Source organism: Diceros bicornis, chromosome 7 (genome assembly GCF_020826845.1).
Source record: "Diceros bicornis minor isolate mBicDic1 chromosome 7, mDicBic1.mat.cur, whole genome shotgun sequence".
Lineage (NCBI taxonomy): Eukaryota > Metazoa > Chordata > Mammalia > Perissodactyla > Rhinocerotidae > Diceros > Diceros bicornis.
The window spans coordinates 76409642-76478635 of record NC_080746.1 but is presented as its reverse complement, the minus strand read 5'-3'; the positions used below and the strand labels follow the sequence as shown (position 1 = coordinate 76478635).

Sequence of the window (68994 nt, the reverse complement as noted above, 5' to 3'; positions counted from 1 at the left end):
AGCATCATGGGAAATGGCATCGATGAGTACACAGTAATGCAGCTGAGGGAGCCAAGGGGACAGGGAAGAGATCAGAGTCAATCAGGAGAGGCTGCCTGGAGGAGGTGAATTCCAAGGTTTTCAAAGAGGAATCTGTTGATCCAGGGAATTACATAATCAGGGGGTAATTCACAGAGAGCCTTAAAGTATGATCCACAGCAGCCTATCTCATGGGCCTGATCTGTCCTCTTGTGATCTGGTCCTGTGCCTCATGCATCTGCCCTTCCCTCCTCTTTCACATACCTTTTCGTTCCTTCTTGTTCTCCCACTTAGTCACTCCTTCCCATCTTCCTTCCAGCTCTGCGTGTCTAGGAGAGAGCTGGGTGCACATTGCCCACCTGCCAGCCCTCCTCCTCTGCACTGGGCTCCCCGTCGTGGGCAGTGTAGAAGGAGGCCCTCCCTTGCCCCTTCTCAGCCTGGGCAGCTCCCAGGAGTCAGGGTTATGGCAGGAGAGCCAGAGAGCAGCCCGTGGTGGGGCGCAGTCTGGCCAGATTCCAAGTCACAAATCAAACCCTGAGGGGAGAATTCAGCCAGAAGAGAGGTCGGCGTGCACTCGACTCACTGGGGAGGCCTCCTGCAGGAGGCGTGAGCGGATGCCTTGGAAGGGCAGGAGGCCAGAGCTCAGAGAGGAGGAGCAGGGAGGCCTGTCCGTGAATGAGGAACAGGGGCCACAAAGGCTGAGGATCAAGAGTGAGCGTGGCTGGGAGGTGGGGCAGTGTTCCTGGCAGAGGAGGATTGCGGGAATCCTAGGAGATTGAGGTTTCAGTTCTTAGCCCGCCCCTCCTCAGGGCTCTGGGTCTGACTGAGGGACCTGGAAACAGCCCGGGGCTCTCCAGAGAGGAGAGGAGCCAGTTCTGCTGGGAGGCCCCGCTCATCCTCAAGCTCTTTCCCGCGCTGTTCTCATCAGCTCCGGGAACACCTGACAGAGCCTGAGGAAATAGGAAACAGACCTCTGTAGCTGCCGGCTCTTCCTGCTGCAGAGAGCAGGAGCATCTCCCTTGCTGGGTTGACCTGGGGGAGCCGGGAAAGGAAGCTGTGAGCCAGGTCAGCAGTAATGACGAGGAGGGTGTCTGCCTCAGGTCGCCTAGTACTCTCTGTGCTTCAGTCACTTCCGCCGTCTCTACCATCCTGGGCAGGCAGTTCTTAATGCTCCCATGTCCCAGAGGAAGAAACTGAGGCTCAGAGAGTTTCAGACAGCAGCGGGGGGCCCCGTGGAGAGGAGGTGGCACAGTGCGGTGTTTCAGCCAGGTCTCGCTGCCTCTGAGTCCATCCGTTATCCAGAGGACCGTGGGTGCCTTAAAGTGTGCGACCTCAGAATGGTCGGCCTGTCCTGTTTTCAGGGATTCTACCCAAGACTGGGGACCTTTGTTGACAGCCCGCCCAGGCCCCAGGTTTCCAGCCGTCCACTGGCACAAGGCAGTGAGAGGATCAGCCATCCTTGGCCCAGGACCAGGCTCTGTCCTGTCTTCTCCATTGGCCACCTGAGCAGGACCAGAGTGACCACTCACCTGCTGCCACGTGGGTCCCTCACCCCTCTGAGTGCCAATTAGCTCCTATACAAAGTGCGGCAATGATGTCTTCTTCACAAGGTTGTCACAAGGGTCTAATGAAATAAGGCATCAGAAAGCATGTGGCACGTAGTGGGTATGCAGCTGAAATTTATTAAATCTGAATTTAGGAGGTCAGACCCTTTTCAGCCTTTACTCTTGGTCCCATCTGGCTTTTTTTTTTTTTTTCTTTCCCATTCCATTTGATGTTCTGTTCTCTTTCTTGGCAAAGGAGCCTCAGACCCAGCTTATATTTCCAAATGCAGCCTCTGCCTTGCCTCTTCCAGCCCCTGACTCAGTTTGCCTGACTCTGCCACCCAACCCTGAAGTGCCAGCATCTTCCCAGCCTGTGCTGCCACAGCTTGAGCTGGGCCTGAGCACAGAGGATTAAATCAGAGGCTTCCGGTGGGGCCTTGCTGGAGGACGAGACCCCCACCGTGGGGTAGGGTGGGAGCGAGGGGCCTACCCAGCTGCAGGTGGGAGCAAATCCAGCTCTGACCCTCGCTTTCCCCTCTGTAAGTGCTACAAGCCCCAAGGGAAGTCGTTTTGTAAACCGATGAAGAGCAGAGCAGATGCCAGAGGCGATGGTCACGGACGATCTGGAGCAGGGCACAGGCGGCCCTGGCAGTCCAGGCCCAGGGTTGGCATCAGGGACATCTAGGGCTGAAACCAGAGGCAGGTAGAGACCAGAAGCACAGAATCGTTTGTGATCAGGGTGGGTGTGTAACCAGCATAGGCTAGGTCAGAATTCTAGTTCCAGGTGGAGGGGGAGAGCTGCAAGAGTGGACAAGGCCTCAGTCCTAGAAGGCAGATGACCAAGGCAGAGGCTCAGCCTGCCAGGACGTAAGGCCGAAGGCCAGGTGCTGGGATGGGGCCAGTGTCAGAGCCAGACAAGCCGCAGTGAGACTGAGTGTTGTTAACTCTTAACAGCAGTAATATTAGCTACACTTACAGAGTGTACTATGTGCTGGGCACTCTGCTCTTCTAAGAGCTTTCTGTTTACTTATCACAGCAATATTGAGTTAGGTACTACTACTGGTCCATTTCACAGAGGAGAAGACTGAGGCACAGAGAGTCGGGGTAAAGTTCCTCACCTCCTCCAAGACTGGCAGCATGACCCCTCACATTCATAGCCTGACATCAGCCATGGTGGGAGCATTTACACAGTGGAAATCAGCAAATGCCACAAATGCTTGTAAATTTTTTATTTAATTTTTTTTTCTAAGAACTAATTTACTAGCATACCACAAGACGCATCCTTGATTCTCCATGGTCCTCACCCTTATGGGGGGAAAGAAGGGCTATCTCAACTGAGAAGCAGGCAATGCCCCACACACAAGATAATGACAACTAACATTTTTAGGGGCTTACTTGGCCCTATTCTAAGCATTGTACAGGCATCTCGTGTAAAAACTTCGTGTGAGGATCAAAATTCATTTGGTCTCCTTGGGAACCCTCTGAAGTGTAAACACTGCTGTCCCCCTTCATAGGTGAGGAAACGGAGGCACAGAGAAGTCGAGTGTCTTGCCCAGGATTAGACGGCCAGTAGAGAACCTTGATCCACACTCGGGCAGCCCAGTCCCGAAGCCTGTGCTGTGGTGTTCTCACTGGGCCATTTCTACGTGCTTCAACTCTAGCCCACTTCTCTTTTATTTTTTCGAGAAATATGTCTTGAACAACTGCCTGCTGCCAGAGAGAATATTAAGCCTGGGAGACAGGAAGGTCCATATCAGAGGCTGTACCCCCAGGGGTTTAAATAGAGCCTGGGCCTGGGGTTGAGGCAAACTGAGTTTTAAGCCTGGTTCTGCCACTTCCCCACAGTGTGACCTTGAGCAGATGACTCAGTTTGAGTCCCATTCTCCACGAGTGTAGGAGGCGGATGGTAACTGTGTTTAGCTCAGGGGGTTATGGTGAGAGATGAATGATGTAATCCGTCCAGCACACAGTCAACGCTCAATAAAAGGGGACTGCAGTGATTGTAAACCGCAGGCTTGTGTACGCGTAGCTCCGTGTGAGGCAGGATCCAGGCACCAATAGATAATTACCGATGGGAGGGGTATGGGCAGAGAGGGAGGACCAGGTCCTCCTAGGGGCATCAGGGAGGCAACATTTCAACAGGGTCTGAAAGGGGTTGCCAAGAAGAGAAGGGAAAGGGGGACTTTTCCAGTGACAGGAAAGTACATCGCAAGACACCGTAGGTAGAAGCAAGCATCTAACTAAATAGAAATTCCAGAACACCCCACAAGCGGTGTGACCACGCCTTCACGTTTGTGATCGCCAGTTTTCTCCTGGTAAATTAAACTGTACCTGGGGGAGGGAGGTGTAGAGAGAGGGAGCAGAATGGAGTGTTTTCAGAGTCAGAGAGAACAGAGGGTTAAACCAGATGACCTTTGAACTCTGAGATCCTGCCCTTCCGATTTCTCTTCTCTTGGGCTGCTGTCCACCACACAGACAGGACTGTCCACAGCAGATGCTCGTCATCACGGCTGACCATGGCCTCCGTCAGTAACTGCCTTGAAGGTCTGGCAGCCTTTGCCCGGGCTCCGTGGACCAGGGCCCTGTTTCCCTGGCGCTGGGAGCACCCTCTGCCGGTTCCACCACCATCAACCTCGTTAAACCTTGACAGCCCCAGACCTGAAGGAAGGACCCTTAAAAGTCGTTAAATTTGGTTTCCTTTGGTGCCACTGAAATTCAGATTAGAGGGAATGACTGGCCCAAGGTCACGTGGTGGCCTGGGACTAGAGCCCAGGGCTGCTGGGTCCTTGGCCAGTGAATGTATTTGTCGATCCAGTAACGGAGCACAGCTACCACCATCACACACACTCCCCACCCAAGCCAGTCCCCCAAGGAGGGCTCCCTGGGCTGCTGCTTCAGGTGGAGAAAACGGGGTCACGGTCCAGGGCAGGACTTCCAGTCGTTCTGTTCCGGAGGAGGACACACAAAGCTAAGGGACCTGCAGCATGAGCTCCTTCAGGGCCCTGGGCAGGGGGACAGGCACGCTGGTGTCTCCTTCTGGCTCCGTCACTAACTCGCCCCGTGTGAACCTAGCAGAGTCACTTCACCCCCCAGCCTTACTTTCTTCAACTGTAAAAACGGGGATGCTGCCCCGTAGAACAATGGTCAGGACTTTTTAAAAGAACCTGAACAGTGCAGCTGCTGTGGTCTGCTGTTTCGTTAATGTCCACTCTCTTCCTATTTTCAGAGCACTGTTTTCACCAAAGCCTGAAGGCCAGAAGAGAAGAGAGCTTAGGAACATGGGCACTGAGGGGCAGATCTGCCCTTACTAGCTGTGTGGCCGGGGGCAGGCCGCTTCACTTCCCTGAATCTCCATTTTCTCCTTTAGAAGATACAGGTAATGAGAGTATGTTCCCTCTGGGGCTGTCATGAGGATTAGGGTCTGCCTTACCTCTGAAGAGGGGGAGGGAGAAGGAGAACAAGAGGAAGAGCCTCGCAGATGAGCGTCCGGGTCCGTGTCCCTGTCCGCACTCCGCGCGTCAGCACGAATGTGCCCTGCTTCCTCTCCCCTCCAGGCCCCTTCGCATGCCCTCCTTCTGCCTGGAACCCCCACCTGCCCCTCTCTCTCTCGTTGCACAGCTGCTGACCCCACTCCTCCTTCATATCTCTTCCGAATTCCTTCCTGGGAGCCTGGCCTGACCCCTCTGCCTTGTGAGGGGCCTCGCTGGTGCCTGCACTCTCCCCTCACAGGGGCCACCTGTGTCACCACGCCTCTTGCTTCCCTGCAGCCCCCACTGCGCAGTGAGAGCCTGCAGTTCATAGTGTTCCCAGGCCTCGTGCCGCGGCCTGCACATAGGATGTGTTTAGTGGACACTAGTAGAACAAATGGATGGTCCAGTGCCTGAGTCCGACTCACAGGAAACATGGGCAAGTGTTGCCCGAGCCCCTCCGCAGGCTGGGCCTCTGCGGCACCCTGCCTTCTTCCCTTCCCTTGGGTCTTTGCCACACCCACGCCCCCATCTCCCACCAACAGAGCAGGATGGAGGAGTCATCATCATTTATCTGGGCACATCCCAAGCAGAGAACACTCAGACCCTGTGTTTGGGATCCAGAACACTCCAAGTTTGCAGTCTGCTCAGACGTGGGGACAGATGGCTGGACAGTGGACAGCTGGGCAGGGAGGGTAGGCAGCTCGGCAGGATGGAAATAGCAGTGAACTAAGCATGGGGAGTCCTGGGCTCAGAGCCTGTCTGTTCCCGGGTTTGCTGCACGCATCAGTCTGGGGTCTTCGGTTGCCAGCAACAGAAACGGACTTTGAGTAACTTAGGCGGAAAAGCTACTTAGTAGAAGGCCTTGGGGTATGACACAGAATGACAGGTAACTGACCCCTGGTCTTGGGCCCTCCCTGTGGCAACGGGTGGGCAGGGCACCAGGCGGAGAGAGAGGTAACTCCCCAAAGGAAATCGGGATTTTGTTAACTACCTGAAAACAACTGTTCACACGCTGTGTGACCTGAGGCAAGTCACTTAACCTCTCTTGCCTCAGTTTCCCCATCTGGGTCTTCTAAAGCTGGGCTCTCTGCTCCCTTCACATCTCCAGGGTGCTTTTTGCTGAGGAAGCTTCCTGCCCTGGCCCCAGATGGCACCCTCCCCCATCCAGACACCTTGGGAATGAATTATGAGGGAGCCAGGTGAGTGAGGGCGTGTGGATCCCTGGGGCAAGGGAGGCAAGCCCTCTCCACCTGCATGCTCTGGGACACAGGACTCATTTGTGTGAGGCGCTCAGCCTGATGATTTGTTTTCCATGGAAGCAGCCTGTCCTCTGCCCCTGCATGCTGAGCGTGCGGAGGAAAATCTGGATGGCATGCTTGGGCCCTGTGCTGAACACCTGGGATGCAGAGGTGGCTGAGGGGGTGGGGATGCTCCCAAGTCACCGGAACCCAGGTCGGGGAGGCAGGTGCATAAACCGCTGGCAATAGCAGCAGAACACACTAGGAGGACGAGAAAAGTGTGGGCCAGGGGTGTGGAGGAGCCCAGAGATGGGAGGGCTTGATTCTTCTGGGAGATGCGGGAGTGCTCCCTGGGAGAGGTAACGTGGAGAATGAGTAAGATTCGGCAGGAGGGGAAAGGAAATTCCGGCTGAGGTAACGCATGAACAAAGGCCCAGAAGTGGGAGTGGAGAGGTTTGATTCAGGGGATGGAGGTGTCTGGTGGAACCGGAGCCTCGGGCGGGTGGTGGGAGCTCCATGCTGACAGCGAGGGATGTCTAGAAGGCACTGGGAGCCCAGGAGCGTGAAGCCCAAGGTGGGGGGCGTGTCTGCCTGGGGTTGGGTCAGGAGGTGCGGGGGGCTCAGCCTCACACCCGGGAATCCTGGCATCAGCATCCCAGCGCCTCACCGCCCACCCACCTGGGAAGAGGGCACAGGCTCCTCTGCCTCCCTCCCAACCCTGCCTGCTGTTTCTGTGTACAAGTCCTGGGCAAAGCTGGTATCCACTCCAGGAGGCTTCCCAACAGCACCTCCCATCCCCCATCCCACCCCCAGGCAGAGGTGAGGTGCACCTAGTCCATGGCAGGCAGGCCTCTGTGAGAGCACTCCACTTACCTGCTCTGTGTCTCCCGCACGGGCCAGGAGCTCCAGGATGATGGGGTGGGCTGGGCCAGGCTGTGTCTCCAGCACCCAGCACTGGTCGAGTAGCTCCGGGGCGCACATTACCTTCACACACCTGGACAAACAAATGACAGTGATGACATTCAAGCTGCAAGGGTCCCAGAGTCCGACCATCTTATTTTATAGATGAGGCATGAGGGGCCCAGGGTGAGAGAGGATTGCCTAAAAGCATGAGCGTGTGGGGAGCAGAGTTGCAAGAGTAGTACTATTCACAGTAGCCAGAAGGTGGAAACAACCCAGATGTCCAACAACCCAGTGGATATATAAAATGTAGTATATCCGTATAGTCGTTTATACAGCCATAAAGAGGAATGAAGTACTGATAGAGACTGCAACATGGATGAACCTTGAAAACATGCTGAGTGAAAGGCCATGTATTGTATGACTCCATTTATATGAAATATCCAGAATAGGCAAATCTATAGAGACAGGAAGCACCTTAGTGGTTGCCAGGGGCTGGAGGAGGGGACAATGGAAGTCACTCCTTAATAGGTACAGGGTTTCCTGTTGGGGTGAAGAAACTGATCTGGAACTAGATCATGGTGATGATTTCACAATATTGTGAATGTATTAAATGCCACTGAAGTGTACACTCTGGTTAAAATGGTGAATTTTATGTTATGTGAATTTTACCACAATAAGAAAAGGAATAGTTTGGGACGAGATCAGATGCCACCAGCCGGGTCTAATGTGCATTCCTCAGACACATGCCACTGGCCCCCTTCCTGTGAGCCACCTCCCCAGCCCAGGCCAGGGACGGGGTGGAGCCTGTGGCACCCCCCAGTCCGGGAGAAGCCCCGTGGTCAGGGGGAAGAGGGCTGCCCCACCCGGGAGGGGGGATTCCTGGCGGCTAGGCCTGCTCCCTGCTCCTGGGCCTCTGCCGAGGCCTAGTCCCCATCACTTCCCCATCCCACGGGCCAGCCTGCTTCCAACTAGTGCCAAGTATTCCATCCATCTCGGGCCTCTGGGCCTTGCTGTTTGCACTACGTAGCAAGTTCTTCCCTTGTGACCCTCGTCCACCTAGAAACATCCTTTAAGAACCAACTCCTGTCTTTCCCTTGAGAAGACTGCCTCCTCCCCCAGCCCCTCACCACATGCTGAGCCGAGCCCTTCCCAAGGTGTCAGTGCATACGTGGGTACAAATCATGTTCACGTGTGTGTCTCCCCAGGGAGACTGGGGGCTGTGTAGGGAGGAGCCTGGCCTGTTCGTCACTGCATTCCTGGGACAGCTCTGGAGCCTTGCTCACAGGAGGTGCTCAGCAGACGCTTGCTGAATGAGGCAATGGCTTTGCAAAGTTCTCTCCCCTCCCGGGCATTGTCATGAGGGAGGGACAGGCTGGGTGATGTCCCTTCGGCTCCGGGGTTCTCTGGTCCGAAGGGCCAGCCCTGCAAGTTGCTGCCTGTTGTCACAGGCCAGTTTTCTGCCCCTGCTGCCTGGCTGATAGAAGTGGGCGAGGAGTGAGAAGGAGCCTGCAGCAGTCCACTGCGAGCAGCTGTTGCTGCTCTTGGCGGGAAGGAAGGAGGGCATGACCGGAGACTGGGCTGTTCTACCCAGCCTGAGTGGACCATCCATTCCCTTTGGAAATTGAATTAAAACCGTCCTGTGAGCAGCCTAGACGTGCGGGTTCCGGCGAGCTTGCCTAGAGTCCTTCGACCACAAGGCCGAGCAGCGGCTCCTGCTCCGTTTTCCTCTGCAGTCGAGAGGTGCTACTCTTTCTGTTTCTCTGATTATGAAATTAGTCATTTTCTAGGAAGCTTATTTATAGAGTCCACTGCACACATGCAGCACTGAGCTATTCTAAACGCGGCTTGGGGCCTGGGAGGATTAAGGTGTGAAGGCAGCTGTGAGTCACACATGGGTCCCCTTCCAGAGGTACCTGGATACCTTGGTTATCTTTCTGCACCCAGCCAGGGGCCAGCCCTCATGACTGCCTCCAGCCGGGGTGCTCTTTAGGATGAAGAAGGAAAAAGTTCAGGATCGGGAGGTCGGGGGTAGATGTCTTGACCCCCATCCCTGTAGTCACCAACTTGTCACCTGGGGCAAGTCAAACCCCCATTCTTAGATTACTCCTCTGCAGAATGCAGGAAGTCTCGGATGCGTGATTTTGTGACTGTCTGGACAGCAGCTGTGGGGGAGGGTTCCAAGTGGCTTAACAAAGACCTGCCCACAAGGCAGCGCAGATTGTGGCTGTGTTTGAGGGTCCTGATGTTTTTTTCAGGAAGGTCAGGGCAACGCCCACTTATTCAAGTATTGATTTAATGAACTCCTGCTGTGAGCCAGGCACTGTGCGAGGCTTTGAACATACAATGGTAGATAAAACAAATGGTGGCCGCTGCCCTCATGTAGCTTGTGGTCTAATGTTAATCACAGAATGGCATAAATTACAATGAAATCTCAAACTGTGTCAAGTGCTCTGAGTAAAAAGTACTGGGAAGTAGAGCTGGGGAAGCTCTCCAGGCAGAGAGAAAAGCCCCCGTCCATTGTGGCCAGAGTGCAGAGGTCAAGGAGAAAAGGGGCATGAAAGAAGGTTGGAGGGTAAACAGGGGTCAGACCATGCAAGATCTAGTCAGCTATGGTAAAGGATTTTTATCTTTGTTCTAAGTGCAATAGGATGCCATTAAAGTATTTTTTCATAGGTTATATGATAAATGTTGAGTTTTGAAAGAATTGATTGTAGCTTAAGCCTGCCCCATCCAGTTGTGCAGGTTGTAAACTGGAAAACCTATGAAGCTATTTGTATTGGAACTGTATGGAGCATGTTTTGGAGGCCAGTCTTAGTGGATGCCGGAGACCAGTTAAAAGACTGCCGCAGTTGTCTAGACAAGAGATGCTGGCTTGGACCAAATAGAGGTGGTGGAGAGGAAGAAAGGTGGAGGGTCTCAGGAGACATTTAAAGGGCCTTGAAGGTAGCAGCCCTCTCCCTGCAGGAGAGCTGGACTCTGGGACTTAGGATTCTTAGAGACCCTGCCAGTTGGAGTGAGGAGAAAATAAAATAATGCAGTGCCAGGTGAGAGCAGAAGGTGTCAGAATGAAAAGGGTCACCCTTCACCTGGCCTGCCTGCATTGGTTGTTTCAGATCTGCAGCGGGGCCTGAAGTCGGGCTCAGGACCCATCCAAGAGGCAGGATTGCAGGACTTGGGGGCAGAGAGGCAGCTGGCCTCTAGACTTCTTGGAAGTGTATGCTAGTGAGGCTGTATTCCAGCTTCTTTTGACTGCCAGTTTCAGAAATCAGATCCCAGTGGCTCAAGCTAAAATGCTGGCATTTATTGGAAAGATCCTGGGGCGTCTCGTGGTCTTGACAGACGTGTTGCCTGGTCAGGACTCAGGATGGGCAGGAACGAAGCCGCTCCGAGGCCCTTGGCAGCAGGTGTTTTCGGACCTTCCCTCCAGGTCCCTGGGACTACCAGGATTCAGCACCAGCAGCTGCAGGCTCCAGGCCCTCCAGATGCATGTGACAGGTACAGGGCAGAGGATCTGACTGACCTTGCCTGGTCGGTGTGTCCAGCCCTGAGTCCGTCAGCTAACTGCCAGGGGTCAGAGACATGAAGGGTAGGCGGGGCCATTGGAGCCCATGCCTGCATTTCAGGCCGTTGCCAGAGAAGGGGAGCCCTGTAGGCACAGTTGCCCTCAGGATATGGGTACTCTATAGATACTTCGTGGGGTCTAGCTGATCCCCAGCAACATTTTTCCAGCTTATCGGGCAAAGGAAAAACGCTAGACCTCAGTATAGTCTTGGAGGGTACCCTGATGAGCTAGAAAGAGGGTTTTCTGATTTCAGAAAGAAATAGAACATTTAGAATATACAAAAAATATATATATATAGCTACTTTTTCTAGCTGTTTCTGGAGAACAGTTTTACATGCCACTTTTCACTGCTTAAGGCACAGGACACTTGCAGGCCTTGGGGAGCTGGACACAGACTGTGTGTTACCCACACCCGTCTTCTTGCTCACTCATGATTCAAACCTGGGGAGCTTGGAGGCATAACAGCACAGGAGTGAGAGCATGAGCCTGGAGTCCCAGACCATAATTTCATACGCAGCAGAACCCTAATGAGCTGTGTCACCTTGGGCAAGTTACTTAACTTCTCTGAGCCTGTTGAATGGTCCCTAATTCATGGGGTCTTGATGAAGTCTCAGTGTGATAAGTTTGTAAAGTGCTTTGCACATAGTGAGCCCTCCTTCCATGGTAGAGATGATGGTGGTGCTGGTGATGGCTGTCGTGATGCTGCTGCTGATTATGGCACATGGAAGACACCTGCAGGATTCTGCTCCTGCCTCTGCAGCTTGACCTCCCTGTAGGTTAGTCTTTCCCTCGGGTCCCCCTGATGGGGTGGAGTTATTCAGACGGACACAGCGCAAGAAAGGAAGACTTGTTATCTTTGCTCAGGGTTTTGTCTTGATCCTGGTTGAACAGCATCATCTCATGTTTTTCATCCTGCTGCAGGGGTGAGAGAGAGGACCACGCTGCTGATGACTCCGAGGGAGGGGCCCTGGACATGTGCTGCAGTGACAGGCTGCCAGGTGAGTCTTCCCTGCACGCAGGGCCCCCCAGAGCTCCACGTGGAGGGAGAGAGCCCGGGTGGCACTGGGGCTGGAGTCAAGCCTGGTTAGCTGTGAACGCACTGGAGAGCAGTGACTCAGCTGGTCCAGAGGTCTTCATTTAAAGGAGGCTTTGTTTTTCTGATCCCTGATGTCTGTCTGACCTGCTGTCATTTGGAGCTGCTCTAGGCTCCCATGCAGAGGAGAGCAGGCAGCTGAGGGTGTGCTGGGCGGGCAGAGGGAAGAGTGTGGAGCTGGGGAGTCCAGGGCTGATGGGGACATGACCACTGACCGGTGCTGTGTTGAGCAGCCTTCACGAGGTAAGATTAGGAAACGCAACCTGAGCGTGGCGTGAACCACGGGTCGGGGAGCGATGTGGAGGAGCTGTCGAACAGCCCTGTGAGAGGCCTGGCTGTGAGTGTCAGATTGTGCCGCTCAAGGCAGAGTGACCACACTCTCGGGGAGCTTGGCTGGCTGAACCGTGGCCATTGCAGCCACCACAGAGACATCACCCAGGACTCCTGCCCATGGGTGGCAGCATGTCCCAGTCGTAGACCAAATACCCAGGCATGGCAGGAACAAAGGAAAGGACGGTAGGGGAAGCTTTTTTTCTTTTTATGCAAGTTTTTATTGTTTTTTTTCCTTCTTATAACAAATATCCATTGTAGAAATATTAGAAAATAAAGACAAGTGAAAAAAGAAAAGAAAAATCACCGTAATTCTGTAACAGCATACATTTTCTTATCTCCTTGCAAACATTTTTGTTAAAAAACAAACAAAACCAGCCTTTGAATTCTAACTTTGAAGTCCCAAACCTGTAGCTTGTCAGAAACCTCATGATTGGCAAGGAACCTTCGAGTAGATGCTCTTGAACATAGCCGTTGAAAACAACTAGGGGTGACTCTAAAGCAATGGGTCTTTAAGTGGTTATTTCATTCACGCCGTGAGCCAGTGCCCCAGCTACTGAATGAAGCCCCTCGGGTGTCCTGCTGAGGATTGAGCCCTTTGGTGTAATTCACACCTTGTCCAGTAGGGGGTGCCATTGCTCAAAGCACTTTGGATGGACTGTTGAGATAGATGGTCTAGGATGGTTGCCACCTCGCAGGAGTCATGGTGAAGACCGAAACAACTAGCTTGAAGAAAAGAATTCTCCAGAGGGAAGTGAGAGCTGTCTGTGAATATCTGGAAGGCTGTCTCGTGGAGGGGGCAGAGCTTCAATCCGTGTATCTTAGGAGGATGGCATAAGCCCAATACATGGAAATTAAAGCGAGGCCTCTTGTCTCACAGGATGCAGAACTAACTTTCTGGCTCTCAAAGTGGTCCAGTCGTAGGACTTGATAATTCAAGAGGAAGACAATGAGTGTTCCATCACTGGACAATTCAAGTATTGTCTAGATAGACACTGCAGAGGAAATTTCCACAATGGGTGGGAGGTCGAGATGACATCAAAAGTCCCTTCCAACTATTAAACAGTTCGGTGATTCAGACATGAGTCATAGGATTCAGAGATGGCTCTACAACCAGGGATGGCCCCGCTGGCTAGAAACAATCTGTGGAAAATAGGACATGATGTATAGGATCCAGAGAGTTTCGAGGCCTGGAGGAAAGCGCATGGGGTTTGGTGTTTGGCTCTGGCTGTTCTGCTTACAGGCTGTGTTTATGGACAAGTCACTTAACCTTCCTGGGCCTCTAGTCCTCGTTTATGAATGGAAACAACCATGTGAATATCTATCCTCACAGCAGTATGAATATTTATCCTTACAAGGTTTAATAAATGTAATCACACAAGCATTCATTCAACAAGTACTTACTGAGCACCTATTATGTGTCAGGTGCTATACTAGGTGCTAGGGACATAGTGTGGATAAAACAAACATAGTTCCTGCCCTGCTTTGAGCTGCTTCTGGAAAATGGGATGAAGCCCATTTTCTCCAGTACTAAGCATAATACGTTTAATTCAACCCTCTCTCCCACTGCTCCCCAAAAGCCAACAACTAACATAGAATAGAAGAGCAGTATTGGTCATCTAGCAGCCGTGGTCTAGTGGTTAAGACTTGAGCTCTCACTGCTGAGACCTAGGTTCACTTCCTGGTCAGGGAGCCACACCACCCGTCTGTCGGTTGTCATACTGTGGCGGCTGCCTGTTGCTGTGATGCTGAAAGCTGTGCCACCGGTATTTCAAACACCAGCAGTCACCCATGGTGGACAGGTTTCAGCAGAGCTTCCAGACTAAGACAGACGAGGAAGAAGGACGTGGTCACCCACTTCCGAAAAAACTGGCCATGAAAGCCCTGTGAACAGCAGCGGAGCATTGTCTGATGTAATGCTGAAAGGTGAGAGGATGGTGCAAAAAAGGCCGAGCAGGGTCCCACTCTGCTGTACACAGGGTCTCTAGGAGTCACAATCCACTCAATGGCACTAACAAAACTAGTCATCTCCACTGGAGCTGGCACATCGCCTTCCTTGTGCCAGGCATTGCTCTAAATGCTTTTACACGTAGAGCTCGTGTAACCCTCTCCGCTGCCCTAGGAAGTTGAGGAAGTTGCATCATTTGCTCTCCACGTCTTATAGATGAGAAGACCAGGGCCCGGGGAGGTGAGGGGGTCTGTCCAGGGTCCGCCAGCTAGTGTTTGGTAGATGAGGATTCACTCCAGGCAGTCTCTCTGCAGAGCCTGTGCTCCTGGCCACTGCCTTATTCTGCCAGTTGTCACTGTGGAGCCACCATCATCTGTGGCACCCTGTGGACTGAGGCGGGAAGAGCTGAGGTGTGTCTGTCCCCAGGAGGGAGTTTGGAGGAGGGGATGATGTCACTGTGCCTGTCCCCACCTGTGTCCTTCCTCCAGAAAGCCCTGCTTGCCAGGGGCCAAGCAAGTTATATGTCCCTCTAGACTCCCACGATGCCATCTTGATGTGACATCGAAATAACTTTTTGTGTATTTCCTCCGTGGGACCGTGAGCTCTTGGAAGGCAAGTGCCTCTCTGTTTCATCCTCCATGTCCAGCATTCATTCACTCATTTCTTCATTCATTCACTAACATGAGAACCTCCATGTGCTGGGCACTCTTGTGAGCACTGGAGATTCAACAGTGAGCCAAACTGAGAAAGTTCCAGCCTCACAGGACAGGGTTGTGTCCTGGTCAAGAGCAGGGACTCTGGACCCAGCTTCGGCTCCACCACGTACCACTGAGGTGATCGTGGGCAAATGGCAGGAATAGTATTCCCTGCCTCGTAGAGTTGTTGGAGGATTAAATGGGTTAATAGAGCGCTCAGAGCAGTGCCTGCCACGTAGCAAGTGGAATATAGACGTTTGCTATTAAGGGAAAGATAGACAATAAGTAAATGAGTAAAATAGATAGTATGGCTGAAAGTAATAAGTGCTGTGGAGAAAATTAAAGCCAAGAAGTGGGGATGGGAAAGGCTGGGTGTGGTTTGGCATTATAAATAGGGTGGCCCTCGAACCTGGTGGGGAGCAGACTTCCACAAATCTTTGTCAGCCGAAACCACTCACCTGCGCTGCAACTTGGACATAAAAAGAGATGGAGCCATAAAGGGCAAGAGAACTGGGTCTCTAGAATGGTCCATGGGCACTGTAAGCACTTGCATGATGACGGTGCAAAAGTACAGCCCTCGAGTAATCTCTCCCCCTCCCGGTGGCCCTCCCCGCTGGGCAAGACGAGGCGAGCAGAGGGAGGGCCAGCCGTGCCTGGGTGACTCACTCATACCCACACGCACCACCAGGCGGGGGCGACACCACCGCCACGGTCACCTGGACCTGAGCGTGCCAAGCAGGTCATGCAGTCCTCCCAGGTTGAGATTTCTGGATGAAAACACCCTCGGGCATCGCCGACACCGCCAGGCAGCCCAGGGACAGGCATGCGCACTCACGCCCTGGGGCACTCCACACCTGTGCTCACACCCTCGTGTTTGTTCTCATGTGTCACAGCCTCGTGCTCACACATGCACATGCCCACCCACGGTCACCCAGGCACGCGCCCTCTCTCTCTGGCTCACACAGCCTTGCGGGGGCATGCGTGTTTTCAGCTCGCGTACCTGCATGTCGTCTTCCTCTCGCACAGTCAGGATCTCTTAGCTCCATCGCGCCATCATCCACCCGTGTCCACCAGACATGCTTTCAGAGGTGGACAGACCTGCTTGCTCTCACATTCCCTCTTTTGGTCTCTGTTTCTACCACCAGGCCGCTCCTCACGCGCACACACAGACAAGCAGGCACCCTCCTTTCCTCCCGCTCTCTGCCCTTCTCCCAGGCCCTGGGTCACGACAACCCCCTGTGTGTGGCAGGGCGTGGGCTGTAGCCGGTGCCTGCACTCCATGCGCACGCACGCACATTTCCTTCTCCCTGCTGCGCACACTCTTTTTCACACGGCCGTCTCCTTCTCTTCTCTTCTCTTTCACTCCCCCTTCCTTGCTCACTTTCTTGCTCCCGGTCACCCAAACACATTTAGACATTCACACTCATACTCCCCGCTCTGCTGTGTGTAGGTGTTCACATTCGCCAGAAACCAGGCAACCCTACTGAGCTGGGGCCTCAGCTCCTTCCCCAGCCGGCACCAGTGCGGACCTGGCCTGGGACCAGCACCTCCTGGAGGTACAGGACAGAGGGAGGAGGTAGGTCGGCAGCAGTAGCTGCTGGCGATGGCGCGGCATCACCAAGTGATGCCCACGGTGTCTCTAGCGGGCAGGCTCGTGGCCAGGCCTGCTCCTCATGTTTGCAGGGACGGAGGCCAGACTGGAGATGAGCACCTGGTAGTGTGCCGCCCCGCTCAGCCCTGCACTACAGGGGCCCCTGTGAGCATGCCCCGATGTGGGCACATCAGTCTGTGTGTCCAAGCGTCCCGCCCCACTAGCTGCTCCTTGGCCACCCCTCAAACCTAAAGACACCCAAGCGGGAGGTTGTGTCCACCCTCAGAAGGGTGTACCTGCCCCCATGCAGGCTTCAGGCCATTTGGGCAGGGAGCTCTAGTAGCAGGGGTCCTGGTAGCCAGAGCCTGGCCTGGAAAGGAGGGCCTGGGCACACCTCCTGGGCCCTATGGACTTCTCACCCCATGGGGAGTGGCATGACTGGAGGAGAGGGGGTGCAGGGCCGGGGGCTAAGGACAACACTGCTCTTGGGATAGGTGCTCCCACAGTCCTCCTACAACTGGCAGCTGGCTGGAGCCATGACAGTCACCCCACCCAGAGATTTGAGTATGTCATGATCAGCTTAGTCTATGCAAGGTTGTGAGTAGACACTGAAGGCCTGAGTAGGCCATTGCCTCTTTGGTAGGAACAGCTGGCCTCTTGGGCCGGTGGCTCTGGTATGCACTCCCCACCTAAGTCCCAGTGCCTGGAAAGCCCCCCTCTGCCCTGCCCAGGATCTGTATCATCGTGGTTTCAAGTGGGGGGACCAGGTGTAGATCTCAGCAAGAGGCCGCTGTCCATCCTAGTGGCCTGTTTTGAAGTAAAGGGGAGGCCTGTATTGAGGAAACCTGTGTTATCCTGGTCCTACAGTGACTACCCCTGGCCACCGGGGGGGTCAGATCCTAGCTTTCACGGCCATCCCACCATGACATGGGTAAGGTCTTGGGCCAGAAGCCAACAGGGGCCGATTGAAAGGCAACTTGACCCTTTTATCAATTTGACAAACTTTTATTAAGTGTCCCCTCTGTGCCCAATGCTGTGCCAGGCACTGGTGATACAGCAAAGAGCAAGATGGACCTGGTCCCTGCTCTCGAGGAGAACAGGGCGCTGTGGAAGGGTGCAACGTAATGTAACCTTATCTTGGGGGGTCAGGGAAGGCTTCCTGGAAGAAATGGCCTTTAAACTGTGACCCGAAGGATGAGGAGGCTCCTGGCTCATGTCTTTAGGAACTGGCTACCAAAGCACTTTAAGGAACAGGTTAACCTCGTAATGGGCCTTGTCCCCCATCTGCTAACCCTCATTCTCACAAAGCCCCCCAGTCTGGTGCCTAGTACTGGTTCAGACTGGTCTGGGAGCAGATGCGGGAGCCCAAATAGACAAACGGAGAGAAGACAGACGTGGATATGGTAGTGTTGCTGAGGTGTCACTCATACCTGTCAACTCCCAGTGGCTAGGTTTGCCTTTTATTTCTTTGTCTAATGATGGTTCTGTTTTCATTTAAAACTTTTAGTGCATTTAAGGATGTTTATTGTGGCTGATGGTCGGTGAGTTCTCTTTGACTTGAGTCTTGAGACTGGAAATCAAAGAAAAACAAAACACCATTTGGATGTGCTAAGCGCCCTGATTGGATAGCATTCTGTAATTATACCATTGTGTTGGGAGGAGAAGTAGCAACCCAGGTACTCACTGGTCAGCAATGGTGGAAGTTAACTATTCTCAAACACCAGGACAGATGTAGAGGCAGGAGCCCATCTAGCTGGGTCTTGGGGTGCTGTGAGGAGGCAGACAGACCTGGGTTCAAACCCCAGCTCCGCCGCCGACCAGCGACGTGACCTCAGGTAAGTTATCTGAGAGCTTTGAGCTCCAAGTTCTTCATTCTAAAATGAGGATGATAATACGTCATAGAGATTTTGTGAGGATTAAGTGAGTTGGTGCATGTAAAGTGCTTACTACACAGGGCTCCATAAATGGCAGCTAATAATGATGGCGAGGATTGTTCCAGGGTCTGGAGTATGAACAGAAAACCTGCGCACGTTCCCGGGGCCCAGGCATCAAGTCCCAGGCCAGTCCTTCAGCAGTGGAGTAGGCGGTTTAGCTCTGTGGATTTTTCATGACTGCCCTGCAAAGGCCTGGACCTCACAGAACCAGCACAGACACACACAGGAGTCTTGTCTACTTGCAAAGTCAGGCGGGAAAAGGTGCCAGAGCTGCAGAAGACAGTCATCCCTTCTCCTACGCCAGAATAGAAATAGTTCTGATATTCTAGGGAGTTACCTGGATGTATGGTGAGACCAGAGAGTCTTTGCAACTGGAGGAAGGGCCTCTGGTCCAGTCCCCTCCCTCCGCACAGGTCAGTGCCGACGTGCTTTCAGACACATGGGCATCCGTGCTGTTCCTAAGACACGCAGCGACAGGTGCTGTCAGCTTTCTCCCTGGCCTAGCCCAGGGGCTGTCACCCCAGCTCCCAGGAGGTCCTTCACACCTTGAAAATAATCTCATCCTCCATTTAGGCTCATTTCTTCTTTTCAAGTCCCATCGTCTATTTGGTTATCTGTTGCTACTAACTGTCTCAGAACTTAGTGGCTTAGAACTTAAAAAAACATCTCATTTGCTCCTGATCCGGAAGGTCGTGCAAGGCTCAGCTGGGTGGTCCTTCTGTTCGTGTGGCATCAGCTGAGGTCACTTCCTCAGCTGCCTTCATCTGGCGCTGGGCTGGGACGGAAGGTCCGAGAAAGCTTTTCTTACGTGACCTCAGTGTGAATACCCGGAGGGGGATGACTAGGGCACCTGGGAGGCTGTCTACTATACTGCTTGTAAGCTGAATCCTTGAAATCCAAAGAGGCGTTTTCTCGGGGTATGCCTATACACAGAATGATCTATGGAGGAGAAAACCCACCCACAAAGAAGGAAAAAATAGCAGAAAACATGTCAAAAGGAAACCAGTACCTTTCTCAGTGTGGTGAGATTATGGATGATTGGGTTTTCTTGATGCTTTTATAGAATTTTTTCCCTCATATTTTCCAAAATCATTAACAAAAGGATTGGGCAGGGGACTGGCCGGTGGCGTAGCAGTTGAGTGCGCGCAGTGCGCTTCGGTGGCCCAAGGTTCCCACGTTCGGATCCCGGGCGTACACCGACTCACCACTTATCAAGCTATGCTGTGGTGGTGTCCCATATAAAATAGAGGGAGATGGGCACGGATGTTAGCCCAGGGCCAATCTTCCTCAGCAAAAAGAGGACAATTGGCAACAGATGTTAGCTCAGGACTAATCTTCCTCACAAAAAAATAAATAAATAAAAAAGGATTGGCCGCCGCAAAATATTGACTAATCCTTGCCAGGCAAGAGTGGTAGCTGGGGGTAGTGGAGGCCCTCTGGGGTGAGTCACCCCTCCAGGTTGGGTTGCTTAGCCTGGCAGGACCAGAATCTGGAGCTGACCCAACCTCAGGGATCTTAGAGGGGCTGGTTAATCCTGCGGCGGCATCTGTGGAGACAGTCACCAAGCCCTGGAATCCCCCTCCCTGCAGAAAGCCAGCAGAATGACTCAGATGTCGTGATGGTGAACCAGCTCAGAGAAGAGGATTCTCGGGCTTCAGCCAAGTCCATGAGCCCTTCCCCCCTCAGAGGGTGATGATCCCAGGCAGCCAGGGCCTGCCTGTCCTCGGGCGGGAGGAGCAGTTCCTCCCCCGCCAGCTCTCCCAGGTCTAGGACGCAGACAGGATGAAGGACCCTTGGCTCTAGTTCATCCCTTCCTGTTGGACCTTGACCCAACTTCCAACTCAGTGATTCTGTTTCTTGTTTCCTGGGGGAGGGGGTAATGATTGTTTTTAGGTTTTAGAGTGGTCGATCATACTTCCGGGTGCATGGCCCATTATCTGCAGTGGTCTACACGAGGGCCCTCTGGTTTTATGCACTTACTTATTCTCTCTTACCTCCCACTGCCACGCCCCTTCTCTCCATAGTTAGTCTGTTTAATGTGATTTTTTTGTTTGTTTCTGTGCACTCAGGCAGAATGGGTGGTGATATTTTGTGTGCATATATTTTTAATCTGTGTCTGTTGTATTGTGTGAGATCTCGATCTTAGCACTCTGTTTCTGAGATCCTTCCGTGGTGCCGTATGTGCTCTGATCCTTTGCTCCTAAGGGCTGCGTAGTACTCCCCAGTGTGTCCCTGGACAGCCTACAGCTGCCCCAAGTGATGGGCATGCAGACTTCCCTACCCCACCACAGAAAGCACAGGAGAGAACCTCGACTCATGTGCCCCCTGAGGAACTGTGTGAGGAGTTCTTTGAGCAGAACCACCAGTTTCCAGACTTCTTCCAGACTGGTTCCAGCAGAGGAGGTTCCACCTCCAGGTTCCACCAGGAGGAAGGTGTTGTGGGTGGAGGCTGGGGAGATAAGCAGGGGACAGTGCATGCTGGGCCTTCACTGCTGGCCGTGACGAGGATTTAGGTCTTTATCCTGAGAACAAGGGAAGCCAATGAATTAAATGAAAGCAGGGGCTCAGATTTGTTTTTTAAAAACTGGCAGCAGTGGCTCTTTAGTGCTGGAAGGGCTCTTCAAGACCCCTAGTCACACTCTTTGGATTGACAGAAGGCCTCTGAGGCCCACGGGGGAGGTGAGATGCTCAGGGCCACACAGCTGGCAGAGGCAGAGCCGGGATAGGCACTCTGGCCTCTTGACACTTTGCCAGCGTCGTGAGCCTCCCTGCTTGCAGAGGGCCGTCTGAAGGTGGTGGCCTCTGGAGGCTTGGGATTTGTCCCAAAGTGGGGGCACTCGGGTTGCTCTTGCTCACTTCCCGTCACCTGGACTTGTCTAGAATTCTGAGGGCACTGACCAGGACCAACCGAAGAACCCCAAGCCAGACCCAGGCTTCTGCTGCCATGGGGCTCAGGCCTCAGCCCTTCAGATACCCCCAGGCAGTCCCTGGGAAACGTCTCACACTGGCCTAATGAGCGAGAACCGAACCAGAGGGTTAAAGACACACGTGCCGGTCCTGGTTCTGCCTCTTACTCTCTGGACCTCAGTTTCCTCCTCTGTGAAATGGGAAGGTAGAATAAGATGCTCTCTCAAGTCTGTCCCTTCTTCCCCACACTTTTGTTTAAGTCTCAGGTACCTGGGACCTCAGGTACCCCATCTCCCTGGGGCCTCTCTCTCAGTTCTTTCAGTTCTCAGCGGGGGCAGCTGGGCAGCTGCACCCTCCGAGTTTCATTGACCCTTTTCACCCCTGTGCTTCTGGCCTCCGCTCCGGAGAGGCACAGAGAACTGAGCCTTTGTTCGCAGGAACAAAGCTGTTTGCAGTTTCAGACAGAACCATTGTATTACATCCCATCCAAAGAGTACTTGAGTCGTGTTTTGTTTTGAAAGCTTGTTAGCATTCCAGATTTAATTAACTGGCAGAGACAAAGCTGCCCCACTTCCGCCACCCCCAGTCCATGCCCACTCCATCCACCGACCCCAGTTGCTAGCCAGCAGCCTCGAAGCGCCTGCCCACATGGGGCAGAGTACCCATTGTTCCCCTGGGGGCCTCCCCTGGCAGATGGAAGGGAAGTCCTTACTGCAGCGTCTCCCTCATGCTCCCCTCCCTTCTGTCTCCCCCTCCTTTCTCAATTCTGCCGCTAATATTCACTGTGTGCCTGGCCCCAGGCTAAGCGCTTTGTGTGTTTTACCTTATAGTATCCTCAAAATCCAACAGGCAAGTCTGAGTATATCTGTTGTCCACGGGAGACATTAAGTCAGTTACCTGAGGTCACAGAAGTAGTAAATGGCGAAGTCGGGCCCCATACCTAAGTCTGTGTGACTCCAAAGCTTTTGCTGCGAGCTCTTATCAAAAGCTCCCTCCCTGGAAACAGAGCCACTTGTGGGGACAGGAAGAGCTGCAATACGGACTTGCAGGGTCAGGTCCTAGAGATATTTCTTGTTACTTGGAAGTCTGCCTGCCGAGAGCATCCACACGCCGAGGGCACCCACGCGCCGGGGGCATCCACACGGGGTCCCGTTCTTGCCTCTCGCTTGCCCTCTTCCCTGGCACAGCCTCTCAGGTGTCTGCGAACAGTGTTCAGCACCCCCTGCCCCCAGCCTCCCGCTCTCCAGACTAAGCATCAGACACCCTTGGTTCCCAGACCTCTTCCCCACGTCCTCGTCCCAATCCTGCTTTTCTCAGCCCACCCCTTGCCAGGGTGTCACAGACTGTGTCAAGAGGAGAAGGCCTGTCCCCTCGGCTCTGGGACGGGCTGAAGCTCCTTCTCAGGCCGACTTCCCCTGACAGGGATGGGGAAGCAGCAGTGGAGGCCCAGCCTGGGGCGGGCAGCACGGAGTCCAGTTAAGAAAACAGATGCTGGAGCCCAGCTGCCTGGGTCTGAGTCCTGGCTCTTCTGTCCACGAGCTGCGATGGCCTTGAGCCAGTCCCTTCACCCCTCGGACTTCTGTCTTCCTCTCTGTAAAATGAGCACAGGCCTCTTGCCTGGCCCATGCAGTGGTCGTAAGGACTGAATGAGGAAGTCTTGTGAAGCAGTCACTGCGCAGCTTAGCGCTGCGCCTTGCTGGGCTTGGGAGGGGGAAGGACAGGATAGTTCTGAGGTGTGGAGGAGCCAGAGCTCATTAGCCTGAACTGCAGACCCAAAGGCTTGCACCTTGTGGTGCTGTGAGAACCAGGTCTCCAGCTTGAAGCAAGTGACTGAAGCGATTCCTGGAACATTCTCCGTCAGGCAGGAGGGAGACTAATACAGCTGCCCACCCCCTTCTTTGTGGTACAGCTCTCTCACCTTGCTCCAGGTGAGTTCCCAGAACAACGACTCTAAATGCAACACACAAAAGTCTCATACAGATGATTTTTTGACCATCCCGTTGCCCCTAAGGTGCAGGTGCCCTCCTGCCTCACTGGCCCAGCTGCCGAATGTCCCGCCTGATCGCTTCCATTCAGCGTTCAGAATTTCCTGAGCCCCCGCTGCATCTGATGCATGCACTCTCTCTCATCCTTACGCGCTCTCTGCGCTCTGTCTCTCTCTTCTCTCCACAAGGCAGCTTCAGGGCAGCTAGATTTTTTTACATGGCTGCTGAAGGTTTCCAGAGCAAGTGTCCCGAGAGAAGCAGCAGAAGCTACGTGGACTTTTCTGAGCTCAGCAGTCAGGCAGCATCACTTCTGCCAGATTCCCATCTTTGAGGCCATCCTCCAGGTCAAGGGGAGGGGGCATAGACTCCACCTATTGATGGGAGGACTGTGGAAGGAGTCACAGACACCATTGGAGACCCCCACGGGAATCAGGTTACAGGGAGGTAAACAGCTTGTCCAAGGCACGTCGCTAATAAATGGCGAGCACCTGTGTTCTATTCCAGAGTCCTCCTATGCCAAAATCAGTTTCCTTTTCCACTGCCGTCCTGCCTGCCTGGGGACTGCAGAGATGAACAGGACATGGGCCTGCCCTCAGCCAGCTTACCTCCCAAGAGGAATCAAGCGCTTACTCACTGCCAACCCAGGTCCTTGTCATCTCACTGCCTCCTTCTGGGGACTCATTCACCGTGTTGCTCGCTGATCAGCAGGACTGGTGAGGTGGAGGGGTTGTGGGGAGCCGGTGTGAATTCCCAGAGCCCCACACCCTCAGCCTTTGCCCAGAGGGGCTAGAAGTGTTTTCATCAGGGCTGTTCTCGCTCTGAGGAGTCCCGCTGGTAAGCGTCGGGATGGAGACGCATAGGTCCCGAGGGATAGAGCAGTGCTCAGGAAATGTTTGCCAAGTGAAACCGTTGTTGGGAATCTTCTCCTCCCCGGGAACGTCTCCTCCCCCAGCACCTACCCTCTGCCTCCTAGTTTTCCTGCTACACACCCCCCAAAATGTCACAGAAAATGGGGGCCACCACTCCACCCTCTCCCGGAGAGGACAGAGACCACAGCGGTGCCCCGGCCCAGCAAGGCCAGCTCTTCCTCTCAGAGCCCAGGGCAGTGCTGAGGAGTGTGATGATGGTGATGGCAGAAATGGCTGATCAAGCATATTCCTTCTAGATGTTTCCACCCCTTCTCAGTTCCCTTGGCAGCCCCTCACTTGGTTCTGCATTCAGGACTACCCAAGCAAAACTTCAAAATAGGCCTCGTCAGCCTGCCTTGCCCCATCCTCTTGTGGGTTTCCAGGAATAGCGGGAAGGTCATGGAATGTGGAGGCCCACAGGCCTGGGTTCAGTTCCCCATTCTGCCACTTCCTGGATCTGTGACCCTGGTCAAGTCGCTGGACCTCTCTCTGCCTCTGCAGCTCCACGTATGAGATGTGGGCACGAACGTTAACTCACAGCATGGTTGTGGGTATCGAATAGCATAAGGCTCGTGGTGTGCCCGGCTCAGAGCTGCCAGAGTAGGAGCGTAATGGAGGGTGAGTCTTCCCTGTTGGTTAACCCTCCCCAGGGAGAAGCTGGTAGAAAACTGCTCAGGCTTACCCCCCATCGTTCCCCCCTCTCTTCTGTACCCACGGCAAGGAGGAACAATAGTCCCATAAACAAGGGTCCATGTCTGATGGCGAGGTTTCAGACACAGTGATGGGCTGTGGAGCCCGGCACCATCTCCCAGGTGGAGGACGCCATACTTCTTGAGACATTGAGGGGCGGAAGTGTTGGAGATTTCTCAAAGATGCTGTGGCGTCGAGAGCAGAATTCCTGAGTGAGTCTTGTCTAGTGTGTTGGTTAATGGCGTGGGCTCTGGAGACAGACTGCCTGGGTTCTGGTCTTCGCTTACCCGTTTATTAGCTGACCTTGGCCGAGTGACTTGACTTCTGTGCCACAGTTTCTTCATCTGTAAAGTGAGCGTGAGTAGCACCTACTTCTAGAGTAGCAGCTGCTTCTAGGATTGTCGTGAGGGTTAAGTGTGTTAATATCTGTAAGGCACTTGGAGTAGCCTAGCACGTCGTAGACACTCAGGGTGTTAGCTGATGGGGGACATGGTAGCAGCTAACTTCCTGGCTCTGCCATTGGCTGGCTGTTGACCTTGGGCAAGCCACCTCCCCTCTCTGGGCCTCAGTTTCCCCATCTGAGAATTTAGCAGACTAGACCAGATGCCCCTCAGGGCCTGTCAGGCTCTGGCCATCTGTGGTTCTAGAAGCCCGGGCAGGACTGAATGTGATGTTCTGTTGGTCAGGGCCCCCTGTGACTATGTGGGCGTGGCTGGGAGGTCACTCCTGGCCCTGTTTGGGAAGGGAAGAAAAGCTGAATGGGACAGAACCTCCCTCCTCACGTAAACAGGAAGAGGCTGGGCCAGCCTTCCGCTCCCGTTCCAGTGGGCTGGCAGCCTGGCAGCGCCCAGGATGAGTCACTGACAGGAGCAGCCACGGGTTCTGGAGCTCAGGCAGCACCAGCCCCGGGGCACGCGGTTGCTGCGGAGTGTAGTGGTGGGATTGGGGCGCTAGGTGACAGGAGAGGGATCACGGTGTTTCCACATGCCCCAGGGAGGCTCTGGAGGCCGTTTGCCTGCAGGCTTACTCAGGGTCCCTAGAGATCTGGCCTGGGATACTGAGCTCCTGCCTTCCAGTCCTTCTTCCCTCCGCGCCGTGTAGCCTTTGCAGAGCCGTGAGCCAGGGATCAGGGACGAAAGCTGTACCACCACCACCCCATGCAGCTGTTAGGGTTCCAATTTCCCCCAGATGCAGGGACTCCCTCCTCCCCTGCCTCCCTCCCTCCCGGGCTCTCACCATCCTCCTGCCTTTGCTGCAGTAGCCTTTTCCTGAGAAGCAGTATGGCAAATTGGAAAGACCACTTGGTGTCAGGAAGCCCTGGGTTCAAATTTCTGGTCTGCACTTACTTGGGCAAGCCAGTTAACCTCACTAAGCCTCGATTTCCATGCCTAGAAAATCCCCTTCACCCTGTGCAAGAGGCGAGTCGAGGAGCCCGATGTGCAGTCACCGTCAGCAGCTGCCTCTGAGTCAGGGTTTCACGCGTGGCAATGCAGCTCGCTCGCTGTAAACTATTGAAAAGCCAGCCCTTGACACAAGCAGCCGCCTCTCACCGACAAAACGGGCTGATGATGATAATGTCTACCTCACAGGGCTGCCGAGGGAAACAGATGAACTGCGTGTGCAGAAGCGCCTGGGAACTGCACGGAGCCTGCCCGGAGAGGTGGCACTGCCGTTCCCAGAACAAGATAGTGAGTGGAAGGGTGAGCGGGCAAGGAAGAAGCTGACGTAATCTCTAGGAGTGAGACCAGAGGACGGAAGGACGAAGAGGCCCAGGACCATGGTGGTCCATGCAGGCACGGACTGTTTTGAGCCTAGCCCAGCGCTTGCAAGGTGTACGACTGCTGCTCGATAAATGTGTGTGGGACTCACCCATGAATGAGCAGGGACTGAAATCAGCCCAGCGCTCCACCCACCCCCTCCACCCCTGTCTATCACAGGCCTCTGCTCCTCACCCTGACCAGGACCAGGGCTTCTTAACCTGGGGTCCGTGGGTGCCCTCCAAAATTATATGCAGAATGTAGTATGTGTTTGAAAATGTATCTTCCTGAGTACAGAAATGTTACATTTCTGCCCAGACAAGCTTTTCAACAAACGCTGCTCTGACAGGTAGGCATCTCCCAGGCACTCAGTGAATCCTCGTCAGTTGGATTCATCTGGCCCCCAGGGCTGCCAGGTACCCTGTGGATTTAAAAATAAAAAAACAGCTTCCACCTCTGTCTCTGAGCTGTGCATACAGGGCCTGCCAGCCTGCAGTTTGCTCCACCCCCACGAGGCGCGAGGCGAGGAACCTGCCGTCCTTCATACGCAGGAGTGATGGTCCCGCATCATCGGGGGCCTGACTTCTGAGTGGCTGTTCTGCTGCTGGGTGGTCTCACAGAGCCACACACATGCTCTCAGTCTCTTATGACCCCCTTGTGACACTGAGGTGACAGGTGGGAGTCAGGGCCCAGAACCTGGGAGTATTAATGAGGCCTCTTGGTATCTGAACTCAAGATGGTGGTCTCTTTTTTAAAATACTTTTTTCCTCACTACAAATAAATATATCTATATGTGTATATATGTATATACTTATCTATGTGTGTATGTATGTATTGGAGGAAATTTAGGATATATAAACAATGAAAAAAATCACCTCTAATTTCACCCTCCTCCAAAGAAGCCTTGTTGTTACCTGGCTTCTGTTCTTCCCATTTACCATGTACGACATTTGTTAAGCACTTACTGTGTGCCAGGCATTCACTGGGCTGCATGCCCTGCCAGCACTATTTCGTGTTAACCTCCCGTCTTACACAGGGTCTTCTCCCCCTTTATATACGCACCGTTATAGTTTTCATTTTTAAGGCCAGGAGATCGTACTATTTTGTAACCTTGCCTTTCTCGCTCCATACCATTGGAATTTCTTCCCGGGTTATTAAATATTCATCTCCAGAGTCATCTGTAACAGTGGCGTGAGGTTTACTGCAGGCAGGTTCCGTGCTTCTCAGCCTGGGGTGCATGTACCCCCAAGGGCAAAGCCCAGGATAAGTGTAGCACATTTTCCTAGAGCATCAATTTGATTCAAAGCTTTGGGAGGGAAAAAAACATTATTTTAATATCTAAACAAGTACAGATATACCAGAGACTAGAACAGAGGGCACCCATGAGTTTTAAAATGAAGCGGCAAAGTCCAAGATCACATGAGCTGGCTGTTATTCCCCAAAGACCCACATCCCCTCTCCTCTGAGGACGGCAGAAGCATTTGAGAAGCACTGAATTCTAGCGCTAGCCCCTCTTCTCAGATAAGGAAGCTGCGATCCAGGAAGGGGAAGGGATTGCCCACAGGCCTCGAGTGTGTATTGCAGAACCAAGCCCAGTGGCCCCCCGGCCTGTACCCCTCCCACCATCCATGTTTGGCATCACCCGTGGACTGCTCTGTCCAAGGACGTGGGTGGAGACCTTGTCACTTGAGTAGTCACTCTCCGCTTCTCGGTAGTAGAAACTCTTGACTTCCTGCAGGATCCATCTCTTAGCAGCCCTTTTCCTTTTTCACCTTGCTGGCCGGCATCCGGGCCGGCTGCTCGTGTGGTAGTAACTGTAGCCTCCGTGGGCAAAGGTCAATGCCCTTAGGCTCCGCCAGCACTTGGAGTTTTCCCTTAATGCACTGTGTTGTGAACTTGTGTCTCCTGGGCTGCTTTACCCCCGGGACTTGGAGCCTTTGTTATTGTTCTGATTATCATGTGACATTTATTGAGCACCTGCTAGATGCCACGTGCCATGCTGGGTGTTTCATCGATAGTATCTCCAGTCTTCATCACAGCTTTTCAAAGAACGTGTTATTATCCCCATTTGTTTGTTAAAAAAACCGAGTAAAAGATTATCACTTGCCCGTCATCATTCGCTCATTTATAAGTGTTTGTTGCAGACTCACAGGCAGTACTTGCACTAGACGCCATGGACAGTCATGGGGAGCAAATCTGATACCACTCCTGCTCTCACGGAACTTACAGACGAGTGGGGGAGGTGGTATTCAACAAATAATTTCACAGACCGTAGTGGGTGTAATGTAGCCCAGAGCCCGCCTAGCTGCTTCAGTGTGAACCCCCCTCGACCGCTCATTAGCCAGGTGACCTTGGGCAAGTCTCTTAACCTCTCTGTGCCTCATCTTCCTCTTCTGTGAAATGAGGATAATAGGAGTGTCAGCTTTGTAGGTACAGTGAAGAGTGACTAAATTAACACATGTGAAGCCTCAGAGTAGGGCCTTGCCCATCCGGGTGTCTCGTTGCTGCTGGTGTATGTAGAGGAGGCACAGGGCACTAGGCGTATATGGCAGGAGGACCTACTTCAGGTGACTCTGATGGAGTACTACCAGATGGGTAGCAGTTGACTTGGCTAAGGTGGGGGGCCAGGGAGGGGAGCAGGGTGTTGGAGGGATGCTCCAGGCAGAGGGAATAGTATGTACAGAGCCCAGGGGATGGGCTCAGGTGAGGAACTGCAAGGAGTGGGGCTGGCCCACTGCAGGTGGGGAGCCGTCCAGGGTAAGCATCGGGGGAGGAGGAGCCTGTGCCAGAACCACCGCTGTCTCCAGGACCCGGGCTCCCTGCACTGCACTGTTGATCCAGGCCACCGGAGATGCTCGGTGACGTGTGTCTCGTGAGCAAGCAAGCACGCGCGTGGACAGACAGCTATGTTGGCCTCATGTGGGCTTGGCTATGGGTGTTCCATTGTCGCCCAACCAGAAAAGGAGGCCATTGTCCATATACACGGTGGTGTGTGGACAGTCCCACTCCCACTACACATCCATTTCTCAGGTCCCTCTCTTCCTGGCAATAGACGGAACCAGGTGGGTTTGGATGGGAGGCTCCAACATCCAGGACTCCCCAAGGTGGCTGCTGGTGGGATCCCCACGCTGCAACCAAGCCCTCAGATCTAAGCCAGTGGTGTTCTGACATTTAGAGTAGTGGAACCCTGCATTGAAATAATCCTAGAGGAAACCCAGTGTATGGAATGGGAATGAGCAGAACTTCCACGGTTGAGGCACAGGCATAGGGACTCAGCACACTTGGTAATTCCTGGTGCACCTGGGGAAACCCTAGGGCTCGTAACGCACAATTAGAAAACCAAGGGTTGAGGCCAACCCCCATTTTCCGAGTGTGGAAATTGAGACCCAGAGAGGGGGTGACTCCACCAAGGTCACACAACTAGGAACAGACCCAGAACTGGATCTCAAACATTTGGTACCAAGATTGTCCTCCACACCCCCCTGACCACCCCACCCACCTCAGTGTAGGGTGTTGAGGTGGGGAAGGGGCACGTGGCTGTGACCTTGTCAAGAGTCCAGCCTCCAGCCCCAGTCAGGACACAGACCACAAGAGAGAAAAAACCAGAGGGCAGCCGTGGGTGGACTGTTCAGGGTCACGACCTGGTTTTCCTCTCTCTTTTAATTGAGTTTGAGGTGGTGGTTTTTTTGTTTCCTTAAGAAATGGGAAAGAATGAAGCTGCGTAAACACAACGAAGTTAACTCTGAAAAACCTCCTGCCATTTTAACTCTGTTACTGGAGAAATAAAAGAGAAATAATTTGTCCACCCACACTGAGCTCTTTCTGACGAAGGTAGGTGAATATTGCTTTGCTAACCGAGGGTGACTGCTGGCGATGGAGCCGCGCTGACTGATCCCGGATTGAGGGGAGCACAGCAGCCCCGGAAGGAGCGCCCGCCCTGCTCGGCAGCGCCCGAGTCATCGGCCCGCGTGTCCGCCTTCCGCAGGTCTGCCCCAGCCGGTAGTGATGGAGGCGCTGGACCAGGCCGAAGGGCTCTCGGACTCGCAGAGAGAGATGCCACCGCCCCCAGCTCCTTCACCGCCCTCGGAGCCGGCTCAGAAGCCGCCACCTCAAGGCGCCGGGAGCCACTCCCTCACTGTCAGGAGCAGCCTGTGCCTGTTGGCTGCCTCCCAGTTCCTGGTAAGGACATCGCAGGCCTGGCTGGGCCTGGAGAGAGGGCGGGGTGAGGGACAGCCCTCCACTGCCTCCCAAGATGGCCGCCTGGGGATACAGAGGGATGAGGGGCCTTCTTGGTGCCCTTCAGTGACTCCCAGCCTCGAGCTGGTGTGAGGAGAAGGCGGGAGTCCTGAGCTACAGCCTCAATGGCTAAGCCTCTCACAGCCTGCCCTCCCCAAGCCGGGAAGCAGGAGCGCAGGCCCCTGCAGGGGTCTCTCTGAGGACTTCCTGTCTGTGGAGGCGGCTCTGGGAGACTTCCCCTTTTATGCGTGTACCTGGGGGCCCCCTCTGGAAAGGGCTTTCTCTTGGCTCCCTTCGGTTGGCTTTTCCCCAGGGAGAGTCCTGAGGCCTTCTCTGGGCACAGTACCTGGCCCTTCCCTCAGCGGAGCAATCTGGACCTTAGGGGGCCTGGGTGAGGCTGAAGTGCACTCTGGAGGGGGATGTGGGGGCAAGGAGCCAGGGCTCCGAACTCAGTCCGCTGTCCCTGGCTGCCCCAGCTTGCCTGCGGGATGCTCTGGCTCAGCGGCTATGGCCCCCTCTGGTCACAGAATGCCACAGACCTCCTCTCCTCCTCGCTCACACTCCTGGAACAGCTGGGACCCCTGGTGAGTAAGCCGCGGGAGCCCCAGGGAGGAGGGAGCTGTTGGGGGCCTCCAGTCCCGCCAGCCCCCGCACGGGGCTCCTCTGAGTTCAGAAGATACTTCCCAGCCCCTACAGCGCCTCTCCCTGCCCACCCCCCAGACCTGCTCCGAAGTTTCAGAGCTCGGTTCTGTCCCTGTTGAAACAGATGAGAACCAGGCCCCCACCACCACCCTGACCTGTTTGTCTGATCTCCTCCAGGCCTGGCTGGGCGTTGGGACCTGGGAAGTCCCCAGCCTGCTGCTGGTCTCTCTGACTGTGGTCCTCGTCACCACCCTGGTGAGGCGCCTCCTGACCCCACCTCGGGGCTCCCCTCCTCTGGCCCGATCCCCACCAGCTCCCATCTGACCCACAGACTAGACATTCTGGGTGGGGCTGGGGACGGGGTATCTGTCTCCTTTCGCAGTGGGCCCAGCCTGGGGGTTGAGTCACCTTCCTTCTCAAAGTTGGTTTGCAGTGTTCCAGGGGGAGAGGGGCTGAGGCGGGAAGAAGACTGGAGTAGGAACCCCACACCCCCCCAAGAAGACCTCAATGCACCAGAAACTGAGCGTCAGGGGAGGGAAGGGGCAGGCAGGACAAGGGGGGGTGGAGCCTCCCGTCCAGGTGAGGGGTGCTGCTGTGTAGACGGGGGCAGGGGCTCAATCCCATGGGCACCCAGTCACCAGGGGCAGCCGGCATGTCCCAGGTCCATGATGCCATATGCCCCCAACTAGATGTGGCACCTCCTGAGGGCTCCCCCAGAGCCACCCGCCCCACTGCCCCCCGAGGACAGGCGCCAGTCGGTGAGCCGCCAGCCCTCCTTCACCTACTCGGAGTGGATGGAGGAGAAGGTTGAGGACGACTTCCTGGACCTGGACCCTGTCCCCGAGACCCCTGTGTTCGACTGCGTGATGGACATCAAGCCTGAGGCCGACCCCGCCTCCCTGACCGTCAAGTCCATGGGTCTGCAGGAGAGGTGGGAGGGGTGGAGGAGGGGTGGGCTCCACGGGCCCTGGATCTCTCAGCTCCTGCTCAGGAGGGCAGGTGCCTGACTCAGACTCACCGTGCCCAGGACAGAGCGGACCTCATAGCTTAGCCAGCGTAGACACACACCCTTCAGGTCTGGTTCTGGCTCATGTAGATCAGAATACCCCAAGGTGAATGCTGAGAAATACTGTCGCTGCACACGAGCGCATAGGCATACACAGGTGTATACACGTGCACACTCACACACACTCCTGTGCCCAAGTAAGCTTGCGTACGTTTCTTTACTGCAGGACCTGTCAAGGCCTTTAACATGCTTGTGTTCGTGGTAAATCAACAAGCGGGTAGTGTGTGGCATTCCTCAAAGTCACTTGACCACAGAACCTGACTCCCGTATAGTGTCTCATAGTGTTCTGCAGAGCGCTCTCTGGGAGGTGTCCACACCCTCTTCTCAGAGCCTCACTGGGTAAGCCAGGTCACACCAGGTTTGACTTGCTGACATGATGTCATGGAAAGAGCACAGGATGGGGCCGGCCAGGTGGCGCAGTGGTTAAGTGCGCACGCTCCGCTTCGGCCGCCCAGGGTTCACAGGTTCGGGTCCCGGGTCCGCACCAACGCACCACTTGTCGAGCCATGCTGTGGCGGCGTCCCATATAAAAGTAGAGGAAGATGGGCACAGATGTTAGCCCAGAGCCAGTCTTCCTCAGCAAAAAAAAAAGAGGAGGATTGGCATTGGATATTAGCTCAGGGCTGATCTTCCTCACAGAAAAAAAAAAAGAAAAAGCACGGGATGAGGAGTCAGAAAACCTAGCTTCTTATTTCAGCTCTGCCACCGCCTTATGGTGAGAGCTTGGGCAATTCTTGTACTCTCTCCGGGACTCAGTTTCCCTTTCTATATAATGAGGACCCTTCCCGTTAGGTGCCTTTAAACCCTGAACACAGTAGAGTTTGTCCAGTGTAGACATCTTTGCTGTTGCTGTGCTGCCCCTGGACTTTCTTTCCCTGACGGCCAAGGGTCCTGGCTTTCCTAGATGAGATGTCCTTACCTCACTGGCAACCTCATCCCAGGTGGCCGGGCCCAGGACTGTGATACAGAGGGTGGAGCCCGGCTTCTCTGCTCTAGGCAGGTGCCCTGTCTCTGTGAGCTTCTGGGGGCCACAGGGCCAGGAACCGCCTCCAGCCATGACAGAGGAGAGTCCGGGGGAGGGCTGTGTTGAGGTTGTCTGGGATGGAACCTTTGCTCCTGGGGCCCCAGCCCTCACTCAGCTGCTCCACTGAAGGAGGCAGGAGACGGGGGTCATGTCAGGCCTAAGCCTCGGGCTCAGACTGTGCTCCTTACGTCAGGGATGCTGTCACACTCCCACTCCTCCTCGGGGAGCCCATCCCTCCCCAGTCCTGATCTTGCCCCCCACTCGTCTTCCTGCTCCAAGGCCCCCAGCGGATGCCCCTCACTGCCCCCGATACTCACTCCCCCTCTCCCGGTCCTTCCAGGAGGGGCTCCAACGTCTCCCTGACCCTGGACATGTGCACGCCAGGCTGCAGCGAGGAAGGCTTCGGCTATCTCATGTCCCCACGCGAGGAGTCAGCCCGCGAGTACCTGCTCAGCGCCTCCCGCGTCCTCCAGGCCCAGGAGCTTCATGAAAAGGCCCTGGACCCCTTCCTGCTGCAGGCAGAATTCTTTGTGAGTCCGCTAGCCCCCCTACGGTGGGCAGCCCTTTCTGCTCACGTCGATCACCCATCTCGCAAAGCAGTGGAACGGGGCCCCCAGAACTCAGCATCTGATGGCTTAGCATCATTTCGTTTTCAGCTCTCCCACGGTCTTGGGCAAGCGGCGTCATCTGGACAATGGGGATAAAAAAGATAGGCATGTTGCAAGGATTAAAGAGATCAGCAACGTGTGCAAGTCTGGGGGGTTGGTGTACAGCGGCATTCCCGACCTTTATTGCCCAGTGCTTTGCTTCGAGAGCCGCAGAAATGCTTCTCTTCGGATGGTCCTGTTTCCCCACTCTCTTCTCGCCCGACGTCACCACACATTGTTCGTCCTCCTTTGAAATCCCTCCACCTGGCTTAGGCTCTAGCTTAGGGTGGTCCTAGTCACCTCCCCCCCAGCCCTCTGCAGCAGCCTCCAGCTGCCTCCTGTTGGACCCTGAGGGGCCCAATAAGTGACACCCCGGCTTTACCTGCCTGAGCGCTCAACCAGTTAAGAGCTGAGACCTCGGAGATCACAATGTCACCTTTGTTTTTGTTGGTAAAGGCTGGCTTTGAAATGAGGCTGAGGTATGTAGCAATAGTGAGCTTCCAACTCACACTAATACCAACCGCAAAATTAACACTTTCCACCCACCCTGCGCGGTGCTGGCACATCGCCGGCCTCACCCCACGGGGCGCCCCTATATTCTTTCTTGGCAGGAGGGCCCTGAGGAGGAAGAAGGCAGGGGCTGGAGCCCAAAAGCCCAGTGTCTCAGTCAAACACACCCAGCAGGGAACTCGCCCACCTATGTGGGCAGGAATGGGCGAGAGGCCGTGATACTTGGGGGGAGTCCCTCCTGGGGGAAGCCAGAGGGGTGGGGAACCCGCGTGCCTCCCTCACAGCTCCCTTCGCCCCAGGACCCGCCCCACCCAGACCGACGGCTCTCCCCTCTGAGAAGACCGCCATCACCCTCTGACCCACTGCTCCGAGTTCTCCAGGACTTGGCTTGCCTGCCTTACCCGAGCTGGGCTGGCCCCAGCCCCCTTTCCAGCCTCGTGCCCCCCGAGCCCTGCAGGGACTATCCACTTCAACTGAGCCACCCCCTGTGCCTCTACTCACATCGTCCCGCCCTGGATGCCTCTGGAAAGCCTTTCTCGACCACCCCAGCCTCACTCCCTCTCTGAGTTCACATGCCATCACCTCCCCTTGAAGCAAGGGCTGCGTCCTCTGTGTCTGTCCTGTTCAGTGGATCCTGTCGACTTTGCCCAGAGACAAAGGGACATAGTTTGCACACCCACTCCAAGGGCACTTTTGCACATGTTTTTTATTTTTTCATTCTCACAACAATCCTAGAAGGTGAGTATATGATCTTCATTTACAAAGCCCAAACTTAGTGTGTCCCAAAACAATGAGCACTCTACAATTGTGTGCCATCAGGTGCTAACCTATGTGGACAGTAGAAGGGGAGTGAAGAGACGAGAGGACTGGGGAGTCGTCCTGGAGGACATGGGGCAGGCAGGGCTGGCGAGAGGGTGAGACCTGAGAGGATGGGAAGGATTTGGAGAGATGAAGAGCAGAGGGACCAGTGTCCCCGCAAGTGGAATGCCGTGCGCTCGGCCTGGGAGGCAGGACGGACAACGGCATGTCAGCAACAGGGAAGGGACCGGCATAGCTGGAGGGTGGGTCTCCTGAGAGCGGCTGGTGGTAAAGAAAGGGCAGATCAGAGAAGTCCTCACTTCTCTGTGCCAGGTAGAGAAGTTTGGACTTGGAGCTCTTGGCACAGAGAGTGATTGGGAGGAGCTCAGAAGGAGGCTCCTTTCCTGCTGGAGCATCAGGGAAGGCTTCTCAGAGGAGGTGGCATTTAAGATGGACAGGACATAAGAAGATGAGGATTGGGGGGACGTTACCCCAGAGTGAGCCCCACAACCCAAGGTCCTGAGGTGGGGATGCCCAGGGCGGGAACACGGATCAGCAAAGCCACTCAGTTTGGCTGCAGCACAGGGAGTGTGGAGGAAGGCAGTGACCGGCCAGGTCACTTGTTCTTTCGTTCATCAACCGTTTATTGAGTGTCTACTATGTGCCAGACTGGCCCTCAATGAACAATAGTAATAATAACATTTATTGGGGCCGGCCCCATGGTGTAGCGGTTAAGTGCGCGTGCTCCTCTACTGGCGGCCCAGGTTCGGATCCCAGGCGCGCACCAACGCACCGCTTGTCAGGCCATGCTGCGGCGGCGTCCCATATAAAGTGGAAGAAGATGGGCATGGATGTTAGCCCAGGACCAGTCTTCCTCAGCAAAAAGAGAATTGGCATGGATGTTAGCTCAGGGCTGATCTTCCTCACACACACACACTAAATAAATAAATAAATAAATATTTTTAAAAATAACATTTATTATACCCTCAGTGTGTGCCAGGCACTCTTGTAAATGGTTTTTGTGCGCACTAACTCATTTAACAGTGAATGTTTGTTGAATGAATGTGTGCACTCAAGCCAGCCCCTGGACTAGACACTGGGGGCACAGCAGCCCCCGGATTCAAACACCTGTGTGGGCCAGCCCTCAGCTGCTCACACCCCCATCTCCTCCTCCTACAGGAAATCCCCATGAACTTTGTGGACCCAAAAGAATATGACATTCCTGGGCTGGTGCGGAAGAACCGGTACAAAACCATCCTTCCCAGTGAGTACTCACTGCCCCGGGGGTGCGGGTGGCTCGCCCCCACCTGGGTGCCCCTCACCCTGAGGGAGACCTTAACCCCAGAGCTGCGCCTCCAGGGGTGATGGGACACTGGTCACTGGAGGACAAGGGATGGAGGGTGGGGGTGCCCAGTGCAGGGAGACACCTCACACAGCACACTCTCTGGACCCTTGCCCTGCCCAAGTGTTGTGCTGGGCTCTGTGGAAACCCAGAGAAAAGGTGACTATGACAGCAGCTCCTGGACAGCACATGGTGACTGAAATGTTTTCACACCCTTCATCTCTTCAGAGCTGGCAGATTTTAAGGAGAGGGAATTAAGGCTCAGAGAGGTTTCGTGGCTCATCCACAGTCACACAGCTGGGGAAGTACAGAACTGAGTTTCAATCCTGGGCCTCTGCAACCCCAGAATGAGGTTCTTTTGTCTGCCTTGAGTTCAGTTTGGTCAGATTATAAACTCTCTAACAGGCAGAGCCACCCCACAAGGGCATGAGCTGTCTGACAGGAAGTAAGCTCCCCGTCACTCAAGGTGTTCAAGCAAGGCTGCATGAGCAGTCCCTTGGAAGGTCTGAGAGGGATTTTCCCCCTTGGAGGGCGTTAGACCAGGTGACCTAATGTTCCTCTTCCAGCCCTGGGGTGCCATTTTCAGGTAACTTTCATCAAGCCCCTCTGTGCCTGTCACCCCTGCCAAGTTCTGGCCCCAGGCCCCAGGGCTGGCTTGGAGGTGACTTGTTGAAAGTGAAGCCCCACAAACCTACTCCGGTCGGTTTTTGGAGTAACGAGGCTTTAAAAAGGCAGTTTTGCCATCAGCATCTCCAGCAACATGTAAGATGTCATGACTTATTTTTAACTTTTAAAATATCGACTTGTGGTTGCTATGGTTACACAGTCTCTAGGTAGTTCCGGTTAAACAGAGCACCATTTAAGGCCAGGATGCATTATTCAGGGCTGCTCACCTCTTCCCTCGTCTCGCCCCCACAACCTAGCCCCACCTGGAGGGAGGGGCTCGGGTACCCCAGAACCTAGGGTTCTGCTGGCCACTCAGGATGGCCACTGGGAGATGGTGGGAGCCAGGCCATCTCTCCACCTGGTCCCCACTGAATTGTCGAGAGGCCTTGAGCCACCTCCAGCCCTGCCCTGAGCCAACAGTGAGTCTTCTCTGTGCCAGCAAGAATTGACCCTGTGCCCTCAGAGCCTGGGATGGGGAGGGGGTGACAAGAGGGCAGGTCAGGTGTGGCAGAGGCCGGTCAGATCCAGGACACCCTGAGGTTTCTTCTCTTATTTATTTGGCACATGTTTCCTGAGCTTCTGCCTCAGGGGCTGAGAATTCAGACATGAGTGAGACACAGACTGCGCACAGGGAGCCCACAGTCTAATGGAGAGACAGGTCCGTGGACAGTTAGAATGCAGAGTGACCAGTAACCCAGCTGGCAGCGCTGAGGACAAGATGCAGGGGAGCGAGTTCTGTCCATTCGCCACTGTGCTCGGGCACCAAAATAGTGCCTGGCAGATAATGGACCTTCTGCACCTGTTTGAGTGAGTGAGTGAATGAATGAATGCATGCATGCCTGTGTGCATATCCCTCAAATCGAGCTCTCTCTCTCCATCCTCACTGCCAAATACTGTTTGGGGTCAGGGCTGCCATGCTGCCCAATTCTGGGGCACCCTTTACATAGACTGCACTGACCTGATGCCCCTGGGGCATGCCGGGCAGGGTGGCCCTCCGGCCCCTGACACCTCTGATGTGGATCATTGCAGTCATCTCCTGCCTGGTCCCCTGACTTACGCATTCTCCCCTCCTGTCCGTCCTCTACTGTTGTCACAAAAATGATGCAAAACAGAAATCCAGTCCTGACATTCTTCTCCTGTCATTGTCACCCTTGTAATCCTCGGGTTTAGGTCCAGCCTTATAAGCGTGGTTTAGAAGACCCTTGGTCAGCTGGTTGCTCTCCAGCTCATCTCTCACCAACGTCCCCTGACCCTGCCTTGTGCACTGGAATTGGACAGAACAGTGTTCCTGACTCCTCCTCCTGCTGGTCCTTCAGCCCTAGCCCGGGTGCCACCTCTTCCAGGAGCCTAACCACCCAGCTGAGTCAGGGCCCCTCTGCTCCCTCAGCCCACATGCTGCCTGTCTGCCTGCCCAACACTTGCGGGCAGGGACCATGCCTTGTTTATCTAGAGTCCCTGCTCTCGGGCACAGTGCCAGGCACAGAGTCAGTGCTCAAGAGGGTCAGTAGAACCGTGACCACCCCCACAGCAGCTCTTTAGTACTGAAGGCCCCGGTGTCTGGACAGAGGAGTGCCCACTTCTGGCCCCTAATCTGGGCAGGCGCCGACAAGGAGCAGGGCGATGGCCCACGTGTGGCTCCCTGCTCTTCTCTTCTGCCGTCACCCCGAGCCTGCTTCACTTACCCTCCACTCCTGATGACACCCTTCTATGCCCCCTTCACCTGCCCCACCCCCAAATCACCTGCCAAAACCTCAGGCCCTAGAGCTGGCGCGTAACGGGGCTGGAGAGAGCAGCCTCGTGTGTGTCACCTCCCGTTCTACCCGGTTTACAATCCTTCTTTTTACCTGTTAACCTGCAGTGGAACTTGTAAGCATGGCAGTAATACAGCAGCGATCTGCTGCATAGAGTGTGTCCTGTGTGCATGGCTAAGTTACTGGTCTATGGCTTCAGTGACGTTCACGCATTTACCCTCTACAAGATGAGAGAGGTTGTGATGGGGGAATGTCCCTGGTTTACAGATAAGGCACAAGATCAAGTAACTGGCCCCATTGACACTGTGAGTGAGTTGCAGAGCCGGGACCTGAAGCCAACTCTCTGGCTCGGTGGTGTGGACTCTAGCTGCTCCCCAGTACTGCCTTTGAGAGCCCCCTGCTGTGCGCGCCGGAAGTGCCGTTAGTCTAGCCTCCCTGTACAGGAGAGAGACCGAGGCCCAGAGAAGGGATAAGGCAGTGAGCTGGGGACAAAGCTAGACCAGGGCCCCAGGCCCCCAGCCACCTTCCTGCCCCCCGCACCACCCCCCGCTTCTCTGGCCCGGCCTCTGCAGGCTGACAGAAGAGTCAACACAGAGAGGCTCTGGCTGGAAACAAATTCTACCCCAGGAAGAGGAGCAGGATGTTAAGAGAATCTGTTACAATGGGATTTGACATGTGAATAGACTGGAAAGGAAAAAAACCCTTTGTGTACAGGTGTGTCTGCTGCTAAGACCCTACAGTGTCGTGTCAGATGTGGAAGCTTTGCTTCTTTCATCCTAGTGTTCTCCCTCAGCTTTCTGCCCCCAGGTCTTAACAGCCCTGCGTATTTATAAATACTTTACGGTTTACATAGCACCGTCGCAGCTGTTCTCTCAGTTATCTTCCCAACAACCTGAGGAAGTAGGCATCTTTGCCCCCATATTACAGATAGGGAAACTGAGGCTTAGGAAGGCCGTGTGCTTTACAAGCGTACACAGCACATCAGTGACAGCGTAAACTCAAACTCTAGTGGTCCCCGCTGTCCAGGATATGTACTCTAAGTAATTCTCTCTCCTCTCCAGAACGTGAGACACAGTGAGTACAGGGCAGCTCAAGGGACACAGGCAGGGGCAGGCATTGATGCTACAGAGGGAGTGACCCAGGGCCTCTCTCTCTCCCCTCCTCTTCAGCCCAGGCCCTCACCTGCCTGAGTGGGCCGCGGGGATGGGTCAGTGTTTTGCTACTGGGCAGGGAAAGGAGGAACTTCAAGAGTCACAGAAGAAATGTGGGTGTCCTGAAGTGGGCCAGACAAGGTGGGCTTTGCACCAGAGGGATAGCACACGTCACACCCCAGCCTCACCTGTCTCCCCCCACCCCAGACCTTCACAGCAGAGTATGTCTGACCTCGCCAGACCCTGACGACCCTCTGAGTTCCTACATCAACGCCAACTACATCCGGGTACGTAGCCCCATCCCGACGGCCTCTCCCTGAAAGGGAGGCCAGAGCCGATGGGATCCAGCCCCCAGGCTTGTCCCTAAGCCGTGCAGCTCCTGCTAGCCCCCAGGAAGAGCCTAATGTGGGGACTGGGCCCAGGAGCACTGCCTCTGAGCCTGACAGCCTGGACTTGGCTGACCACAGGGCTATGGTGGGGAGGAGAAGGTGTACATCGCCACTCAGGGACCCATCGTCAGCACGGTCGGCGACTTCTGGCGCATGGTGTGGCAGGAGCACACGCCCATCATTGTCATGATCACCAACATCGAGGAGATGAACGAGGTAGGCCCTGTGTGCTGTTGCCAGGTGCCTGCCGCTGTGCGCCCTGCGCTGAGCATCTTGTTTCCCTCGTATTAACCCTACAACAGTCTCGGAGGCTGGTGGTGGTCACTCAGCTGCCAGGGTGAGGCTCAGCGAGGTGAGCTCATTTGGTCAGAGGCAGAGCCTGGCACTGGCCTCTCCACCTCCAGTGCCCGTGATCTCAGACACAATGCTCTGGTGCCTCCCAGCTGGGGCTGACACTGGCTACGTCTGTACCCATAATAGCCCATTTCATTGAACCTCCAGAAAAGTCCTTTACAATGGGTATTACTTCCATTTTCCAGATGAGGAAACTGAGGTTCAGAGAAAGAAAGTAACTTACAGCTTAGGAAGCTGAGATTTGAACCTAGCACTCTAACCACAGACCTGTTGCCCTTCTGTGTCTCTCCCCGCTGGCCCTGGAGGGGCGTGGGGAGAGTGTGGTTGGGAGCTGGGAGTGTGTCGCAGCGTGGTCTGGGCCCCTGCAGAAGTGCACCGAGTACTGGCCGGAGGAGCAGGTGGTGTACGACGGTGTCGAGATTGCCGTGCGGAAAGTCATTCACACTGAGGATTACCGGCTGCGGCTCATCTCCCTCAGGGTGAGGCCTGGGGCTGGGCCAGGCGGATGGGGGACAGGGGCCTGATTGGAACTCCACAGAGGACAGGGTCCCAGAGTCCACTGTAGTGGAAATCAAGGCCTGTGTCACTGCCAGGACTCACTGATAAGCAGGGACAAGGGAGGGGTGATTGGGCTGGGGGCCAGAGGCAGGGCCAAACCTCAGTTGTGATTTATGCTATTGGGTTCTCTCTCAGTCTACGCTGTCATTCATGATGCCTTCCAGCTCTGTTTCACATGCACCCAAGTCAAGGAGTGTTCTTAAAACTGAAGGTCCATTGTGACTTTGAGACCCTGCCTAGAAACGTCCCTTCACCTGGGATGCTGGGCTTCTGGCCTGTAGTACCCAGTCTGTCCGCCAGAGGGAAGGGACTCCTTGCTGCATTTGGGTTGCACAGGGAGGTTGTGGTTACAGAAAAAGGTAAAAAAAAAAAAAAAAAAAAAAAAGGAAGACGTACAAAATATGAGCAATACACAACAGCCCAGAAGAATGGGGGGAGGTATCCTCCCACCCTGAAGTTGTGCTTCTTTCAGGCTCAGCATAATAGAAGAGACGATTCCTTTGGAATCAGGAGAATTAGTGGGTTCCGTTTTTGAGAAATGATAAGACCCGTGTTTGGGGAAGGTGGAGCCACTGTAATGACCCCAAAGGCTGGAGGAGGTGAGCTGGGCGCCAGGAAGCTGACACCCCATCCAGAAACAGCCTGGGAGGCCCACTGATGTGGCAGCCACAGGGCCCTCCTCAAGGCCTGGTCTTGTGCCTCTGAGCTGCCCCCTCCCACCAGAGAAGCTGCAAGGCGGGGTGTCAGGGAGCACTCAGCCCCCGAAGGGCAGTGCCCACCTGACCAGCTCCGAGATAGGGGTCTTGCTGGAGGACAGAGGGGCCAGGAGGTGGAAGGTGGAGGCCATGATAGCTGTCCCAGCCAGATAACCCAGGGGCCCAAGGAGCCAGCTTCCTGTTTCCTCAGAAAGAGAGGCTGAGGTGAGGTGGGGCAGTGCCACGGGCCTGCTTAGAGAAGGACCGGGGCAGCTTAGGATCTAGGGGTATTTACTTCTATCCATGAGCGTTTCCAAGCACCTGCCCTGGGCCTGATTCTGGGTTGGGTACTGGGAACAACAGAGCTGTCCAAAGGCTGGACTCTGTCCTCAAGGAGAACCCATAAAATGGTAAGTACTGAGCTAGAAATAGGTAAGAACACAGAAGAAGGACACTCTACCAGCTGGGGTGCTCAGGGAGGGCTACCTAGAAGTGGTGATACTGAAGGGGTTTTGAAGGATGAGTAAGAGTTGGCCAGGGGGCAAACAAGTGGGGAGAGCATTCCAGGGAGAGAAAAAAGTAAAAGTGAGAGCATGGAAGATAGAATAACTTTGTGTGTGTGCGCATGCGTGTGCACACGCATGCATGTGCCTGTAGCAGAGATCTTATCTACAAAACATATGGAGTGTGGGAGCATCGATTACCAGTACACAGGGGCAGGAGATGGGCCTGGAAGGGTAGACCTTGTACTGTGTGTCTTATTTGCCAGGGTGAAGACTAAGGAGAGTGGGATGTATTCAGAGAGCCAGGAGAGCCATCGAAGGGCTCTGAGCAGGAGGGCAGCATGTCAGATCTGTGCTGTAGACAGAGCATTTGACCGCCATGGAGATGGGGCAGTCGGGGGGAGGGAGAGGTCTCACCCGGTGGAGAGACGATCAAGGCCCATGTGGTGGAGAGGGGAGATGGAGGGGAGGGGAAAGGACCGCACTTGCCGGGGGTGGGGGTGGGGGTGGGCAGGCAAAGCATAGTGAGGTGAGAGGAAGGGTCCCGGGCTCTGGTTGTGTGACTAAGGGGTGACTGGGCTGTTTAAGACGAGGAACGGGGGAGACAGGAATGAGTGGAGAAGGGGCTCTTGGCCTCTCTGGATGATCCTGGAGTTGCTGGGGCAGAGCTCACGTGAAGACCAGTGCCAAGGCTGCTGACCAGCCCCTGCTACCACGCTGGCTTTGGGCCTCTGGTGCCACTGGGCAATATGGGGTAGAGGGCAGAGGCCAGGGGTCCCACTCTTGTGTCCTCCCTCCTGTGTTCTTCCCCTCCCATTCCATCTCCATCTCTGGGCTGGTTTGTGGGCTCTGAGTTCACGTGTACCTGGGGTGGGCCTCTGTCTCCTGGACAGAGCGGGACCGAAGAGCGAGGCCTGAAGCATTACTGGTTCACGTCCTGGCCTGACCAGAAGACCCCAGACCGGGCGCCCCCCCTCCTGCACCTGGTGCAGGAGGTGGAGGAGGCAGCCCAGCAGGAGGGGCCCCGCTGCGCCCCCATCATCGTCCACTGCAGGTGGGTCCCCTCAGCCACCTGCTAGGGCAGGGCAGCCTTCTACAGCACCCCCCACCCCAGGCTGCCCCGCCCCTCACCCCGCCCATCCCCTCTGCCCTCAGTGCAGGGATTGGGAGGACTGGCTGCTTCATTGCCACCAGCATCTGCTGCCAGCAGCTGCGGCATGAGGGCGTGGTGGACATTCTGAAGACCACGTGCCAGCTCCGTCAGGACAGGTCAGCCCGTGGGTGGGGGTGAGGCACATGGGGTGGCACAGAGGGACTGACACGTGCAAGGGGCAGGAGGACACAGCAGGTGTGGACTGACTGGTGGACAGGGAGTAGGGGGGACAGATGGGTTGAGGGGCTGGGTCCAGGCAGTGGTGGCTCAATGAAGAGGGAAGAGAAACAGCTGGTGGGCTGCAGGACGGGCTGAGTGATAGCACACGTCATCTCTGTCCCTCCTATCTATGCCAGAGCTGGGAAGGACAAGGGGAAGCAGAGGGGAGTGGCTGGCAAGGGTTGGTCTCTCCAGGCTACACAAAGACAAGGCCCCTCACAAACGATCGGTGCTCCGCGGGTTTGAGGGGCACCCTCCCGAGCCCATCCCTCAAGACCCAATCCCCACTGAGCGTCTCTGCCCGGCAGGGGCGGCATGATCCAGACATGTGAGCAGTACCAGTTTGTGCACCACGTCATGAGCCTCTACGAGAAGCAGCTGTCCTGCCAGGCCCCGGAGTGACCACTCCTCCCCCGAGGTCTTCTGAGTCTGGGCCCCCACTCCAGCCACACGCAGGGCCCTGCCTTGGTCCTGGCCTGCTCCCTGCCCCTCTTGCTTCCTTCTCTTCAGTCTGCTCCCTCCCTCCTCCGTCAGCCTCGGCCTGGCCCCTGCCCCCCAACATAGCTCTTCCTACTGTACATATTGGGGAGTGGGGCGGGGGGGTATGGATGTGCCAGGCTAGGTCTGGGGCCCCAGGGCCTGACGCACACCATGCAGACCCGGGGCCTTGGTTTTTAACAATGGTTCCATGGCTACTTGATCCACAACGTTTCCAGGCCGCACTCCAAGTGTCCTCCCGCAGCGTGTCGTCTGTCAGTCCATCTCTGCCGTCTGTACCGGACACTGTGTCTCCTCAGCCCAGAAAGGGGGGAATGAGCTCCAGCCCCAGCGCAGCCCAGGCAGAGGTGCCAGCCTTGGGCCCCCACCCCACTTCTCCCAACAGGCAGACTGCATTTTGCTCCCAGTTATGGGGACCAGGATGGGGAGAGGGCCTGGGGACCTGGAGATCAGGCATGGGGGGTTCCTGAGTGGGGAGAGATCCCAGCTGAGGGAGAGGTCTCTGGGTTGGGGGTGTAATCACAGCCAGAGTAGCCTCTGGGTACCAGATGCCCTCAGGAGGCGGTGACCAGCCTGTGAGGCATTGGGGAGAAAGGGGACATTTGGGGACTGTGAACCCAGAGGCCCTGGGCCCTGGTGGGGGTGGGAGAGGGGGAGCTCGAGGGTGGGGTGGGGACCTGGCCCCAGACCTGTGTGAAACATGTCTCTGTGTCGCTGTGGGAGAGCCTTCCCAGGGCCTCACGTGTGTAGCTCTGCGTGTGTTCCCGTGTCCATGCGTGTGTTGAGAGCCCATCAGCAGGGCATGCATGACTCTCTGGCAACATGCGTTATCTTGGAGCCACGTGTTTTTATTGCTGAATTTAAATATTTATTCCACGGCAGACAGAGACATTTGGTGTCTTTTTATAATTTGCTCGTGGTCATTGAATAGAGCAATAAATGGAGCATTTGGAGCAAAACTAGACTCCCAGGTCTGTGTGATTTCCTTTGGCCTCCACTCCCTGCCTCCCGGTACCCCAGTCTTCGTGCGCCCCCTTCTAGTACAGGTTCACTCGTGGGTGTGCACGGGAGCAATACACACACACACACAGCGTGGCCCTCAAGATCTCTGGCGCCCCCTTGTGGATGTTTGGAGTATGGCGCGAATGCGGATTTGGGAAGCCAAAGTCCATTTGGCAAGATTCTCACACACTCTCACCCACCCCTGGAGTGGGTGGAGCCATGGGGAGCCTCAGGGACAGGTGTGGGAGGCTTCCAGGAAAGGCAAAGTGGCCAGCAGGCCACCAGCTCTGACAGATGGGCCAGAGAGGCCAAGGCTGGGGCAGGAGGACGTTCAGGTCACACCCAGGCCCCTCGCTGTTGGCCAGCCCACTTCTCCCGTGTTAGCCCTACAGGTCCAGCAGCAGATGCCACCCAGCAATTTAAGGCCAGGGCTGAGAGCAACCCCTCCCAAGGGCCCGGGGACTCTGCCTGTGGGCTCAGATGCTGAGCCCTCTCAGACACTCCTGCTCTGTTCTTACCCCTGCCCCCAGGGATGCAGGAAAAGTAGCTGTCATGCCACTGCTGGCAGGCAGGGGTCACCCCAGGGCCAGGGGGCGTCCAGGGCAGGGCTGCTGACCAACCAGCAGGCCCTTACAAGGTACCAGAACCCTGTGTGGGCCAGTCAGGGTCCAGGCAAGCAGGTATGCTACAGACGACGACGAGAGAACAGGGAATGTCTTGAGCAGCTGGGATGGATGTCCTGGAGAAGGGGGGCATGCTCTCCAGCCACCCTCCAGCAGGAGGAGGGGCCTTCCTACCTTCTAGCCAGATTAGGAGGAGAGGGCTGGAGGAGTGGGAAGGGGGCACAGGCTGACATTGCCTTCTCCTCCCCCAGGGTGGCTCTGTGAGGCCACTCAGGCTGTGCGTGCATCACACGTGGAATGCGACACCAGTGGCATTCCCTGGATTTGTGCAAAGGGACAGACCTGCTTGACCCTCCCCGACTCACCCCCTCCCAGTCCCTAGAAAACACAGACCTGTCACATTGCTCCCCAAGCCCTGTAGGACTGTGTGTGCACACATACGTGTGTGTGTGCATGTGTGCGTGCGCCTGCACACGCTACGCTGAGCCCCTTGGCTCAGAGACGTCCCACTCAGCAATGAGAACCAAAACCTCTGCCACAAGGAGAAGAAAAGTACCCCTGGACCACCCCCCAGCCTCCAGCCCCCCTCCTGGCAGTTCCTCCAGCCCTGGCTCCAGCCTCACCCCCCCACCCCCACCCCCCTGTGCCCTCCCCCCACCACCACCCCACAGTGTGCCATCTTGCTGGGGCAGCTGAGCTTGAGTAAGGGATCTCCCCCAGGGGGCCAGACACTTAGGGAGCTGGTGACTCCTGGTGGCCCCACTGCTGGGGCAGAGGAGGAAGGAGACTGGCCAGTCTAGAGCCCAGGCGCCAGCTGCACCTGCAAAGCCGTGCACACAGCGTTCGAGGGTTAGGAGGGACTGGTCACGTGAAGGTAAGGCTTCCCTCTTCCCTCAGGAGGCAGGCAGAGCCTGCTACCTCCCGAGCCCAGAGGGGACAGCAGGAGCTGGGACAGGGGAGTGGTCTCAGAAGCCAGAGGTAGAAGCAGGCCAGGCAGAAATATATCACGGGGGGCGGGGGGTATAAAGTTCCGCCTCAAACTGCCTGGGACAGAAGAAGGCTTTTGGGTCCCCTGGAAGGGCACTGGACTGGGAGTCAGAGGCCAGGAGTCCAGCCTGAGTGAACTTGGACAGGTTATTTCTCTCGGACATCAGTTTCCTAATAGATGAAGTAGGAGTTAAAGAGTGCCACACTAGTGAGCTAAAAGCTGGTATGTACATCCATTCGTTGACAGACTGTGGAGCTGGCAACAAGACTGAGGGCGCTCTCTCTGAGCCAGTGTGGAGAGCTCCAAGATGGATTAAGGGAACGAGAGGGGCTGAACGGTGCATATCATGGGCTGCCTCACATCTAAAGAGGGGACGAGGACAAAAACGTATTCACATTTCATGATGCAGCTTCAGAACGTGCCTTGAGACCACAGGTGGTTACCTGTTGGGGAGGGCTAGGAGATGGAGAAGCGCGGGAACAGTAGTGAACCTCTTCATTTAGATGTTTCTATTTTATTTTTTAACTATGTGACTGAATTACCGATTCAAAAAAAATAGTATAAGAAATAAAAACTCAACCTCTGTCATTACCATGTCACAAATGAAAGAAGGGCTGTAGAAATGTGCCGTCATCTGTCTTAGCTTTCCACCAATGCCAGGGTCCCCAGTGCCGAGGAAAGAGATCCGCAGTTTCCTTCCAAGGCTCGCTCCGGTATGGCTTAGTCAAGAAGTCCCTTCTTAGGTCTGACTTCATTTTCTCCTGCAGAAACAGCCAGCACTGCCTCCCTAGTTCCATGTAGCTATCAATAGGTATCTTCAGCTCCCTCTGGGCCTCACTTAGTTTGCTGGGTAAGTCTAAGCCCTACATCCTCCCCCTCTGAGAACTTGGAGTGGTTTGGGGTTACTCAGTGGGGAAGAGGCCCATTGGTTCTTGTAATCAGCCACGGAAAGGGAGATACAAAGGGAAGAAAAGAGAGGCTAGAAAGCAGAGGCTTGCTGCCCAACCTCTCCTCACCCTCTCCTGTGCACAGCCCATCTCCCCTACACACGTAAGAACATCTCTGAATCGCCCTCCTACTCCTGCCCTTGTCCTTCATGGCCTCATCCTCTCCCTGGTCCTCCCAGGTGACTGCCCACGCCTGCTGTCACCATGACGACCATTCACCACAAGCAGATGCTGCAGGAGCACGTGTCCATGGAGTTCTCCAGCTCTGCCACCCACCAGCAGACCTTCTCCCAGACAACCAAGATAGTGGGAGGCAAGTAGAGTGGGGTGGGGGTGGGGCGTCAGGAAGGGGCAGACTTTCTTCCTCCAGTCTTTGCGACTCTGGGGCCCCTCAGGAGCCCAAGACAGCAACAGCAACCCACTCCCAACGGGTGCTCCTAATCTGTGCTTTGATGAAGCTTCAGCCAGCCGGATGTTCACCCACGGATCAGATGTCCAGGAAAACAGCTTAAGAAAAATCAATCACATGGATGTGTGTGAGTGCTTGATGAACTCTTAATCGCTTGAGGGCATCAGAGCCCTAGGCAAATGCATGTATCTCTGATGGTAGAATTTCAGGCATGGAGGAAGTAAGGGAGGGAGGGAGCTACCTTAATTACATATGAGTAATGCTGACCCTGCTCCACTTAAGAAATAGGAGACTTGGAACTGCGGAGGGGAGAGAGGATGAACACATCAAGTGACCTAAGCTTCCAGGCTCTCGGCCCTTGGGGGCCAGACTCGGGGGAGGGCAGATCCAAGGGACAGCTGAGATACAATCTCAGAGCAGAACAAACGGTTTTAGTCCTTTTTAGTCCCGTCTCTAGAGGAATGTGATTAAAAGATGGCCAGGAGCCAGGATATTGAATACCTGTCCTCTCGGTCATTGCCCTCCCTCAGAGTCCTCTGTGCACAGAGGTCAAAGCCAGATAAACACTCTATACCAACCTCGTGGTCAGTGAGGCAGAGCGAGTGGAGCAGCCAGGACTCAAGACCAAAAGTTGCAAACTCAAGTGATTAATGATTCTCAGCCCTGGCTGCACATTAGAGGAATATTAGGGGGCGGGGCGGGGGGGGATGAGTGAAAAAATAGCAATACCTGAGTTTCACCTCAGACTGTTAAATCAGGTGTTGTTTTGTTGTTGTTTGTTTGTTTTTAAAGCTCTCCAGGGATTCTATGTGCAGCCAGAGTTAAAAGCCACAGGCCAACAGGGTCTAGGCAGGGAACATAAATGCAGGAAAAACACTGAGATGAACTGCAGAGGACATACCCCATCTAAAGGGGCAGCCACTGGTCACCTCCCACTCACTGTTGCCCTGTAGGAATACAAGTCCAATGTGGAGAATCTAGAAATCTCAATTTTTATGTGAAATCTCTCAATTTATAGATGTAGAACTACTTTTTGTTTGAACATTGTAGGGTCAAATAAAACACATCAGCAGGCCGGGTGCAGCCTGCACTCGGCTCACGTGAGACCTCTGATTGCGGTGTAAGAGCAGGCCACCGGGCTCCTTAACACATTTTTCTCATCCCAGTCCTTCAGATTAGTGAGGATAATAAAGGCACCTACCTCACTGGGATGTTGTGAGGATTAAATAAAATAATCTCCGAGACGTGCTTAGCACAGTTCTTGACTCAAGGAATGCGCTTTGTGAATCAGAGCAGTTGTTATTCACTATTACCTCACCTGCCAACAAGATTGTCGGGAGACTCGACTGGAAAAACGACTTTTTTGTTTTCCAGATATCAGATTATATTACCACATTGCAAATGCTCTTTCAGATCAGGAGATTCCGATACACAGCCCCCGTGCGGGGGAAGGTTTTCAGGAATCACCACTCCCATCACCATGAATGCTGACCCCACAGAAGGACAGGGAGGCCTAGAGCAGAGCTCAGCTGAGCTACCAGGCCTCCCAAGCATGAGCAGGCCCAGGTCCCTCTTAATGCTCCTGGGGGACCAGGACTTCCAGAAGAGAAGCCCACGAGAATCAAGAAAAACCCAAAGAGAAGTGTCCTTTTTAGAAAAAGAAAAAAAAAGTAGGCCTCAGGCTGTGGCCCGATAAAGGTGATTGACCATTGAGTGGTGGAGAGGAGCTGGCTCCCCTAGTGATTGGAATTTGCCATAACACAGTGACCCATCGACTCGAAGGTCCTCCTTTCTTAGTTAGCCAAAGCCGGTCCTCCCCCCGCTGGCCTAAAATGCTCCACTGTCCCCTCAAGGAAAGGTCAGCCCTCCAGTTCCGGCCTGAGCTCCGCCTGGAGCCCATTCTGACCTCTCGACTGCGGCCACAGAGCAAGTCGTGTCGAGGAAGTCCTCGGGCACTGCAGAGTTCTTCAACTTGGTGACACGGAGCTCCGACGTCTTGCGGGCGGGAGAGTCGGAGTTCGTGGAGAAGCCTCAGCCTGTCCTCGCGTCCGAGGGTGCGTCGCTCCCGCGTCTCCCCAGACCCCTGGGTGCCTCCCTTTCTCCTCCAGTGCCCCAGCCACCCCCACCCCCACCGTCCCCCGGTACACAAACACTGGCAGAGCCAGGCTGAGGGTCCCCTCCTCTGCCCAGGGCCGGGGCGAGATCCCGGCGGGGAGGCAGGGAGCAGGCAGAAGGGGCAGCCTGGAGGTTAAGAGGCGAAATGCGTCCCGTGCACACCGCAGGCGATAAAGGCGTGTTCCGAGCCCGGGTGCAGAGGAACCCCAAACCCGACACCTCCTGGAAGAGGGAGAGCGGCATCCCCATCAAGGAGTCCGCCAAGATATTCTGCGACAGCATGAACAAGGAGCACGTGCTGAAGGTGCGGGGACCCGAGCCCGAGATCCAGTTACGGATGAAGCCAGAGACAGGGACCCCCGCGACGGGTCGCCGGTCTTCTCACTGACAGGAGAGCCACAATGGCGACCCAAGAACTGGGAGATGGGCAGAGGCTCCGTTGCCCTGGAGGAGGGGCAGGATAAGAGAGGCCGAGTCAGGAGATGGGGCGTTGCTGGGGTGGGGGGGTGGCGGGGACCAAAATTAGGGGCGGGGCAAAACAGAGCTAGGGCAAAACCAGAACAAGGAGGGAACAGGACCAAATGGAAGACAAGGAGCGGTTCCAGAAGGTGAGGGAGCCAAAAGAGAAGGTGAGACCGAGACTATGGGCGTGGGTAGAAAGAGGCAGGACCATAGTGGGTGGGGCGCGGCTGAGTTGGGGCGGGGTCGGGACGGAGGGAGGGACTGGTCATAGAACAGGGGTGAGGGTCAGGGTTCCGCTTCAGGAGAGCTTTACAGAAGACTGTCGCCAAGGGCCTGTCATCCTTAGGTCTAACCATCTTCAGCAACCTCTGGCTCCAGACCCTTTGAGGAAAGGGAGAGATGGGTCACTGGGACCCTGTGACCTTACTTCTGTCCCAATCCTGCCCCAACTTCCCGTTGTGAAAGGCAGAGTCTCCCCTCTCCCTAACAGACGGAAGTTGGTTCCTTCTCCTCCGAAGACCCATAAGCAGACACAAGCTGCCCTAGAGTCCCCCTACTGGCCACCCCAGTCCCTCTACTGGCCACCCCTTACACAAGCTCATCCATTCATCGAGCACTTTCCAAGAGCCCACCGGTATGTAAGCGCCACGCTACAGGCACCAAGACAGCCATAGTCACCACTGTTTCCTCAGGGGCTCAGCCCAGTGCCTGGTATGGAGGACTAAATATGTGTTAAGTGGAGGAGTATTCAGCCTAGTGCCAGACACTGCAGGTAGAGTTACAACTCAGAGCAAGTCCCTGTCTTCCAGGAGCTCACAGCCAAGGCGAAGAAGCCAACGGGGAATCAGGCTACAGACACACCCACGCTTTCCCATCTCACAGAAAGTCTCCCCGTGGTTCCTCTCCCCGCTCCCCTACTAATGGCCTGACTCCGATCCAGCTGGAGCCACTGACCTCCGTGGACTCGGACAACTACAAGTGCGTTGCAAGCAATGACCATGCAGATGCCATCTATACCGTGCCCTTGCTGGTGACAGAGGGTGAGCCAGCCCCCTCCTCCTGGCCTTTCCTCTTAGGGACCAAACTCCCCCTGTCTGACCCTCTCCTCTCTCTGTCCTCAGGTCAAGATAGAATGGATTTCAAAAAGCTGTTGAAAAAGAGGTGAAGCTGAGAGGCTCCTCTGTGCTGGGTGTTGTCCCCCCACCCTCCAGCCTACAGCTTCTCAAAGGCCTTTCAACAGAGCCCTGAGTTCACGGCCCAGGCCCCAAGAATCCATGGAGTGGGGAGGGGCATCTCAAGGTTAGGAGAGGTTCCCCCTGCCTTCAGAAGGAGGCACTGAATTCAAAGTTGGCACCCACCTCCTTCCAGGGTTCCTCCTGCTCCCAAAAGAAGCAGAAGGTGACAAATGAGAAAGAGATGCTGGAGATTTTGTCCAAGGGGCCCAAGAAGGACTTTGAGAAGGTCTGCATGGAGTATGGTTTCACCGACTTCCGGGGGCTGCTCAAGAAGCTCAAAGAGATGAAGAAAGTGGAGGTGGGGGTCAGTGCCCATCAGGGGGCAGGGGTCTGCAGACCAGGGGCCAGGCCTCACCAAAAGTGCTAGTGCCTGTGTGTCTCTAGTGGCAAGGTCTCCCCACCCTGCACGTGCTACTTGAAGGCATACTCTCTACACCAAGAGCAGGAAAGGAACTCATGTCACCTTCCTTTATCTCTTCTCTTTTCACTACTCCCTAATAAACGTGCATGGACTTTGGAGTCAGACAAACCTGGGTTCAAATCCCAGTTCTACTGCCTTATTAACTTTTTGAATTTGGGCATCTCTCTGAACCTCAGTTTTCTAATCTGCAAAATGAAAGTTATACTTTCCTCTTTCATTTGTTTTTGTGTTGTTCTTGTCATTCATTCACTCAACCAACTCGTAATTATTAAGCATCTACACTGGAATTAGAGAATCCATGTAATGGGCCCACATACATAGTGACTGTTCGACGAATGGGGGTTCCTTTCTCATCTCTTATCATATCCGTCTCCCCCTAAATCTACCAGTTGATCAGTGCGGGGAGAGGGGAGGCACAGCTATCTAATCAGCCTAGTCATTTCTCCTCAGCCCCTTCGGGGGCTCCTCCAAGATTAGGGACACAGACTGAGCAGGCTCCAGATGCCCCTGACACCTGCCATTTTGTTATCACAATCCCTCAGGCCATCCGGATTCTGAAGCCCCTGGAAGACAGAGAGACCAAGGTTGACACCACAGTGGTCTTTGACTGCATCATGGAGCTGAAGGACCCCCATGTCAAGATGATATGGATCAAGATCTGGGGGGGACACCTAGGTAGGGCCCACCCTGGCAATTTCATTTCCTCTCTGCACCCCTCCCTGTGCAGACCCTCTCCTTATCCATCAGCCATGTCGTTTCTTCCATCCCACTAAGAGGATGCCTCCCAGTATGGTTGAAACTGGCTGGGAGCTGGGCTCTATTCTTAGCTGTTTCACCACTTTGCTGTTTGATGTGAGACACTTTCCTCTCTCTAAGCCTCAGTCTACCCATCTGAAAAGGCTGGATTAGATAGTCCTGAAGGTCGCTGAAGCTCTGTGCCTCTAAGAGAAAGTATCTGATGAACTCTTGACTATTAAGAGTTCAGGCCTCAGGGGAGGCAGGGACCCTGGATCCCACCGAGCCAGATGATGAAGCTAGAGAGATCTTAGGGGCCTCTGGGTGTGTTTGAGGATCTTAGGGAGGTGGACGTGGCACCCTCCAGCTCACGCTGGCCTTGGGGGAATGGGGACCTCTGGAAGTCTCTCCTCAACCCCGTCATCAGCTTTTCCGCCTGTTCCATGACACAGGGTAACGAGCCACCGAGGATCGAGTGCTCCCCGGACAAGTACGATGTGAAGCAGATAGGCACCAAGCACATGCTGGTCATCACCAACGTGAACATGAATGACGCAGGCACCCACAGCCTGTCTGTGGTGACAAGCTGATGAGTGCCCAGCTCACAGTGCTGGGTATGAGTGTGGGCATCAAGGGGCACAAGTACGACGTGGTCAGGGTCGGGGGAGGAATAGCCAGAGATGGGATATATGGGCATATAGGAGAGAGGACTGTGGGGGTACTCAGGAAAGGACTGCACGGGGCTGGGAGCTAATGGAAGAGAGAAACATGGGGTGTAAGGGAGAGGACTCTGAGATAATAAGTGTCATGGGGCAGTGTAGCATAGTGGTTAAGAGCACAGTCTCTGGAGTTAGACTACTGGGGTTCAAATCCCAACTTCTGTCATTTATGGGCTGTGTGATTTGTGGCAAGTTATTTAACTTCTCTTTGCCTCAGTTTCTCCACCTGTAAAGTGGGGTATAATAGTAGAATCTACCTGTGTGGGAAATGGATGCATTAATATGTGCAAATTGGCTAGAATAGTGCCAGGCACCCATCTAAAACTACATAAGTCCTTTTTTAAATTGCTGTTAACATTATGGGGGAGAAGATCATGTGAACACCAGGGGAGGGGACTCTAGAACTCACAAAAGGAATGAAAGGAAGGGTGCTTTCCCCAACTACGGGCTACGGGAGGCCAATGACACCTGAGTCTCCATGCCCCCTTCACCATCCCACCCCAATGACTGCCCCTCCTACTCTCTGCTGCAGATGAGCCGCTGAAGTTCTTGGGACAGACGAAGCCAATGAAGGTGACAGAGTGCCAGACAGCTGTGTTTGAGATCTGCCTCTCCAAGAAAGTGCCCAACTTTGTGTGCAAGTTCAGTGGGAAGGAGCTGAAGAGGGATGAAAAGTATGAAATCACAGTGTCCGAGGAGGGTCTGACCCACAGGCTTAAGATTAAAGATGCCAGACTCAGTGACAGTGGTGAGTTCTCTGCCGAGGCGGGGGACCTGGTACAGAAGGCCCAGCTCCCTACTGACCGTTAGTGGTTGGGCCAGAGCCTGAGGGATGGGCTTCATGCCACAGCAGCCTCCATGTGCTCAGTCATCCATCCATCCATCCATCCATCCATCCATCCATCCACCCATCCACCCATCCATCCACCCACCCACCCACCCAACTATCCATTTCCTCCTTGCAAGGCCCTGTGATGGATACTAGAAAGACAGAGGGTCTTTCTAGTATCCTCTCCACTAACTCCTCTCCACTAACTCCTAGTCCAGTGGGAGAGACAGGTGTGGAAATGGAATTAGAACAAAAGTTCTCAAGCAAGGAAGACACACTGGGGTCTTATTATCTGGGAGAACATGGGTCGTGAAATTATTAGCCTTTATGGCTCTAATATCATATATTACAGCACATCACTCTTGACTTCTTGCATTCTTATATTATAGCTAGTTTGAAGAGTTGCACATGATGGTGTGTACACCAAGAAGCATGTCACACATGAACCACACTTGACACATGTGGCATGGAATCATCATTGCTGTGATGGAGGGAAACACAGAGGCTATGGGATCCCTGGTGATGTCAGAAAGGATGTGATGAGGTCACGGCCAAGCTTTACCAAGAAGAACAAAAAGGAGTTCAGCTTTCAGAGAAGGGGGAAGGGGAGAGGACATTCTCAGCAGAGGGAACGGCATGTGTAAAGGCTCAGACACCAGAGAGACAATGCAGTTATGGCTGGAGTTCAAAGGGGGCATTAGAGATATGACTGCAGTGCCGTGAGGAGGTAAAAGTTGTCACCTCATTTTACATACAAGGAAACTGACACTCAGAAAGTGAATGCATTGCATACAGTCAGCTAGCAAGTAAGGGGCAGAGCTGGGACTCTCCCTGCCCGGTGCCTCCATGGATCACATGTTGCACACAAACACGCTCCATGTCACAAGTCCCCGTGTTTTCTGGGGCCAAAAACAGGAGCAGGGCAGCATGTAGCTTCAGAAAAGGGATATAGGAGGTTAGGAGCAGGTCCACGTGTTTGTCTGTCTGTCTGCAGGCATCCGCATCAAGTTTGTGAGCACCCTCAAGAATGTATGTGTGAAAGAGAGGAGCCAGGCATGCCTTGAGTGTGAGCTGACATCCAAGGATGTGACACTGAGCTGGAAGAAGGATGGGTGGCTGCTGGAGCATGGCAACAAGTACAGCATGAACCACGAGGGCAAGCGAGCAGAGCTGGTCATTGAAGATGCACAGCTCAGTGACAGTGGCGAGTACACCATGGTGGCCATGCAGGATGGGGACCCCACTGAATACAACAGTACTGCCACAGTCACCGTGGAGGGTACATACCCACCTGTCAGTCCCCACTAACCAACCCCCCTGACCCTAACAGTTCTCTACTGTGGACACTGATCAGTCCCCCTATTGACTCCAACCTTCCCCAGACGGTGATCAGTTTCTACCTCCACACTCTGACCACCCTCATCTCCCAAATTCTGACCATCTCTGACCTCTCAGGGCTTGAACATTTCTACCTTCTGGGTCCTGATCATCCCCCATCTCTCAAATTCTATCCGAAATCCCTTGACTTCATCCATTCTTCGCTTCCAGACTCTGACCATTCCCAGCAACCCTGATCATCCCATACCCCTTGACCCTGACCAGCCCCCAGTCACTAATTCTGATGATTCCCCACTGACCCTGACCACCCTCAGTTCCCCAAAACCCTGGGCATCCCACAGACCAGCATAACACAACTCAACATCCCAACTCCACTAACCACCTGCATCCCCACCAGCTAGTCCCCTTCAACTGAGCATCCCTCCACTGACCATCCTCTGATGATCAGCCCCCATTAGCCAACTCCCAGTCTTCCTGGTCACCATCTCCCAATGCCACTGACTTTCCCCTCAACCCCCCACCTACTTGCGCCAGTCCCCTCACTGACCATTCCTCAATCGTCCATTGACCATTTCCAAACCTCCTGCTCATCATGAATGATTTTGATAGACGCAGCACCACTGCCCCTTCCCATAGCCATCACCACCAGCCCTTTTCCCATGAGTCCCTTCCACCTCAACACCTCAGCCAAGCCCCTGTCCCCTTTCTCCCCAGAGCGTCTGGGCACGGTGAAGAGCAGGATGTCCGACTTGCATGTGGCCACCGGGAGCCCTGCTGAGCTGTGTGTAGTGCTGAACAATGAGAAGGTGGAGGACGTGTGGCTAAAGGATAGCAAGGAGGTCCGAAGCAGGGGCCAGGGAAGGGGACGAATGAGGAAGGCGCGGACAGCGCATACACTTGCACTCACACCCCCCCTCACCCCCCAGATCACAGACTTGCCCGGTGTGCAGATCGTGAAGCAGGGTGCGGTGCACAAACTCATCTTCCCCAACATGGGCCCCGAGCACGAGGGCAAGTACACATTCCGGGCCAAGGCTGCAGAGAGTGAAACCTCGGTATTCGTTGCAGGTAAGGTCGCAGCCCACTACAGACGAGGCTCACCCATGCCAGGCCCTCCTTGCTCGGCACTGCCCCCATCGCCATGGGCTCCACCCTGGCTCCTCCCACATCCCCGCTGGGCAAGCCTTCTCTGCCGGCCGGCCCGCAGATCCTCCTACCCTCGACCCGTCGCGGCTGGAGGCACCGGCAGCATACCCCGTGACCGTGAAGGTGGGCCACACGGCGACCATCAAAGTGCCCTTCCAGGCAAAGCCACTGCCCAAAGTGATGTGGTACAAGGACAGCGTGGAGGTGACAGAGGAGGCACTCGTGTCCATGGAGCGCGAGGAAGACCAGGCGCTGCGCATGATTTCAAACTGCGTGTGCGAGGACAATGGCCTCGTTATGCTCAAGCTCAAGAATGACTACCGTTCGGCCACAGCCACTCTGCACCTCAGCGTGCTGGTCTCAGGCACCTGCTGCTCAGCACTCAGGGTGGGAGGCAGGCTGGGGATAGAGTGGGAGTTTGGGTTGAGAATGGGATTGAAGTGCTGGCTTTGCAGTCAGAAGCCCATTTCTTAATTTCCTAACTAGGTGGCCTTGGGCAAGTCAATTAACCTTCCAAAGACTCAGTTTCTCATCTGCAACAGGGTAATTTTGGGGTTTTTCTATCTATTTCAAGTAAAGTGTAGCAGAGCATACATGCACAGCACGTAATAGACCTTAAACCTTCAAATGTACTTAAGGATTGTTATTGACTGGGAGGTGAGGGCGTGGTTGCAAGTAAAGTGGAAATGAGGTGAAAGAGAGGTGAGATTTAGGGAGGGAAGTGAGGTTGGTTGGTTAGAAGTGAAATGGAGTGAGGGGAGGTGAGATAGTGTTGGAGAGACAGATGGAATGGGGGTGGGAATGGGATTTGGGACTGGTCAGAACATAAGATTAAGGGAAGAGATGAGGAGCTGGCCTTAGTGAACTCATATTCAAATACAACACACACACACACACACACACACACACACACCATCACCACCTCCTCCACTTGCATCTCCATCAAGCATGGGGTGAGAAGGTTTGGGTTTCGATTCAATGCAGCAGCATGACTGAGCACCTCCTCGGTGTTCTCAGTGCTGGCACCACAGAGATGAAGTATCCCCAGCAGCCCCTCAACCCAAAAGGTGTGAAAACTGGTAGACATGTAATTATAACACAAGATAAACTGTAATACCAGAAAGCACTGGAGTTCTGGAAGCTGAGAGGAGTCTTGTCTGGAAGGGGACAAGGGGGCATCAGCTGAGGCAGGGGCCCCTCCGGTCTCCAGTCCACTCATTCCTAGGCAGACTGGAGTCTCAGGAAGGCAAGGATCAAACTCTTTGGGCAAGTCTTAGAAGGAAGGGCAGAGGACACAGGGAAGGGTGAGGGATCCAGAAAGCTCAGAATCTAGCTGTGTCCCAGTCTGACTGGACCTCTACCGAGTGGGACGAAGCCCTTCTGCTCCTTTGCTCCAAAGCCCCATTCTGACGCTGTCTTCTGTTTTCTGACCGCCCCAAGCCTCCCCAGCGCTGGGTGGAGTTCCTGGAGCTCTCGGGCAGTTGTGTGCACATGAAGTGGAAGGCCCTGAAGGACAATGGCGGGTGGCCTGTGACACAGTTCATCGTGGAACGCAAGGCGGTCAGCAAGAAGGCCTGGATTAAGATAGGCAAGGTGGACAGCAAACTCACCTGATTCTCCACCAGCGAGGTGGAAAAGGGAAAAGCCTACCAGTTTCGTATCCTGGTGGTCATTTTGGAAGGAGTGAGCGACCCTCTGGAGACAGACAAAGTGTTTGCGGGAAATCCTGTTGGTCAGTCAGATAGCCCTGTGCTCAGGGGTCAGGATGGGGCCTTCAGCCAGCGAGGAAGGCTGGTCTGTGCGGAATTCCACAGGGGCATGTCTCTAGCTGTCCCATGAAACAGATGAATTCCAGAGTAAGAGCAGAACACTGTTTGGGGCAGGAATTCTCAGCTATCTCCAGTCAGATCACATGCACAACACACTGCCATGCGTATTCCAGAACTGTGCACAAGTCCAGGGAAATGGCTCCTCTGGTTTCTCCATTCCAGAAATCATCCCCAATTCAAGTGAGAGTGATGTTACTTTAGGGGTAACCTTGATCCATTCTAATTTTTTTCCCCAGAGAAAACCCTTGACAACATTGGCATTTTAATTATACTTGCTAATTAATTACTTGCTACATTCCTCCCAACTGATCTGCATGTCTCAGTGTGTCAAGACAGTAGATTAAGAACCGTGGCATTGAGGATGATACAGACTGGAAGATTTTCCACAGCCGCACACAAACCTACAGCTGTTTGAGGAGGTCCCCAACACAGTGACTTTGACCTGGAACCACAATCCCGACCTGAAGGAGGACAGTGATGCCCACTATGTCATCCTGAAGCAGGATGCCAGCACAGCCACCTGGTTCACTGTGGCCCATCAGGTCTTCAGCACCAAGTATGCGGTGACGGGCCTGCTCCCGGGCAGTAGTACTTCACTACTACGAGTGGTGGCCTGGCACGAAATTGGTGACAGCGACCCACTCGACTCCAGGGATACCTGGCTCATCAACAAGGACAAGAGTGAGTGAGGGGACTTAGGGGCTCAGGTTCCATCTGGGATCCCTGATGGCGGGGATGACAGAAGAGTTGCAAGTGGTACCCAAGATTTGAGGTGGAATTTGAGAACCACTGAGGTGGAAGGGTTAACGTCGGGACGCTGGGGAGAGAAGCAAAGGTCAGGAAGCCTAGGGGAGGAGATACCTTGGGGGTACGCTGAGGGGTGGGACTAACGTGGAGGTGGGGTGGTGCCCCTGGGGGCGGGGATGATGGCGGAGGGCCGGAGGGAGGAGCGGGAGCGGGGGTGGGGGCGGGGGCGGGTGTGTAGAGCCGAGGCGCGGTCCTCTCTGAGCCGAGGGGCTGACGCTGATGAGGACTGGGGAGGGTCTCCGAGGAGCCGGGCTGACGTCCAGGAACCCTGGAGGGAGCGGGTTACGGGTGGGGAGAGCGTCTGGAAACTTGAAATGCGGGCTCAGGGTGGGAGAGCGGAGACCGCGGAGGCAGGCGGGGATGACGTTGGGGAAAGCTCGGATGAGGAGTTAAAAGGCATCCGGATAACAGCTCAGCGCCGGGGAGATGGCCTCCTGGGTCTGGAAAAGCGTAAAAGCTCGCGGACCTGGCTTAGGGCGTGGAACCCTGGAGTGGCAAGGGGGTGGGAGGGTGGCGAAAGGGGAACTTTAGGAACCACTACAAAGTCGGGACCCCAGAGCGCATGGGAATCTAACCTAGGGTCATCGGGGGTCCGTGGGCTGGGTCTTCTGCGCTCTAAGCCGGCGCCGCGGGGAGTGGAGGGGGCCTGGGGGCGCGCTCACAGCCCGCCCGCCCTCGCAGTCGAGGACCTGAGCGCCAAGCTGAAGCCGTACCAGCCGAGGGACTGGCGCCACGCGCCGCGCTTCCTGACCCTGCTCAAGCGGCACGCGGTGCTGCGCGGCCAGGACTGCACCATGACCTGCGTCTTCCTTGGGAACCCGCGGCCCACGGTGACCCTCTACAAGGGCGACGTCAACATCACGGCCATCTCCAAGTTCTGGTACAGCTCCACCAGGGGCGTGTGCACAATCGTCATCCCCACCGGCACGCTCAAGGACAGCGGTGAGTACAGCGTGGCGGTGGAGAACGAGCTGGGCAAAGACCCCAGCAGCTGCCCGCTCACCGTTTATGGTCAGGGTCCCGCGGAGCCGGGCCTGGGGGGTCTGGGGGGCGCCTGGCTCGGTCTCACTGGGCCAGAGGCGCAAAATCACGGTCTTGTGGGCTGTTGACAGACTCTTTTGGTAGGGCTGGCGCCGTATTTTATTTACTCTGCCATCAGGTAGTGTAAACATTGTCTAACTGGCCACGGTTTGTACCACTCTCTCCCATCCTCTCAATATTATGTGCCTGGCCCCTGCAGACTTGTGAGTTTGCAATCCCTTGGTAGACTGTAGTTTGCAACCCTTGGTGGGCCTAGACTTGCCTTTGAAAAAGATACTGGTGATCAGACTGAAACCAGATTCACCAGTCACCATCTCTCTGGCAGGGTTCTGGAAGGAATCTTTGTTTGCAAAATTTTGCAAGTGATTCCGATGTGCAACCAAGATGGAAAACTACTGGTCTAGGATAAGGACAGATAGGAGGCACAAATAGTGGGAGGGCTGAAGGGAATCTAGTAGAGGCCCTCCCACCCCACACATGTGCCACGTTTCTGCTCATGTGTGCACGTGTAGGGGAAATACTTTATTTCTTCCTACACAGTCTACTGTCTTCACAGCTACACAGCTAGTAGTGTGAACTCTCTAAATGCAAAGCTGACCTGCCTTGCTCCCTCTTGCTTAAACTCCCTCCTAGCTTTCCCAACCAACAAGGCTCCCTGCCACCCCATCTACCTCTCCAGCCTCATCCTCTGCCACTCCCTGAACTCTCCAAGGCACTCCATTGGTGTCCGTAGTCTCCTCAGTTAGACTTTTTTCATCCTGTTACTGATGCCTTTCCTTGGAGAAAGGACCATCTCCTGTGTTTCTGTCTCTCAAGTACTTGGCTAAGTGTCTGGCACTGAGATGATGCCTCAAGAGTGGCTGCTGAACTGTGTAACAGAACTAGGCCAGGGAAGGCACTGTGGGAGACATCCAGCTTTCATTCCACAGCCAGAGAGATCCCTGACAACTTAATTTTGGTTGTAAGCACATGGGCCCAGGGCCCTGGCTCCACTACCCACCGGCCATGTGACCTTGGCAGGCCCCTCAGAGCCTGTTTTCTCATCGACTTCTCAGGGCTGTTGTGAGGCTTAAATGAGATGGTGCATAAAAGTGCCTGGCAAATATTAAGCGCTGAATAATTGGCAGCTCCTGGCCCCACACACTCTGCTGACCTTGGGAGATGGGGGCTGGAGCTGGGCGTGGGGCCTAGACCCAGGGAGGATTGAGGATCCCAGGCAGGGTCTAACTCCTGGTTCCTGCACACTAACTGCAAGTCCAGCAATTTGAAGTTTCCCTTGCCCCAGCATCATCAACACTAACAAATACTTGCTTTGCTCTTTCAGACAAAGATGATAAGTCAATTCCAGCATCAGTCACTGAGAGTCTGCAGAAGAAATCCAAGTATCTTATGGGAGCTCCAGCCCCACCCACGCATCAGGAGAATGTTGTGATGTGGGGCTTCAGTGAGGGAGGCCCAGTGTGCTCTGTGGTGCTTGTCAATGCAGTCAGTCAGTGAAGGAATGGGACAATAAACAGACTGATCTCACCCTTGCCTGTTCCTGAATGTGGTGTACAGCAGGCACCAAGGAGATGGACTTGGGAGTGGGATGGGGATACACAGAACCTGGACCCCTGAGAGCTTGGTGCAAACCCACCCACATGGGGAGTGACAAGCCCCCTTTCACTGGGCCTTGACTTGCCCTCCCCCACTCCCCAGCCACACTGCATCCTCCCCTCCTCTCAGGGCATAGGGGGCAAGTCTTGCCAGCTTCATCCTTCTCTCCATCATGCTCCCTCCCATTTCCTCACACCAGGTAGGTCTATCTTCAGAGTTCTGGGGTTTGAAGGGATCAGGAGGGATCAGGACCTTGCCTCTCTAGTGTACAGGGTTCCCACTGTTTGAGAATTAGAGCATCTTAGAGCTAGAAGAGCTTGGTCATCCAGCTCACTAGGTTTCAAACTTGTTTTGCAGTGGAATCCTTCCTTAAAAAAAAGATCTTAAGAAGCTACTGGACTTGAATCAAGGATAGGGGGGTCTTTAAGCCTCCCTCCTCTACTTACTCTTTTGCCATCTCCCACCAGGGATCTCTGTAAAAACCCTAGTGTGAAAATCACTGATTCATCCAACACCCACATGGGACCTGAGTCTCCTCTCTCACATCCCCCCAACTGTACTGCCCCTCTACTGATGGCATGTTTGCCACCACCCAATGCTTCCTTTCCTACTCTGGCTCAGGGCACTGCCCATTAAGATGCAAATGCCCCTGGAGTGAGGTGACACATTATTCTGCCAGGGCTTCACATCTAAAGTATGAATCAGCAAATCGAATCTCATTCCTCCCAGCCGTTCAACCGAGACCAGAGCCCAGGGAGAGAGGAGATGCTTGAAGGAAATCTGGATCATTCTGGGGCAGGCAACAGGTCTGGGGTGGGGAGGGGAGAAGGTAGGCAGCAGTACAGGACACTGGGTAACTAAGTCACCAAAGGTGCTGGGCACTCGTGCACAGGGAGTGTATCAAGGACAAATGTGGACGGTGGCAAATACTACTACCCATCCTCCTGAACTACATCCTTACCCACACACAAGACCAGGGAAGTGAGACCCACACCAACCAGCACAGTGTCACCAGAGCCATGGTGCCAAGACGCACTGGCCAGGACTGTGACCCAGGCTGTGAGGACATCCAGGGCCCTGGCACCACGCCCCCACCCCCTCCTCTCCAGGACAGGCACGTGCCACACAGGTAGACAAGCAGGGCAACCAGTTGCCCTTGATTTTTATTTTTATTTTTATATGGGAAGTAAAGGATGGAGTTGTCCCATCCTTGCTCCCCTTGCATTGCATGTGCCTTAGGTCTTATGACCCTAGAGTGTCATTGGAGCCCCCTCCTCTTGCTCCCAGTGCAGGAGGGGCAGGCAGGAAAGCACTGAGTGGAGGGGGAGGCGTGGGGGTCCCAGCTCACTGAGCTAGGCGCGGCACCCCCTCAGCAGCTCCCTGAAGCCCTCTCCCTGTAAGACTTTAACAGACAGCAGGATAGAGACATATGGCAGAGAAAGACATAGAAGGGCTGAGAGACAAACTACAGACGTGCACCCGTGCACACACACACGCACGCGCGCACACACACACAGCTGGCCCCTTCCTTTGGCATGGTTCACCCTAGCCCTGGGGATAGGGTCTGAGGGTGGTGGTTTGGGGCCTGAGCCCTGGGCTGGCCTTTGAGAGAGACGAGACCAACTTGAATCCTTGGTACCCCAAGCTCTCAGGCCAAACAGGTCCCCAGTCTTGCCTACCTGGACAGACACCCCTTCACCTTCCCACCCACCACTTAGAGACTGAGATTGTTCAAGTAACAAGGATAGAGGAGGGAAAAGAAGACTCCACCTTCACCCAGTCTTCCCAACGAGAGGCCTGTGAAAGGGGCTTCAAGCCCTGGGCCCAGGTCATCTCAGCACAGACTTCTCCCCTCTTCCAACTCTGTGCAGGTTAGAAAGAGTGGGAGTGGGTGAGTAAGACTCTTCCATCTAGCAGAAGTAGGGGGAGGTCAAGAAGCTGAGCACCATTGCCCTCCAGAGGGGCTCTGACAGTCCCGATGGGGTGGAGGTGGGGAGATGGCTACTTTTGGCTCTTTCTAGCTCTCAGCATTGTCCTGGACCACTAAGCTTTGCTAGAGGGATCCTCTTCCTGTTGACTCCCTCAAACTTGTACACTTCCCCAGTGGCACCTGCTTCCCCAGTCTGGTCCTGTAGCCATCTGATCCAGCTCTTGCAGGTTCCCAGGTTCTGGACCCCAGCCCCAGGAGGAGAGAGGGGTGACCAGACCCTGGCCCCTCAGTTGGCCTTGCGCAGTCTGTAGTCTTCCACTGGCTCCCGGCTCTCGACAGCTGACAGGGCGATGAGCATCTGGGCAGCATAGTAGGTGGACATGATGAGTGCCCGAGAGTAGGGCACAGGAAAACAAAACTTGTCAAGGGCGATGGTCAAGTCTGAGATGATAAAGAGCAGTGCACCGCTGCCCGCCGCCAGCTCAGTCCAGCGCCAGGCTGCCCCGACCAGCCGTAGCCCTGCCATAGCACGCCAGCCCATGAAGGCGATAAGGGCCACATAGACCCCCACCAGGTAGGTGAAGGCACCTGAGAGGCCCGGGTAGAGGAAGGCATAGCACAGGCCCGACAGCACTGCCATCACCAGACCTGTCCGAAGAGCCAGTGGCCGCATGCCAAAGGCCGAGGCGTAGAGGATGTGGGTCACAGCAAACATCAGCAGACCTGGGAGAGGAGATGAGGGGATGCTGAGGGCAGGCTCAGGTGAGTAACAAGTACAGGGGGTGGGGGTGGGAGTGGAGTGCTTGGGATAACCCAGGAGCTTTGTTTTGGGAGTAACAGGGATGGGAAGAAATCCACAAAGGTAAAGACACCCACCCACTCCCCTGAGGAACTCCAGAACTGATCACCAGATCACCTGCAAGGTCATCCTCCAGCAGGGGCCCCACAGGCCTTGGCGTCAGAACCCCTGAGATTCCCCATATTCTTGTTCAAAAGCTCCCTCTCCCAAATTCTGGGCCCCCCTCTAGGCCCCAACCGAAGGATTCCTCCCAGGTAGCTACTGTGGCGACTGACCGTGCACAAAGTAGCCCTGGTCCTGCCAGATGAGGAAGGCATCGCCTACTGCGGAGAAGACGAGCCCCACAAAGATGCGGATGGCGCTGGGATGGGCCAGCAGGAATCCTAGGCCATGGGCCAGAAGGAAGAGCCAGAGGCAGAAGATGGGCAGGCACTTGATGAGGGCGCTGACCCACGACGGGCTGGATGAGGGCAGCCAGAGCACAAAATACACGCAGGTGGCCTTGAAGAAGGGCACCAGCTTGGGTCCCTCACTCTTCACCTGGAGGACATAGGACAAGGGCAGCACTCAGAGCTTCGGAGCTCAGAAGCCCATAGTGGGGCTCAGAGCCAGCCCCCTCAGCCCACACATCCACCCCAGAGACAGGCCCACCTCCCAGGCAGGGAGGGCTGACACACAGAGACCCAGTTTGGCCTGCCCCAACCAGCCAGCAGAATGTGAACAAGCCCGTCCCCACCCTGAGGCTTAATTGATTAGGAAGGGGAAGCGCTCCACTGTTCCCCATGCCGATGTCCATTCTTGGCCCTGGGGCAGGACCGGAATGGACACTCACTGGGCAGAAAAGAGACTTTGGGATAATGTCCTCTCCTGCAGCCCAATGCTTCTTTCTCCCTTCCTGCCCCCTCCCCCTCCCTCCCCAAAGCCCCTTTAGCCCTCTCTGCCAGCATCAGCCCCCAGCTGCCTGGAATGGAGTGGAGTCAGCAGGAAACCACAGAGACGCCACACCTGGCCAACTCATGATCTTCAGCAGTGGGGCCAGGGCACAGGCTTAGGCCCCAGCAACACCAGGTGAGCGCCAGGAATGCGTGAGGGCGGGCACTGCCAACCACCTCAGCCCCTTCAGGCTCTCTCCTGGCCAGTGTGCTCCTCAGCCTCCACCCCACCGCCCCAGGGAAACGTACCATCCAGGGCAAGGGAGGAGACAGGGATGCTGGCTAGAGAAAGGGACCCACTAGTTGGGAGCAAGAAAACTGTCCCTTGAACACCAGTGATTTCAGGGATTGGGGGGTTGGACGAGGGTGTCAGTCAGTCTCATGTCCCAGAGAACAAGACCAACTCAAGGCACATCAGAAAGAGAGGCAGGAAGGGGGCGGGCTTCTCTTGCCTGCTTTTGATCTGAAGCCAGCAGACAGGCTGGGAGGAGATGAGGAACAGAGAGGGAAGTTAGAGCAGCTGACTTGGTCTCAGCCGGATTAGGGGGGAGGGCAGCTAAAGAAAGGTTGTGTCCAAGGCCACTGCAGGCACTTGCCAAGCTGAGGGGGGAGCTGCTGCAGAGATTCTGAATCTGTGATCCCCTGAAGCTCCTTTCCTTGGGCTTCTGGTACCGGGTCTCTCGGGGTGACTCAGAGCAGCTGAGGTTCCCTGGATACCCACACTCCGCCCAAAGTGATTGTGCCCCTGGCTGGGTGAGCTGTCCAGCACAGGGCTCTGGGGACACGCTCAGACTCCCAGGCCACCAGTTACCTGGGGACTGATCAGACTTTGATGAAGGAGGTCGGAAAGAGGCAGATGGGTGGGTCCAAGGTCCAAGCCTGCCCTTGCTCTGTCAGAGGTGAGAGCAGAGAGGAGATGACTAAGTTCCTTCCTACGGAGATTTGCCCATCCAGGCTGCTCAGGACAGGGGCACGGGCAGAGGAGGAGACTGGAGGAGACACACAGCCCCACAGTCCCCAGATCTCCCCAGCATCCACCTGTCAGCCCTTGGAAGCATCAACGTCTGCTCCATACACTTCCCCCAGCCCCATATTTGCTAGAAGGAGAAACAGGCAGTAGTAGCTGGGGGGACTCTGACAGTCATAGAGAACCCAGCACTAGAAGGAGGAGGGTGGGGAAAAGAGACAAATGTTAGAGTTAGAAAGTCTGAATAGAAGGAAGTGTCAATAGAGAATGATCCCTTTTCCTCCTGCGCGTTATCGACGCTGCTTAGACTCAGGGGCGTCCCCTCCCCCACCCCAGATTTGTTTATAAGATGAGGATGGGGAGGAAACAAATTTGGGACAGGATTCCCAGGAGGTCCTAGTCACCCTCCTGCCCTCCCCCGCCCTCTCCCACGCCTCCCTGTGGCCTGCCCACGCAGAACCCGGCGGCCCGCTGCTGTCCCCTTCCTCTTCCCGGCAGCGACCCCGCCGCCCCGCGCCAGACAGCCAGAGATCCACAAAGTCACGCTTCCGAGTCACGTGCCCACTGTTTTCCTCCCTCCCGCGGGCGGGCGGGGGGCGCGGAGGAGGGGCGCCACGGGTCTGGGGAGCGGGGGCCGTGACAGCGCCGCTCCGGCCGTCGCGGGCTCCCTGCCCTGCCTCGGCCCCAGCGGCTTGGCCTGCCGCAGCCCAGTCCCCAGGCCGGTGGGCTCCGGCCGCGCGGGACACTGGCTCGCTCGCTCGCTCACTCACCACAGTGACCGGGGACACCATGGCGGTGGCGGCGGCGGCTGGCACCCCGCTCCGGGCTGCAGCGGCCGGGACGCGCTCGCGGCCAGTTGCGTGGCGTTGGCGACGACGTAACAAAGCCCCGGGTGACGGACAATACCTCCCGCGCGCCGGGCGCCGGGTCTTCGGACTGCGATCCCCACGACGTCACCGCAGACTCGGCCAATGAGCGGGCTGGAATCGAGGGGGCGGGGCCTGGCCGACTCCGGCCAGGGCCCCCAGGCCTCTGAGGGGAGAAAAGGGGCTTCTCCCAGGGGGCCGGAGGCGGGGCCGCAGAAACCCCGCCCCTCCGGGCAGTCGTGCCTAGGCGTCCAGGAACGTGACCGTGACCCCGGTCCCTGGGTGAGGACCGAGCTTGGCTGCGAGACAAACACATTCCTGTTCTGGAGACACGGGTACACACATTTTCTCATAACCCGGAGATCAAAGGCAAAGACAGATTCCCTTTAGCCTTTAAACATGCAGTCCACACAGACACAGTTGCGATTAGACCCACAATCTTCACTGTGTACAAACACACATCCAAATGGACACGCAATGGTC

The 68994-nt window shown here is 55.1% G+C and overlaps 3 protein-coding genes across 3 annotated transcripts; 2 read left to right on the top strand and 1 right to left on the bottom strand.

The window, feature by feature from the left end:
- Positions 1-24737: 24737 nt before the first annotated feature.
- PTPN5 (protein tyrosine phosphatase non-receptor type 5) lies at positions 24738-44861 on the top strand. Its single transcript, XM_058546310.1, has 14 exons — positions 24738-24744; positions 26406-26516; positions 30559-30752; positions 31286-31393; positions 31629-31706; positions 32141-32382; positions 33882-34071; positions 36676-36760; positions 40614-40693; positions 40874-41011; positions 41518-41628; positions 43799-43959; positions 44061-44174; positions 44586-44861. The coding sequence occupies exons 1-14, from the start codon at positions 24738-24740 to the stop codon at positions 44677-44679; spliced, it is 1713 nt and encodes a 570-aa protein (XP_058402293.1). The 3' UTR covers positions 44680-44861.
- Positions 44862-48485: 3624 nt separating this feature from the next.
- On the top strand, positions 48486-64050 carry IGSF22 (immunoglobulin superfamily member 22). The gene is given in 20 exon segments (XM_058546308.1): positions 48486-48648; positions 50670-50798; positions 51027-51163; positions 52262-52361; positions 52443-52482; positions 52690-52709; positions 52712-52860; positions 53520-53631; positions 54163-54285; positions 54288-54326; positions 54964-55236; positions 56255-56539; positions 57313-57437; positions 57525-57666; positions 57806-58100; positions 59172-59574; positions 59736-59764; positions 59944-60254; positions 61062-61322; positions 62746-64050. Coding segments are annotated over 20 exon segments (3255 nt in total). The 5' UTR covers positions 48486-48539; the 3' UTR covers positions 62919-64050.
- Positions 64051-64147: 97 nt separating this feature from the next.
- On the bottom strand, positions 64148-68540 carry TMEM86A (transmembrane protein 86A). Its single transcript, XM_058546119.1, has 3 exons — positions 68416-68540; positions 66022-66286; positions 64148-65670 (listed from the first exon to the last, which is right to left on the bottom strand). The coding sequence occupies exons 1-3, from the start codon at positions 68434-68436 to the stop codon at positions 65234-65236; spliced, it is 723 nt and encodes a 240-aa protein (XP_058402102.1). The 5' UTR covers positions 68437-68540; the 3' UTR covers positions 64148-65233.
- Positions 68541-68994: the final 454 nt, after the last annotated feature.

What these genes read in the sequence shown, in the direction of transcription:
- PTPN5 (XM_058546310.1), top strand. An exon ending in GTACAAAACCATCCTTCCCA is followed by an intron (nt 36,761 to 40,613) that starts GTGAGTACTCAC and finishes CCCCCACCCCAG; the next exon opens with ACCTTCACAGCAGAGTATGT. An exon ending in CCCATCATCGTCCACTGCAG is followed by an intron (nt 43,960 to 44,060) that starts GTGGGTCCCCTC and finishes CTCTGCCCTCAG; the next exon opens with TGCAGGGATTGGGAGGACTG.
- TMEM86A (XM_058546119.1), bottom strand. Translation starts at nt 68,436, where the DNA reads ATGGTGTCCCCGGTCACTGTG. An exon ending in TGGTGTCCCCGGTCACTGTG is followed by an intron (nt 66,287 to 68,415) that starts GTGAGTGAGCGA and finishes TATGTCCTCCAG; the next exon opens with GTGAAGAGTGAGGGACCCAA. An exon ending in CCAGGGCTACTTTGTGCACG is followed by an intron (nt 65,671 to 66,021) that starts GTCAGTCGCCAC and finishes CTCCTCTCCCAG; the next exon opens with GTCTGCTGATGTTTGCTGTG.